The 71,195-nt window shown below is 46.0% G+C and overlaps 5 protein-coding genes across 5 annotated transcripts; 3 read left to right on the top strand and 2 right to left on the bottom strand.

Annotated features, from left to right (window-relative positions):
• The first annotated feature begins 2,383 nt into the window (after positions 1 to 2,383).
• On the top strand, positions 2,384 to 3,189 carry LOC112589601 (uncharacterized). Its single transcript, XM_025303567.1, has 3 exons — positions 2,384 to 2,611; positions 2,683 to 2,892; positions 2,980 to 3,189. Exons 1-3 carry the CDS (start codon positions 2,384 to 2,386, stop codon positions 3,187 to 3,189), a joined length of 648 nt encoding a protein of 215 aa, XP_025159352.1.
• A 39,771-nt stretch (positions 3,190 to 42,960) lies between these two features.
• On the top strand, positions 42,961 to 44,235 carry LOC112589597 (putative nuclease HARBI1). The gene is made up of 4 exons (XM_025303554.1): positions 42,961 to 43,014; positions 43,159 to 43,316; positions 43,577 to 43,982; positions 44,111 to 44,235. The coding sequence occupies exons 2-4, from the start codon at positions 43,236 to 43,238 to the stop codon at positions 44,215 to 44,217; spliced, it is 594 nt and encodes a 197-aa protein (XP_025159339.1). The 5' UTR covers positions 42,961 to 43,014; positions 43,159 to 43,235; the 3' UTR covers positions 44,218 to 44,235.
• A 6,543-nt stretch (positions 44,236 to 50,778) lies between these two features.
• On the bottom strand, positions 50,779 to 51,381 carry LOC112589600 (uncharacterized). The gene has a single exon (XM_025303565.1). The coding sequence runs from the start codon at positions 51,379 to 51,381 to the stop codon at positions 50,779 to 50,781; it is 603 nt and encodes a 200-aa protein (XP_025159350.1).
• Positions 51,382 to 52,557: 1,176 nt separating this feature from the next.
• LOC112589599 (WEB family protein At5g16730, chloroplastic-like) lies at positions 52,558 to 54,595 on the bottom strand. The gene is made up of 3 exons (XM_025303564.1): positions 53,442 to 54,595; positions 53,128 to 53,343; positions 52,558 to 53,050 (listed from the first exon to the last, which is right to left on the bottom strand). The coding sequence occupies exons 1-3, from the start codon at positions 54,593 to 54,595 to the stop codon at positions 52,558 to 52,560; spliced, it is 1,863 nt and encodes a 620-aa protein (XP_025159349.1).
• An 11,109-nt stretch (positions 54,596 to 65,704) lies between these two features.
• On the top strand, positions 65,705 to 67,771 carry LOC105180887 (uncharacterized). The gene is made up of 3 exons (XM_025303563.1): positions 65,705 to 66,066; positions 66,161 to 66,486; positions 67,665 to 67,771. The coding sequence occupies exons 1-3, from the start codon at positions 65,705 to 65,707 to the stop codon at positions 67,769 to 67,771; spliced, it is 795 nt and encodes a 264-aa protein (XP_025159348.1).
• The last annotated feature ends 3,424 nt before the right edge of the window (positions 67,772 to 71,195 follow it).

Here is a 71,195-nt window from a genome sequence, read left to right as displayed (position 1 = left end):
TCGGCAACAACGCTCATGACAACGAAATTTTATCGATTATCGAAGAACTCCGCGAAGCTGGTATTATAAATTAAACAGCGCTGCACTGACACGAGTCAGTCAGTCAGTCAATCGTCAGCCAGTCGAGAGCATCGACATAGCTTGCTCCGAAATGTCGACGCATAAGTTTGGAGTATTGCCAGACAGCAATAGTTCTCCGATCGAAGCGCATCAATGGAATGAACATGTTGAAGATTACATACATGAAAATGCTCTTTGTTTAAACGCTGCCAAAGTTTTCGACGCAAAGTCGCGCAAGATACAACATGTAGCGCAACCTGAAGCCGACAGTGACGTTGCAACCAAACAATACGTGGAAGAATGTGTTGCAGGTGTGAGATATCATTTAAACAACGTTGCAACCAAACGATATGTACATGAAAATGCCCTTTGTCTAACCGCCAATAGTAAAGGTGATGGCAAATGTTTCGATGCAAAAATGCATGCGATACATAATGTACCGCAGCCGGAAGCCTTCAATGACGCTGCGCACAAATATTATGTGGATGAGAGTATAAAGTCTGTAAAACTTATGTTGCATGAAAGTAACGTTGAGAAGAAACAGTATATCGATGAGAATATAAATGCTGTAAAGCTTCTACTGCATGAGAGTAACGTTGAGATGAAGCAGTATGTAGATGAGAATGTTAAAAAATTGAAGGATTGGCTGGAAGACTACCGGAAAAAAAACATACAGAGCATAAATAACATTCATGAGAACATAGACCAAATTTTAGACTGGACACGCTCAGAGATAAAGAAATCAGCGGAAATATAAAAGTAGAATATATTTTTACCTGTATATCCCCTTCGCTTTCGAACTCGAAAAGTTAAGTTGGGTTTTGTTACAACGAATTGGAGATCGCAGGGAAGAGAAAAGAGGTGGGGAGAAAGGAATATACAACATTTTTATAAAATAAATTCACATTTTATTTTTGAAGTTACATTCGTAGTTTTGCAAACACTCGTAGCATTCTGCGTTTGTTATAATCTCGTGTATAATTTCATTTAAATGAATCGTAGTCAATTCACGGAATACAATATTAAAATATGTGTCTAAAAATTGTAAATTTTTCATTTGCCGTCGTACATTTTTCTCGATTTCGCGATATTTATCAACGAGCGTCCGTTTTACGAAATCTTCGTTTACACCTTCCTTCGTGAGATTAAGTTCTATTTCGCCTACTAAAATATATTTGCAATTACTCACAAGAGCGGCAACCGCTTGTAAATGTTCGTATCTAGCATCGATACATTTTGTGACAGTTTGCAGACCATCGAAAGATGTCTTCTGCATTATAATATTCTCCGTATACAGCTTATGCTTCTTCAGCGGCGGTTGCTTCAGATGCGTAGACTCCTCCGATGTCTTCTTCGCAGGTCCGCTCTCGTCCAGCATTTTCCCTCGCTGACTCACCATTACAGCTCGTGCACCGTACGCTGAGGTAAAGTTGATGCTGATATTGTTGATGATGATAGGGGTTGGTGTATTCTTATTTTCCCCACACAAATAAGAATTTGCAGAGGGTATAATATCTTTAAACTTCTCCCACGTATTCAAATCAAGGAGAATTCCTGAAGACGTGTTCCCCATGATCCTGATCGTTGGCTCAAATGGACCCATGTCGTACGTGGTGCGCAATCCAACCTGCATCCTCTTAGTGTCCGAATTGTTGAGCGCGTACGTCGTACATAGAAGCATGTTACGGACGTTTCCCACTTCTGTAGAGAGACTGCTCGTCTTCTTCGACGTCTTCTTGAGAGCGGTGTCCACGTTAGCGCCGAACATTTTTCTTCCAAGAACTTGTTAATAACTTGTAAAGAACTTGTAATAACGAGAACTAGCTATGCTGCAAGTAGGAGCAACGAAGCTTGAATGCTTCGCCAGTCTCAACACCGTATGTCTTTCCCCGTAGAGAATAGAGAAAGTAATGGGGATGGTGATGCGCAGACGTAAAAGGTCTACAATTACTTATCTTTTTCAAAATGATAAGATATAGTTTTTATATTTACTTAGAATGAAGAGATAGACTACCGTATCAATACCATAATTTTAGACTGGACACGCTCAGAGATAAAGAAATCAGGGGAAATTTAAAAGTAGTATATTACAGTTAAATTGACATATAGTATCAACATAGCGAGAGACGGATCATCACAAGCTGCAATAGCGAAGCAATCATCAAAATTTAACAAAAAGAAGAAAAGTTCAGAGAAGCAGCTCATCGGTAACGAAAAGCATCGGTTGGTGGAGGAGTTGCACGCTCCAGCGAGAATATATTTTCCCCGTAGACGCGTCATAGTGCGCGGATACGATGATCTTTGGCAAGCTGACTTGGTAGAGATGCGTCCTTACTCGCGATTCAATAGAGGCTACCACTATATACTCACTATTATCGATGTGTTGAGCAAATATGCGTGGGCTGTACCGATGAAGAGCAAGAGCGGTAAAGAAGCAGTGGCAATGTTCGCCAGGATATTTCAAGAATCTGGAAGATGTCCGAAAAATTTGCAAACGGACCAGGGAAAAGAATTTTATAATGCGGATCTGCAGAAACTCCTTAAAAACACGGTATTAATCATTATTCTACGTACTCGGTAATGAAGGCATCTGTTGTGGAACGATTCAACCGCACGTTAAAGAACGACATGTGGAAAATGTTTACGTTGAATGGAACATACAAATGGATCGACTCGTTACCACACCTTATCATGGAGTACAACACACGGAAACATCGAACTATCGGCATGCGTCCTATCGATGTGACACCCGAAATCGCTGATAAGCTCCTACACACAGTCTACAATAACGTAAAGATCGCTGCGCCTGCGAGATTCAAAGTGGGTGATCTGGTACGCGTGAGCAAATTCAAAACCATCTTTGAAAAAGGCTATACACCGAATTGGACAACCGAAGTGTTTAAAATCGTCAAAGTGCAGACAACTAATCCAGCGACCTATCTGCTCGAGGATTCTCGCGGAAAGTCTATTGCCGGAGGATTTTACGAATACGAACTGCATCGCGCTGCTAATCCTGACGTTTATCTCGTGGAAAAGGTGTTGCGAAAAAGCGGCGACAAGGTTTTAGTGAAATGGTTGGGATTTGATAATTCGCACAACTCTTGGATACACAAAGAAAATGTATTGTAACCAATTCTTTTTTATAAACACTTTTTTATTACAATATCCTATTATAAACAGCTTGTAATAAACCATCTTTTATTATAGTTAACAATATTTCATACAAACAAACAAACAAATATACAAACAAATATATGTACAATGATCGCTTTTCATTTTACAATATATATATATGCACAATGATCGCTTTTTAGTTTACAATTGTATCCTGTAATGTCCCCACGGTAAAGTGTCTGTTGAGTTCGGTACGATATACCGCTTGTCATCATACGGACTCAGAGCAGTTTTCAGTTCGGACACGGTGTAGACTTTGTGCATTTTGGATCGTATGCATGACTGACGACGTTGCTTTTCGACCTCATCAGACACTGCATATAATCATCAAACGTTATAGTTCGCGCTACGACATTGATCTTCACACCTTTCGCCTTCTTCGTATCATTTTTGCTGTCTACCTTTAGCGCATACATCTTTGCTCTGAGCCCGACGAATTCCGTCATAATCGCTCCGTTATTTTCATCTTTCATCAGACCTGGTACCTTTTTGTTGACAAGCGGTATACCGTACGCATTATCAGCGGGATAATCACTCGTATCAAACTTAGAAATATCACGTTTCATGTGCTCGAAAATATCATCGCATTGGATATGGTAGATTAAACTGTCAGTATCGGTGTACATTACTTTACATCTGTTCTGATACAGAGGAGACATGTACTCGTGATGAAATTCGTACAAGCAGATCTTGGATATGTCAAGGATACACATACCCACATAGATCGGCTTGTTGAATTTCACCTCAAGTTTACGTAGCTCAACGGCGATTAAATTTTCCGAAAAGACACTTCTGCTATGAAAATTTGGTCTCGCAATCATTGCCTCAGCATCGTATCGTCCATCCCATTTTGTCAATAGTTTTACGTCTACGTGATTGCGAACGTTTTCAATAGTTTTACCGAACACCGCGTTGTTCATCAATTTGTACAAATTTTTCTCGAAATCGTTTGTCGCGCGTGTTCTAAACTGCGTATTAAGTTCGATATAATCGCGGAGCCATGAAGATTGAGCAAATTTGAGTATGCGGTGTATCTTTCCAATACGAAGACCGTGACGCGTGCACTGCTGCAGGTTGCGATAATGAATCACATAACGCTGCTTATCGCATAAGGTTGCGAGAAGCTTGTCCTGCTTTTTGTTTGGCGGTTTGCCCCGTGTCGGACAGAACGGTGTGCGCGTCGTGCAGATGTTGCGGATACTCTAAATCAACCTCCAGAATGTAACCTATAGGTGAATCTAGTGCGATAGATGATACGTCGAAATTCGATACATCATCGGCCCATCGAAATTCGGCGTATGGCAACTGTTGACACATTGCCCAACCATACAAGTTATTTACATCGAAGTACATCAAGTATGATGATGGTTGCAATGGATCGTAAGACTGCATGTACTTGTTATTGGCTTTTGCATATCTACCGGAACATTGACTGAGACCACCGCGAATACCGCGCTCGATGAACATGACCATATCGATATCAGTGAGCAGTTCGAAATTAACGCCCGTATGCTTCAACATAGCATCCCACGTAAAACCAGGCAAAGTGTAATAATACGCGGGATCTAACCCATAACTTTTGATACAACTATTGCGGAAATTTTCGAAAATATCGGCCAGCAACAAGACATCAATCTTCAGATACAAGTCGCTATATTCACCTAAGGTTTGAATGGCGAACCGTTGCCAGATGTTCGTGGCGTGCGCGTAATCGCTCTCAGATACCGTGTCACCCGTCAACGAACTGTAAAATGACTCGCACGGCGGTAAACACCGATCCTGCAGCTTGTCCGCGCAATCAAGGTATTCGTACGGAAAGACCCCCTTTCGCGTCAATAAATCAAAATCCTTGTCGGACAAATTTGAAAATTCGGACCGAACAATTTTTAATTTGTCGTTGTCGAGAAAAGACGCCAATTTATCGAGACTGGAACTAAAAAATTTGTACGAATCGATGAACCGCAATTGTATACATCGCAATTTTTCCATTTATTCTTACTATCCATCATGTTTCCTACAGTCTTTGTAAATGAAATATATTTCTCTTTGGTTATCGGTAGTACAGTGATTGAAGCTTCGAACGCGGTTGCTATATCTTTGATGATGAAGTGCGAATCATAACCGGATAAGTTGTGAAAGACCACGGGAATGCAATAACTGTCTTGATAATTTAGATTGCAATTGGAATGCGCGGGACCTCTGTACCGTCCAGTCAGGTGGCAATGATTGGGCACGCGTGTATCATCCTTTGCGAATGATTTCTCGCACACATGGCACAGCATAGCGTTTTGAAATGTCTCCCACTGTTCTTTCGACAAAGTTTCCATGGGGACATTTGCGGACAAAATATCCTTTACACGATGTGCCAGTTCTTCAAGTTCTTTGACAAACCATGAGATGCAATTCCGATCGCGACGACATCGATACGCGGATAATGACTCGTAGGAACATCGAACGTAATATGCTATACTAAATACGCTATGATGTTGATACGCATACGAACTCGTTTGTTCTTCCCTCGATGTCTTCTCCAGGATGCATTCCAAGTCGGCGTAAACTATAAACGGGATCCGCTCCTTCCTGCAGTAGTTGGTGAAGCTGAGCCATTTGTTGTCATCGTTTGGCAAGATGATGGCACAGTTATTCATTTTTGACAGTCGACGGTATGGTTCTCCAGCTTCTCGCTCGAGCTGAAGTAATGTAGACATCTGGAAAAACATTATTTGTTATTAGTATATGTCACATTATACATTGCGTTCTTTGTGTATACTTACCGGTCGCAAATATGTTTTTTGTGTTCCTTTTTGCTCAGTTGTGAGCTGACGAGTCGGGACAAATTCTTGATCCACGCGAAGTGCCCAGCGTTATCATCATCTCGCGGATCTGGGATATGCAGCAGGTTGACATGCTTCTCCATTTTCTGTTCCGTAAGACGTATAGGTGCGACCACGTTTCCTTCTTTCTTTGTCGCGTTGTCATATCTCTTCTCCATACTATAAATGTTGACCGAGATATCGTTCAACCGTTCAAACCTTTTAATTTGATTTATGCGCATTGGAAATTTAATGTCCTGCATATTCAAAACCGATGTATAGTGTGGGTACGAAGATTGACGATCTGCGTGTTTGTCGGCTGGACATAACGCTGCAACCACTGCCCATGCGAAACATGCATTGTCCATAGATTGCACGTTAATTATAATGTATATTATATTGCCCGCTTCATTTTTATTTCGCGCGGTAACTCGATATGACATCCCGAATGTAATGGATTGTACTTGTTAACATTAACGGTCAGATTGAGTATGCGCGAGAGTGCCCACCCGCTATCTCGTTCCTGAAATTCTTCCATGGACGCTAAGGTGGGTTCGATAACACGCATCGCGAACCAATTGTCTAGATCGGATGTGAAAAAAAGTTCAACGTTCCTCGTATTAATGCTCTTGTTCGCGCGTTTATCACCTGCCACAAATTCACCGTTGAACACAGTATTCACTTTTATGCTACCATGTCTCTTCATAACGCTTCGTACATGCTCGAGCACGATATTCTTCACATCTTGGAGAAATCGAAGAGGGTCGATATAATCTGTATTTACAATCGCCCCGGTTGATATGCGACTATTGAACGCTGTATCGATTTCTCGCCAAACAAGTGTCGAATGTCCGGCTCCTGCGTATACAAAACGTCTGCGCAAAGTATTTTTTAAACCCTCGAATTGCGCTATACGAGCAACCATCGAGTGCGCTAAACCAACCGATAGTCGTGATTGTTTGGCTCAGCTATGCTGTTCCAACGACTCGAGACACTCGTCGCACTTTTGTTCCCATGCGAGGTATTCGTCTAGCGAGCCTAATTGAGCGGCCTGGTTCTGTAGTTCACGTTCTACGGTTGATAATGATGATAATGATGATTCTGCCATTTTTCTAGCAAAACGTAGTAAACACACTGTAACTGCGCGCTCTGCTCGTCTTCGATTAAACTATAGAATATTCTGTGACGTGGCAGCCGGAAAGGCGCCCGTCACAGGCCGACCTTTCGGCCCTTAGGCGAGACTCGGGGGGGGGGGGTGTCGCCTTGCGCTCTCCCCCGTAATAATTAGTGTTAGTAGTCGGAGCGCGCAGGTGGAACGGTCCCGCGTCCCCGAGCTCTGTGCCCCTGGACCTCCTGCGCCGCCCATCAGGAGCGGAGGGATCGGTGGAGGAAGGAAGAGGATGACACCCCCTCGGCAAGACCGCCACCCCAGGTGAATGCACTCCTTTAATAATACTAGTATCGGTTTCGTATCGTCGTGAAAGGTTCTCGCTGTCGCTTCCGTTGTCCACAGGGCTGCAAGGATATCGCGCCGAACGGTCGGCGTTCCCGTGCTTGGCGCCGTGGTTGAACGCCGGCTAGACAAAGCCAGCCTGAACACTGAGATCGGGCGAGTGTGAGCAAGAGAGAGAGAGAGTGAGCAAGAGAGTGAGACCGAGCACCCGTCCCGCGGATCGAAAAACAAAGATCCGCGGAAGGATTCCCGTATAGGGAGATTTACCGAGGAACGGGGAGAGACGGGTAGCACGAGACAACACCAACGGACAAGAAAGTCTGTCAGGGGAGAAGGAGATAAAAAGAGGAGACTCCCATTGTCTCTCTCGAATATCGCCGACCTGCTTCCGAATAGTAGCTGAGAGATATCGACTACCGCGAAGGAGAATAAAAGCGAAAGCATTAGTGAAGTTTTTTGGCGTCAGCAAGCGGAGGGCTCCGAACGTACCGCTCGCCTAGGAGGGGACGTCAGTGGCAGCGCGTGCCAGAGCGAGCGTGAGAGGGAGAAGAGAGGAGGACCACGTCGCCGGGAGGTTCCCGATTGTGTAAGACCTTCCACCTGCATTATTGTTTCGGTGTCGCAAGCGAAAAGAGTCTCGTCAAAGTTATCGGCGTAGCGAACAATCTCGAATTCGCGAGAGCCCAAGCGGAGTGTATCGTATCGAGGGGGTCGGACCGTTCCGATTCCCGAAATAATAAAGCTAAAGATAGTCGAAACGCGCCTCGTTATTTTTGTGTTTTCCCGGTCGTTCCCGACTTCCGACGAACCCTTCCCGTCTACCGACTTAAATATCGAAGGGCTACCGGTCCCGTCGACTTCGCGTGTCTCGGCCCTTTGGTGAGGTGTCGCGTAGCATTGGTGAACGGTGCAGCCCGCTGCACCTGGCGCCCAACCGATTTTGTGAGAGCTAGGTTGGCCGAGACGCGCGGACCGACGGCAGTTTGCCGACGGCGAGCGATAATCGCGTCGCAATTCTGTTTTGAACATTTTATAGCCCTTAACTCTTTCACAAATACATGCCATTATCAAAATTCGGGAAATTTCCTCGACGAACTATTAAACACATTCCTGAGTCTTAAACTCATATCAACTCGTTGTGGACTTTACCTAAGTGCATGCCTTTCTTTATCTAATACAATAATAGACTTATAGACCTATGATTGGTATCAGCAGTCTAGCGTCCACTCTGTTTGTCTTCCACTAAATTATAGAATGTTCTGATTTGAACTTTTTTGTAGCTCTTCTGTCTTCCACATGCGCACACACACGCACACACACATACCGTTATTACATTCTTCCTGCTTCTTTTTATCTTGTATAGTGTATTGGATGACGTTTTTGTATCGTATATAAGAATTCTGTTTTAAATATGTCATATTAGTGCATACATATTGGACATAGATTACATGGTGTTATTTGGTAGACGGGGTTTCTACAGTTTGAACAAAATACACCATCAATCACATCGTGTCTTTCGGTGATGTGTTTGCGCACTGCAAATATTTCTGTAACTGTATCGCGAACGCCATCAACAAAACATGATATGCAGAACCGTAAATTGTCTCCAGAATTATATGAAAAATAAGTGCAACACACTTTTGTTTGGCCACTCAAAGTATTAATTTCTGAAACTTCCAATTTCTTCACTTTTTCATTCACCAATTGATTACTATTGTCACTATCATAATTACTATCATCCGTGAGTATATGATTTATATCTTCTTCGTCTTCTATTTCTTCGTTTTCTATTTCTTCGTCTTCTACTTCTTCGTCTTCTATTTCTTCGTTTTCTATTTCTTCGTCTTCTACTTCTTCATGCTCTATGTTTTCACGATCCACACTGAAAGAGCTCTGACTGGTAAATACACACAAAATTAAATCTATATGCTTCACTTTTACCACTCTTCTCGTTATTATAACTCCCGGAAAAACCTAGCCAAAATAGTCATATCTTTACATGATGCAGCACTAAATGCTTCACAGGCATCCTATGATAAGATATGCATACATTTCTTTATCTGATACCACAATAGTACTTGTAGACCTACGATTTGGTATCAGCAGTCTGGGAGGTCGACGGCTGACAAAAATATTTTGGTCAAAATATGATATTATAATACACAGCACCATTATATTGCAGCGTTTACAAATTGTAATAAAAGTATAAATAAATTACTTTGTTATATATTATGATACATCTTTTTTACTTTAGACCAGATCCTTTCTTCCAACTTCCCCTTATCCCCTTTCTTAGGATTTTTTATGTTAATTATGTTAATTATATTGATAAAAATACCTATAGATGTTTGATAGACGTTCGATAGACGTTCGTGAGACGTTCGTGAGACGTTCAATAGACGTTCGAGAGACGTTGGAGAAATGTTCGATATGTAACTATTTCGGTCAAAACATACTAGTTATTTTATATAAACACTGTATATAATTTCAGTTCTCTGTATATTATTTCAGTTTGATAATTACGAGGGGACATTTAAAACACATTATATGACATTTTTTCTCGTGACGTATGCATGACATCACGGTCACCATCTTGCGTGACGTCCCACCACATTTTTTTTCTCGTGATGTATGCGTGACGTCCCACCATGAGTTCCCTTCCCCGCGCAACGTCATACCCCGCGCCCTGAGTTCCCCGCTTCCCCCGCGCCCCCCTCAGCGCTTCTGGGTTAGAACCGGCCTAGCTATTCTACTACCCACGCTCCACCCTTTAGCCCTTCCATATTCATATCTCCAAAAACTAACTGTCTCCTCCCACGATGTCTTTTAACTTCGCTAATGGCTGAGACTTTTTCCCACTAAGACCAATTCACCCCTTCCTCAAAGGCCATCTCTCTACCCACCCTGATAGCTTCTGCCTCCGATTATCAGTATAAAAACCAAGGTAATCCGCCTCCGCTACACTACTCTGAGAGACAGAAGAACACGGAAACGAAAAAGCTCAGACTCCCAGATATTCAAAACTCAGATATTCAGAACTCGGATATTCAGATCTTGAGCATTAGGACTCAGATTCAAATCTTCATAATTCCAGTTCATTCAAATATTTAGTATTCAAATATTCAAGCATTCGGATTTTGGAAAAAGTGCGGGCTTCCTCTTTATATAAGTGAACGACTATTTGGTGCCTCAATCGGAATACGAATATTGGAAACGAGAACACCTACGCAGATCTGCGCCATTCTCACTTCTGCTTGTGTCAACTCATCCTGAATCAGTAGTAAATTTCATTTTCTTTACTTTATCTTCCTATTTCTATTTTATTTATTCCACCCTTGAACTTCCTATTCATATTCGTTCCCTTTCTCATCCCTTTCTTTTTCCATTTCATATACTCATACTCACACACATACACTCATTCATCTAAGTATAATTGTCATGTTCAAACCATTCAATTACATCATTTTGGGTCGCTATTCATCTTAATAAACCTGTAAAAATTCAATCCGCACCGTTATATCCTATTATTAATAAATTTGTTAATTCAAACCGTGCCGTTATATAATTTTGTCATCTTTATTTTAATAAATCTGTTAATAGTTATTATCACCAATTAATTTCAAAATCACCCCACCTTCCAACAGTCAACTCATGGTCCTATCCCCGGTAAAGGGACTCACGTCTTTGACCGAAAAACGGACCGTTCGTCGTACGTCGGGGTCTGAGTAAAGGGACCCGTCGGGTCCCTGACCCATTCACTGACACGCGTATACGAACGAGGTTCGCCTTACTCGCGAACGAAAAAGTTGCGTTCCTTTTCTAGGACGTAACATCTGGAAGATGTCCGAAAAATTCGCAAACGGACCAGGGAAAAGAATTTTATAATGCGGATCTGCAGAAACTCCTTAAAAAACACAGTATCAATCATTATTCTACGTACTCGGTAATGAAGTCTGTTGTGGAACGATTCAACCGCACGTTAAAGAACGACATGTGGAAAATGTTTACGTTGAATGGAACATACAAATGGATCGACTCGTTACCGCGCCTTATCGCGGAGTACAACACACGGAAACATCGAACTACGTCCTTTTTGTTGTCTACCTTTAGCGCGTATATTTTTGCTCTGAGTCCGACGAATTCCGTTATAATTATTCCGTTATTTTCATCTTTCATCAGACCCGGTGCCTTCTTGTTAGCAAGCGGTATACCGTACACGTTATCAGCAGGATAATCACTCGTATCAAATTTAGAACTATCACGTTTCATGTCCTCGAAAATATCATCGCATTGGATATGGTAGATTAAACTGTCAATATCGGTGTACATTACTTTACATCTGTTCTGATATAGGGGGGACATGTACTTGTGATGACATTCGTACAAGCAGGTCTTGGATATGTCAAGGATGCACATACTCACATAGATCGGCTTGTTGAATTTCACCTCGAGTTTATGCAGCTCAACGGCGATTAAATTTTCCGCAAAGACACTTCTGCTATGAAAATTTGGTCTCGCGATCATTGCCTCAGCACCGTATCGTCCGTCCCATTTTGTTAACAGTTTTACGTCTACGTGATTGCGAACGTTCTCCATGGTTTTGCCGAGTACAGCGTTGTTCATCAATTTGTACAAATTTTTCTCGAAATCGTTTGTCGCGCGTGTTCTTAACTGCGTGTTAAGTTTGATATAATCGCGGAGCCATGGGGATTGAGAAAATTTGAGTATGCGATGTATCTTTCCAATACGAAGACCGTGACGCATGCATTGCTGCAGGTTGCGATAATTAATCACATAACGCTGCTTATCGCATAAGGTTGCGAGAAGCTTATCTTGCCTTTTGTTCGGAGGTTTGCGTCGGACAGAACGGAAGGTCAGTGTGCGCGTCGTGCAGATGTTGCGGATACTCCAAGTCGATCTCCAGAATATATCCTATGGGTGAATCTAGCGCGATTGATGATACGTCGAAATTCGATACCCATTGAAATTCGGCGTATGGCAGCAGTTGACACATTGCCCAACCGTGCAAGTTATTTACATCGAAGTATTGAACATAGCACAGAACAGAACCAAATAATTATGGACATAGCACGGAATAGTACCAACAAATCGTGGACATTGGCTTAGTAGTTCATATCCATGAAAAATGGACCCAGTTGGCGCTGCGAATCAGCCAACTTTTCCATAACGTTTCAGGCTTCTCTGTGGTGGAAACGTGTCTATATGTACATATCGATAAATGTCGATAACGAAACTGTAAGTGTTGGTATTACCGACATTATTAGTTCCGCTCAGATGAGGGCGCAATCCCACTGGAGTACGGTCGCCGCTCCAGGATCCCCTTAATACAAAAATATATTTAACATATATATTGGGTGAGTGCAAAAGTTCGTGCGGAGTTTGTGAGTAAAAGTCACACAGTGATTAGGCAAACAAAAATCTTTATTCAATCAATGATATATTCTCCATCGTTTTCTATAATCTTTTCCCAACGTTCTGGCAGCATACGGATGCCTCGATCATAAAAACTGCGCGGTTTAGATTCGAAGAACGAAGAGACGCCGTTTTTTAAGGCCTCCAAAGAGTCAAAGTTTTTTCCATTTAAATAATTTTGCAATGACCGGAACAGGTGATAGTCAGATGGTGCGATATCAGGAGAATACGGTGGATGCGTTAAGACATCCCATTTCAGGCTCTTCAGTTTGCGCAACGTCTTTTTCGAAACGTGTGGTCTGGCGTTGTCGTGATGAAAGACGACTCCCTTGCGATTTGACAAAATCGGACGTTTCTCTTTTATTTCTCGATTCAGATTGGTTAATTGGCGACAGTACTTGTCCGAATCAATCGTTTCGCCAGCGGGGAGAAGCTCGAAATAGATTATGCCCTTGCAATCCCACCAAACAGGGAGCATCACCTTCATCGGGTGCAAACTGGCCTTTGGCATTGCGTCACCATACTCACCTGATTGTTTCCATGTCCGTTTGCGCTGAACATTGTTGTAGAGGACCCATTTCTCATCGCCCGTCACTAGTCGATCCAAAAACGACTCGTTATTGAGCCGCCCGAGTAAAGAAACGGCTGCAGAAATTTGCTTGATTTTGTTCTTCTCGGTCAGCAAATGGGGCACCCATATATCGAGCTTCAAATCGAATCCCATCTTTTTTAAACGCCGAAAAGCGGTTGATCGGTCAACGTTTAGTGCTGTAGCAACTTCTTCTGTTGAAATTCGCGGATTACTGAGCACTAAAGTACGCAAAACATCATCATCAATGTCAGAAGGTCGACCAGAGCGTGGCTCGTCTTCAAGGTTAAATTCTCCGAGCGGGAATTTAGCAAACCATTTTTCCACAGTTCGTTTAGCTGGTGCTTCATCCTGATAAACATCCTGAATGTTTTTTACGGCTGCGGCAACGTTTATTCCCTTCCGAAACTCGTAAAGCATAACATGCCGTAAATGCACCTTATCGATACTCATTTTTAAAGTGATATTTCTCGAAGCAGTTTGTATGAAAACAAATGATTTTTTTTTTAATAACAGCTGAAGACGTCACCTTTCCAACGTTATATAATATGTAGATGGAAGTATTAATGACAACACTTTACGACGCTTATAACTCCATCTATTGAAACTCCGCACGAACTTTTGCACTCACCCAATACATCAAGTATGATGATGGTTGCAATGGATCGTAAGACTGCATGTACTTGTTATTGGCCTTTGCGTATCTACCGGAACATTGACTGAGACCACCCTGAATACCGCGCTCGATGAACATAATCATGTCGATATCAGTGAGCAATTCGAAATTAATGCCCGTATTCTTCATGCCCGCTTCAACATAGCATCTCACGTAAAATCAGGCAAAGTGTAATAATGCGCGGGATTTAACCCATAACTTTTGATACAACTGTTGCGGAAATTTTCAAAAATATCGGCCAGTAACAAGACATCAGTCTTCAGATACAAGTCGCTATATTCACCCAAGGTTTGAATGGAGAACCTGCGCCACCGCCAGATGTTCGCGGCGTGCGCGTAATCGCTCTCGGATACCGTGTCAGCAGTCAACGAACTGTAAAGTGACTCGCACGGCGGTAAACATCGATCCTGCAGCTTGTCCGCGTAATCAAGGTATTCGTACGGAAAGACACCCTTTTGCGTCAATAAATCAAAATCCTTGTCGGACAAATTTGAAAATTCGGACTGAACAATTTTTAATTTGCCATTGTCGATAAAAGACACCAATTTATCGAGACTGGAACTAAAAAATTTGTACGAATCGATGAACCGCAATTGTATACAGTTTTTCCATATATTCCTACTATCCATCATGTTTCCTACAGTCTTTGTAAACGAAATATGTTTCTCTTTGGTTATCGGTAGTACAGTGATTGAACCTTCGAACGCGGTTGCTATATCTTCGATGATGAAGTGCGAATCATAACCGGATAAGTTGTGAAAGACCACGGGAATGCAATAATTGTCTCGGTAATTTAGATTGCAATTGGAATGCGCGGGACCTCTGTACCGTCCAGTCAGGTGGCATTAATCGGGCACGCGTGTATCATCCTTTGCGAATGATTTCTCGCATACATGGCACAGCGTAGCGTTCCGAAATGTCTCCCACTGTTCTTTCGACAAAGTTTCCACGGAGACATTTGCCGACAAAATATCCTTTACACGATGTGCCAGTTCTTCAAGTTCTTTGACAAACCACGAGATGCAATCCGAATCGCGACAAAATCGGTACGCGGATAACGACTCGTCGTACGAACATCGCACGTAATACGCTATACTAAATACGCTATGATGTTGATACGCATACGAACTCGTTTGTTTTTCCCTCGGTATCTTCTCCAGGATGCATTCCAAGTCGGCGTAAACTACAAACGGGACCCGCTCCTTCTTGCAGTAGTTGGTGAAGCTGAGCCATTTGTTATCATCGTTTGGCAAAGTGATGGCGCAGTTATTCATTTTTTTGACAGTCGACTGTATGGCTCTCAAGCTTCTCGCTCGAGCTAAAATAATGCAGACATCTGGAAAAACATTATTTGTTATTGTTATATGTCACATTATTCATTACACATTGCGTTCTTAGCGTATAATTACCTGTCGCAAATATGTCTTTTGTGTTCCTATTTGCTCAGTTGTGAACTGACGAGCCGGGACAAATTCTTGATCCACGCGAAGTGTCCGACGTTGTCATCTCGCAGATTTGGGATATGCAGCAGGTTGACATGCTTCTCCATTTTCTGTTCCGTGAAACGTATGGGCACGACCATGTTTCCTTCTTTCTTTGTCGCGTTGTCATATCTCTTCTCCACACTATGAATGTTGATCGAGATATTGTTCAACCGTTCAAACTTTTTAATTTGGTTTATGCGCATTGGAAGTTCAATGTTGTGCATATTTAACATCGATGTATAGTATGGGTACGAAGATTGACGATCTGCGTTTTTGTCAGCTGGACATAACGCTGCAACCACCGCCCACGCGAAACATGCGTTGTCCTTAGATTGCACGCTGATCACAGCTCGCTTCATTTTTATTTCGCGCGGTAACTCGATGTGATATCTCGTATGCAATGGATTGTACTTGTTAACATTAACGGTTAGATCGAGTATGCGCGAGAGTACCCACCCGCTATCTCATTCCTGGAATTCTCCCAGGGACACTAAGGTGGGTTCGATAACACACGTCACGAACCAATTGTCTAGATTGCATGTGGGAAGAAGTCCAATGTTCTTCGTATTGATGCTCTTGTTCGCGCGCTTATCACTCACCACAAATTCACCGTTGAACACAGTGTTCACTTTTACGCTACCTTGTTTCTTCAAAAGAAAGATGTTTTTCTCACCAATGGACCGTTTTGCTACGTTTTCGATTCTATCGTCCTTTTTCGCATTAGCTCTGCTCCCCCCACTCACTGCCATTACGGCGATAAGACTGTCGCAGAATGATCGTATGCATGGATTTTATACGCAACTTCTGGTGGATCCATGCCGAACGTAAACATAGTGTGTAGTATCGGTAGGGAAGATATATGTACGGAATCGATACTTATCCGGGGTAGATATATCAGATCGAGCAACAGATGCCCATGTGGAAACGATGTAGCGTCATAGTAAGCTTCTTCCAAAAACTTTAAATCTTCCGGACATATCTGCCGGGCCAGATGACGAATCTGAGCACGATCGTAAGGGTTTTTGAACACTACGATGTAATTCGTGTTGAGAGAAATATCTCGTTGCCCACCTCCTTGATGAAATGGATTTTACGAAATGAATATAACACTGAGGTTTTTATGATGACTTCCCTTCGTGAACAGATCGACGATTACTTCGCACGATGACGATTCCTTCATGAAATCGTCTATTATCACCAATTTCGCGACAAACGGGTCGTTTGAATAATCATCCAGACACGGTAAGCCTTCTCGAAATTCTATCACGCATCGTCCCGATTTCCCCACTTCATGCTGTAGATGCCGGTAAGTCTCTTGCCACTCGACATAATAAAATAGGATCCTGTCGAAACGTGTATCAGCCATCGCGGGTAAATAGTGAAGAAAAGTCTTTACGAAAACCGTTTTCTCACAACCCATAGGCCCACAAACGATCGACGTCCAAGGATGTTTCCAACGCACGTCCATTTTGCTAAATGACTGATTCAGTTACCTAGTGAAGCTACATAAATACTGACGAAAATAGAAACAGTAATGAGCTTATAACATGTACCGGAATATAGCTTATTTTAACCATCGCTTACGATATTAGCTTTACGGTGTTAAGTTGCGTGTTAATAACTACCCGAGCAGCTCATACGAGTGAACACTGGTGAGTGAAAGAGACAGCTTCTAACGATATAATTTTCTAAGATTTAATGTGAATCGAGGGAGCGTATTCAAGAATAGAAATATATATACATTTATAAATGAATTAATTTTTTTTATTTTTTGCAAAAGAATTATTTTAATATCATATATTAGGTGTACAACTTTGCTTCCGCCGTTTTCCTATAGATGGCTTTAGCGGTAAGTAGTGGTCGAAATAAATAGATCATAGACGTCATGCAATAAACTTGGGCATCTGTCAACATAACCCCATAGAAACATTAGTCAATTTGTATCTATATCATAAAGTTATTCTCGATTGAAAATGTCAGTTTAGCCAAATTTTCGTTATTTGCGGGAGGTTTTAATTTTCTGCTTCAATATGAAAAAATCTGCGGCTGAGGCTCATCGAATGCTCTCAAATACGTATGGTGAGGCCGCTATTAGTGAAAGAACGTGTCGTGAGTGGTTTCAACGCTTCAAGAACGATGATTTTCACGTCGAAGACCGGCATAGCGGTGGAAGAGAGAAGGTTTTTGCAGAATTGGAGACATTACTTAATGAAGATTCGTGTCAAAGTCAAGAAGAATTGACACGATCATTGGGAGTGACTCAACAAACAATTTCAAAACGCCTCAAAGACATGGGAATGATTCAGAAGCAAGGAAATTGGGTGCCGTATGAGTTGAAACCGAAAGATGTTGAACGGCGTTTATTTGCTTGTGAACAGTTGCTTGAAAAGCAAAGACGGAAGGGATTTCTGTATCGCATTGTGACTGGGGACGAAAAATGAATCCATTACGATAATCCCAAGTGCAGAAAATCATAGGCATATCCCGGCCATGTTTCCACGTCAACGGCCAAACTGAATATTCACGGCTCTAAGGTCATGCTCTGTACTTGGTGGGACCAGCTCGGCGTAATGTATTATGAGCTGTTAAAACCGACTGAAACAATCACAGGCGATCGTTATCGAATGCAATTAATGCGTTTGAGCTGAGCATTGAAAGACAAACGGCCGCAATACATGGAAAACGAGAGACACGATAAAGTGATTTTGCAGCATGACAATGCTCGACCCCATTTGCGAAAGTGGTCAAGACATACTTGGAAATGTTGAAATGGGAAGTTCTACTCCACCCGCCGTATTCTCCAGACGTTGCTCCCTCTGACTACCACTTGTTTCGATCAATGGCACACGGCCTGGTTGACCAGCACTTCCAGTCTTATGAAGAAGTAAGAAATTGGATCGATTCATGGATCGCTTCAAAAGATGACCAGTTTTTTCAACGTGGAATTCGTACGCTGCCCGAAAAATGGGAGAAAGTAGTGACCAACGATGAACAATACTTTGAATCATAAATGTATAACCAGTTTTTTACAATAAAGCCTTGAATTTCGGAAAAAAACGGCGGAAGTAAAGTTGTACACCTAATATATACGGTTTGTATAAAAGTTTTCTTGCTAAACTAGTGTATACGCAATATATAGATAAGTCATTATTGAGAAAAAACAATCGTATATTTTTACACAGAATACTTAACTCTATATTTACATTTATACATTTTTCTTATTCTCTAGAAATAAATGTTCAGATTCGAAGGAGGAGAGGGATCAACCGACTACTCTCTTACGACGCTACGTAGCCATATGGCAAAGAATGTCCTATGTTGTTGTTGAATCTACGTTTTAGTAGTACAGGCATGCACGACTTGCTCTCATCTCTCGTTACAACGTCATGAAATGCGGTACGCCGAATCGCTCCACTGTGGGACGTTTCGCCTATTTTCTGGCCAAAAGTGGCAAGAATCAAAGTTAAAGTTCGTAATGTTTAACGACTGGAAAAGTTTCTATAAAACATAGTTTCTATAAACATTAGTGAGACCTGGGGAAAGATTTAAGACCATTTATTCCACGCAAAGTATTTTTTCTGTCGCATTTTGTGTTCGAAAGTGTGTAAAAATGTACCTTGAAATCACGAAAGATTATTTTTTCTTTGATCTTTTTTTCTCCTCCAATGTTGAAGACATACAAACCACTGCTTGAAATACTTTTTTAGCATAAGTTAATGCTTGAAAATAATAACAATAAATTAAGCTTTGGCCATTCTGGAGGAGAGAACTTTAAACTTGAATTACAGAAAAGTAATGATTTTGTCAGTTTCTGATATTTAAAAGACTAGAGCTTCTGAATAACAAACAATAACAAGGCGATCTTTGGCTTGAATATTAGGTGGGACTCTACTCTTCCTAAAACCGTTTCTTAAATCACCCGATAGAACCCTATCCGAGAGATATAATTTTTTAAAGTAAAGACAATCGACTATTTTTTTCTTAACCCTTTGTTGCATGTTTCATTCTAGTGAATATAATTATGTGAAACTTATTACCCGGGGGTTTTTGGGTCGCTGAGTACGAATCCGATGTGAAAAATATAAAATTCAAAATGGCGGATCCAATATGGCGGACGGAATTTTTAAAGTCAACCGGATTCGCTTGAAACTTGTCACTCAGGGATTTTTGGAGTCGCTGATTACGAATCCGATGTCAAAAATACAAGACTCAAAATGGCGGATCCAATATGGCGGACAGTGAATGAAAACTTTTTCCAATTTCCATGAAATTTGTTATCTTGTGGTTCTTTTAAGTCACCGATTACGAAGCTGCTAACAGATTTTTAAAATTCAAAATGGCGGATCTAATATGGCGCTCAAAAATATAAAAAACTGCTTTTTTGCATAAAAATGAAACATAAGCGGTTTCCAAGAAGTTTTTGAGTTCGCTAAATTCTAATTTGAAATCAAAATAAATGTATATAGAAAGTATATAGAAGAAATGTTAAGTATATAGAAGAAATGCAATCGTTATGATGTAAATATGTGTATTTCGTGCCATGTGGGTATGTCATCCATTCCTAATCTTTAAGACCTCCGGTAAAGGGCTTTACAGCCTACTCGTGATGATTCCTAAATGGAAGGTGATGATTCTTAGATGGAGGGTAAGGGTACTCGGTGCTGTAAATAAACCCTTACTCGATGAAATTTAGGATGAACGGGCAGCACTCAGGATAATGGATGAATATACACACATGGATAGAAATACTGATGACAACTTGGACCCTGGAGCGGGTAGCTCCCACGACTTGGGTAGAACAGGCCATCAGGTCACCCTTCCAGAGATTGTTCTGGAAGCTGATGGATTCGTGTTCCTGGACTGGTGACACTATCCTTTCTGGAAACGAAGGTCGCTGCAATATTGACTTTACCATAGGAATGGACATGATGGAAAATTCCGTGTTGGATCCGCCGGGCAATATTGCAGTAGTACCAGAAATCTCCGTTGGGCGGAAACGACACATTCAGAATGTTTCAAAAAGATATTTAATTGAAACCTTTTTCTTTAATAGAGACGTACAAGGTTGTTACCGGTATGTCTTAGAACATTTTAGGCAAGAAATAGATGAGGAACAAGAAAAGATTCTTTTACAAACTGTTCGTTCTTTATTTACTAGATATAAAAATTATTTTAATAATGTAAGCCAAGATAGAAAATATTTTAAAACTAAGTATAAAAAATGGTTGAACAGTGATTTCATTTATCCAGAGAATGTTTTACAAAAGCCCAAAAAAATGTTGACGTCAGAAAAATCTGAAGTGCTTTTATCTTCAAAATCAGGGCGTCCTGAAAAAGAATTCAGCAAAAAATCACTGAGATCTCAGAGAAGAGATGCCAGCAAGTTGTCTACTGAAGTAAGTAACAATACTTTACAGCTTTTGATGGCTGCAAAAGTATCAGCAAAGAGAAATAAAGATAATGATTTACCATCCGTTATTAGTGAAGTGTTGAAAACCCCTACAATTGTTAAGAAAATTCGAACAAGCTTAATTAAAAATAATGTAGTTATAAAAGCTACTCCTGCTGAAGCTATGGCTTATTTAATTGATAACAATTTATCAAAAAGCCAATATCACCATATGTACATGGAATCTAAACGACGAAATGCTGATATATGGCCAAGATATGAATTGGTAACAATGGAAAAAGAATAGTGTTATCCGAAAGGTATAATCGTCACAGATATAACAGCTACAGTTCCACTTCAAAATTTCCTCGAACATAGAATGAAGCGCCTAATAGAAATGCAAATAGAGGTTATTGAAGCTGACATGCAACCAAAATTTTTGCAATGTGTTGAAGCTACATTTATATTATCATAGGGTTTTGATGGATCTAGTGATCACTCTACTTATAATCAACACTTTAATAGTTCAGGTGAATCAGTTGGAACAACGGATGCTAACTTGATAGCTACAACTATCATTCCATTACGTTTAATTGCTAGACATGGTGCAATATATTCATGCAATAGAACTCCACAATCGATAAGATTTTGTTCGCCAATAATGTTAGAGTATAAAAAAGAAACTCCAGAAAATATTGGGTCTGGGAAAAAGTTCGTGGCGCTTTCCCGATAGATGGCATCAATTGCAAATAACTCAGGAAACACAGATCGCAGCAACACCACTAAACGCTCGTTGGAAAGGTGACACTTCGAGCGTTACTTTGAGTCTATAAACATCGAAATTGGTGCAGTGGTTGGAAAGTTGTTTGAGTTTGAAAATGGAGAAAAGTGATGAAAAATTGCACCATATTTTGCAATATTATTACGACAAAGGGAAGAACGCTGCGCAGGCTTGCGAAAAAATTTTTGCTGTGTACGATGAAGGTACTTTATCAAAATCTGCTGCGCGGAAATGGTTCGCTCGCTTTCGTTCTGGTAATTTTGATGTGAAAGATGAGTCACGCTCTAGTCATCCAATCACTGAAAAAGCTGATGAAATTCTTGAAAAAGTCCAGCAAGATAAGCATATCAGCAGTGTCGATATTGGTATGGAGCTAGGCATTGACCATAAAACTGTTTTGAACCATTTACACAAAGCTGGCTACAAAAAGAAGCTCGATGTATGGGTTCCTCATGAGTTGAGCGCGAAAAACATGATAGACCGAATTAACATCTGCGATGCGCTGCTGAAACGCAATAAAATCGAGCCATTTCTGAAACGTATCATAACCGGTGATGAAAAATGGATCACGTACGACAATCGGAAGCGTCAAAGATCGTGGACAAGGGATGGTGAGCCATCACAAGCGTTCGCGAAGCCAGGATTGACGCCGAAAAAGGTGTGTGGTGGGACTGGAAGGGAATCGTCCACCATGAGCTACTTCCAGTTGGTCAGACGATTGATTCTCAACTCTACTGTGGACAACTAGAAAGATTACACCAGGCAATTGAAAGGAAACGACCCGAATTGAATAATAGGAAAGGTGTTTTCTTCCATCATAACAACGCCCGACCACACACTTCTTTGATGACCCGTCAAAAATTGCGAGAGCTTGGTTCGGAAGTTTTGATTCATCCACCGTATAGTCCAGACATAGTACCCTCTGACAATCACTTGTTCCGATCTCTGCAGTGTTAAGCGAAAGAGAATTTCATGTTCGGTGCACCAATGACGATGAACACAGGCTACGCGGTAACACATACAGATGACGCAGCATTCCTCTCTCTGGCAATCGGATGGCGATGTAAAACAGTTTGTGTGTGTATTCCATCCATCTGAGAATCCCGCTGAGAGAACCAGACGACTTACAGGTTATGAGCTCAGCACGCTTCTACTGCGCGTAACGAGTGGAACGACGAAACTGTGTGGTAATTCAAAAGGACTTCCAAAGGAGATTCAAGGACGACGAGACAGTCAAGGTCACGTAAAGGCGTCAAGTTAAGTGATAATTAAGTTAAATAAATAAAAAAAAATGTCGCATACGTTGTAGATGCCTCAGTTCGATAAACTCTCAAGTGCAGAAAATTTTCCGATGTGGAAATTGCAGATGCTGGCTTATTTGCAAGCCCATAAGTTAATCGCCGTTGATGATGGCACTAAGAAACGGCCAGATGAGGTCAAGGCTCAGGAGAAATGGGATGCATACGATGGAATAGCCAAGCTGGCGATATTGACAGCGATCGATGCCGAACAACATGAGTATGTGTGCTCTGCCAAGACAGCAGCAGTCATGTAGTCGAACTTGCTGGCTGTATATGAAAGGGTCGACACCACGAAGAAGATTAACGTGCTACGAGAATATCATAAATATTCTTACGACGGATCAACCATAGCGAGACACATCGCTCGAGTTGATAACCTGGCACAGCAGTGCGACACTATTGGTGAGAAACAGACAGAGACAAATGTACTAGCAAAAGTGCTGGATGGATTGCCAGAACGTTTTAGTGCTGTAATGACAGCATGGAGAATAATACCTGAAGAAAACCAGACAAAGACTACCTTGAAGAGAATGCTACTGGAAACTGAGTCACGTTCTGAAGATACTGCGGACACTGAGCAGGCGTTGACAACGTCATCAAAGAAGCAGGTAAAGAACACTGAAAAATTCAAGAAAGAGAAAGAAAGATCAGAAAAAAGGAAGAAAAGTAAGAAGGAGACAGTTTGTTTCAAGTGTCAGAAGAAAGGACATTACGCTCGAGAATGTCGTTCTAATCAGCCGAAGAAGAAAGCAGACGAATCTTCTACGAGTACAACAGAACCAAGCTGTTTCGTCGCCGGAACACTTAAAGACTTCGAACCGATGTGGATAGCAGACAGTGGTGCATCGTGTCATATAGTAAATGATCGTTCTTTATTTACTGAGTATGTACCGAAAGATACAAAGTTGCGTCATGCAAACGAAGGAGCTCTCAGGGCCGTTGGCTGTGGTAAAGTGCCAATAGAAAAATACGTAAATGGCCAATGGGAGCTAGCATACCTACTTGATGTATTATATGTACCTGGGTTACGCAAAAATCTCTTTAGCGTCGGTGCAGCAGTTCGACGAGGAGTAACCAGCTACGTGAAGGATGAACGCATGAAATTCGAGCGAAACGGAAAGCTCGAAATCGAAGCAGTGCAAGGAGATAACAATCTGTTTACCATATTCATTCGAAAACCTGTCAACGTTGAAGCAAATACAGTGGTCGATCTAAAAACCTGGCATAATCGTTTAGGTCATCCTAACCTGAAGAGAATGCGTGAAATGACGGCAGCTGGAATGGTTCCTGAATTGACGATTAAAAACGATGAAAAACTGTTCTGCGAGTCGTGTATGTATGAAAAAATGTCCAAACTGCTCTTTGACAGATGTAAAAAGCAATCACTCGAGGTTGGAGAAATGTGGCATTCGGATGTGAACACCATGTCCAAGGAATCGTGGGGAGGTAATCGCTATTATGTAATATTCATCGACGATAAGACCAGATTTCGATATGTACACTTCTTGAAGCATAAAAATGAGGTACTTGAAAATTTTAATAACCTAATAAAACGTGTTAAGACCGCTACCGGCAATAAGATAAAAGTACTACACTCGGATAATAGTGGCGAATATAAGAGTGCTAAATTTAAGGCATTGATAACTGCTTATAGTATAGATCACCAGTTTACGGCACCCCGGACGCCAGAATAAAATGGAGTTGCTGAGAGGGACAATCGTACTGTAACAGAGATGGCGTTGAGTATATTAGAGGCTAAACAGATGCCTGTGGAAGCCTGGGCAGAAGCCGTGCTGTGTGCGGTGTATCTATTGAATCGTATGCTGTGCTGGAAAACGCTAGGATCATCGCCATACGAAAAATACTTTGATAAAAGGCCTGACCTTCGACACGCACGTACTTTCGGACCTGTCGCTTACGAGTTGGTTGGAAACGGATAGCGAAATTAGCTACAACCCAAGGCTAGTAAACGAATATTAGTCGGATATGAAAGCGAGTCAAGTAATTACAGATTACTGAATCTAAACACGAAGCAAATTTCAGTGTCAAGACATGTTAAATTCGATGAGTCAAGCCGTCCGTTGGGAACGGATCTAGAGCGCAAATGGCCGGTGGACATACTAAATAAAATCGATAATGAAGAGATAGTGCCGGAATCACCTGTTGTGAATGAACCCGCCGAAAACAATAATCAGGAAGCGAGAGATGAACCCGACACTTAACCTAGAAGAATATCGTCGCAAATTACGAGATCGTATAGGTCTACGCGGACTTGATTATTATCAAGCATGCTGTACAGAATTCGACGAACCTAAGACATAGAAAAGGCTATGGATTCAGATGAGGCAGAGTGCTGACGAAGGGCCATAAAGGAAGAAGAATCAGCACTCTTAAAGAATAATACGTGGATAAAAGCAGTTTTACCAGCTGGCCGAAAGGCAATCACAACGAAGATAATCCTCAAAAGGAAACATGGAGTCGATGGAAATGTGAATCGCTACAAAGCAAGACTCGTTGTACGTGGATTTTCACAGCGACCGGGTATTTACTATAACGAGACTTTCGCTCCGGTCATTCGATACGAGTCAATTCGTTTCTTGTTGTCGTTGGCAGCCAAGGAAGATTTCGACATCATACAGTTCGATATAAAAACTGCCTTTCTTAATGGTGAGATCGACGAAGAAATATTTATCGAACTTCCAACAGGAGTGTCTAACGCAGGAGAGATTGTGAAATTAAAGAAGTCGCTTTATGGATTGAAACAGTCTCCGCGACAATGGAACAAACGATTTAGTCAATTTCTCGAGAAATTAAGTTTTACTGCAAGTGAAGCAGACCGCTGCGTTTATAAAGGCACTAGCGGAGGCGAACAAATATTGTTAGCGATATATGTCGACGACGGTTTAGTGATGGCAAAAACGAAGCAAGCCGTGGACACAGTCATCTCAAATCTACAGCAAGAATTCGAGGTTGTAATAGGTGAAGCAAAAGCGTTTGTCGGCATAGAAATCGAACGAAACCGCGATCATAAACAGATCAAACTAACCCAGAAGAATTATTTACTGCGAGTAGCGAAACGTTTTAACCTGGCAGACGCTAAAGGAATTAGTACATCAATGGAGCCTAGACATTACTTAGAAGGACCAACGAAGGGTAGTGAGAAAAATGCCATAGATGTACCATATAAGGAGGCAGTTGGCTTACTAATGTATGCTGCCTGTGTGACACGCCCTGACATTATGTATGCGGTAACAGTAATGAGCCGCTATATGGAAAAACCTATGCCAGAGCATTGGACCGCGATTAAAAGAATTATGCGATACGCGAAGGACACAGCCGATTACGGGATACTATACGATGGAAAGATAACCGAATCACTGGTGGCCTATTCAGACTCGGACTATGCAACAGACCCTAATACGCGGCGATCTACAAGCGGATACATCACGGTACACTGCGGAGGACCAATTTCATGGCAATCAGTCCGACAAAAAGCAGTTGCAATGTCGACAACAGAGGCTGAATACATCGCTGCTAGCGATGCAACGAAAGAAATCATCAGACGCCTTATGGAAGCGGTGGGAGTAACTGAAAGTGCCACCGAGTTGCGACTCGATAATCAAGGTTCGATCAAACTCATAAAAAATCCAGAGTTTCATAAACGTACAAAGCATATCGATGTACGTTTTCATTTTATACGCGATGTATATAATGATGGCCAGATCGAAATCAGCTATGTACCGACAAGCTGCCAACTGACTGATATCCTGACGAAGGCTTTACCACGCAACAAATTTGAGACGAATCGGAGTGAGCTGAATATCATGGTCGTCGAGGGATGCCGAACTCTCAATTGGTGGGTGTGTTAAGCGAAAGAGAATTTCGTGTTCGGTGCGCCAACGATGGTGAACACAGGCTACGCGGTAACACAGATGGCGCAGCATTCCAACCCTCTCTCTGGCAATCGGATGGCGATGTTTGTGTGTGTATTCCGTCCATCTGAGAATCCCGCTGAGAAAACGAGACGACTTACATGCAGAACTCTCTCAATGGAATTAAGCTGGTTTCAAAAGGAGCCTGTGAAAACCACTTGATTCAATTTTTCAACCAGAAACCACAGAAGTTCTTCACCGATGGCATCATGGCTCTACCCGAAAAATGGCGAAACATTGTCGATAATAATGGAGCATATTTGGTTTAAATAAATTCATTTTCACACTATAAGAAAACCAGTTGAATTTTACTAAAAAATGCCACGAACTTTTTCCCAGACCCAATATTAGAGCGACAAATGAGAAAATGAAAGAACAGATTAAAAATTTACGTCCAATTACATACGAATTTTCCAGTGGCAATAGAAAAATTAGTCTCCTATTCCTTCTTTTGTACTCTTATAGATAGTAAAGTTTTGAGTATTTTGACTGGATCTCTGTATTTGCTAATTGCCCAATATGCCACGCCAAGTCAAATCAGATGAATGAAATTACAAATTTTAGTACTCCTGCATTCGAACCGAAGCCAGATACATTACAATACGGGTTATCTACACTATATATGTGGATTCGTTTTTTCGAATGTTTATTACATATATCATATCGTATTGAATTAAAGGTTTAGAAAGTTGCAGGAGATGAAGCAAAAACTATTATGAAAAAAAGAAAAAGACAAATTCAGGAGCGATTTCGAGACAAATTTTCAATGTCAGTAGATCAACCAAGATCAGGAGGTGTTGGAACCAGTACTACTGGAAACGTTTCCAGAAGAGCGTTTGAAAAGCCGGAACTGTTAGCTGAGGTATTAGACCTTGACGTAACGTTAGTTAAAAATTTCAGAACAATTTTACTTGTTTTGAACAGTCAATTTCCAGTTGATCCTATTAAATTTCAAAAGTTTTGTCTTGACACAGCGAAGATTTTTAACGAGAAGTATGGATGGTACAAAATGCCATCAGCTGTTCATAAAACACTTGCTCATGGAGCACAGATTATATTAAACTCTCTGCTTCCTGTAGGCGTCTTCGGAGAAGACGCAGCAGAAAGTCGGAACAAATATTATAGAAATGATAGATTATATCACGCACGACAAACAAATAGAGTTGATAATTTAACAGATATGTTTAAACGTGCCTTAGCAAATTCCGATAGTATAATTTCAACTATTAGCTTATAAAAAAGAATTAATACAAGAAAGCGTAAACTTTTTCCACCAGAAGTTATAGATCTATTAGTTATTAATGATACAGACTTTGACATTAATTTAAAAGATGATGATATTTTAGATGTTACTAGCGAAACTGAAGACGAAGACGAGTGCAACTTCGAGCTTGAAAATATAGTATTTCATTTAGACGATCTTGATATAGAAATGGAAGACAAAAATATTGAATAAGTCGTTATTAATTAATAAGTTTTAACTGTCATTTTCAATTTCAAGTCTTGATCGACAATTTTTTAATTTTGTCGGGCGCCATATTGGATCCACCAATTTGTATTTCTAATTTTTTAAGTCATATTCAAAATCAGCGACTCCAAAAACCTCAATATACAGACGTTCATCTCATGAAAACGAATCTTTGATATTTTGACTAAAAAATAGGTGAAACGTCCCACAGTGCGCTCTAAAACGTAAATTTATTGACGTTTTCCGTGTATCCTCCACCTTCTCATCGTCTTTTTCGTTTTCGGCTATTTTTCCGCCTATTAATAAATTTCTTATACTGCTAAATTTAATATATTTTCAAAGTTCAGGGTTATCTCCTTTACTTTACAAACTTCGTGAGTTCTACCTTGTGGGGTGCGCACAACGTAGGAGTAAAATTTTGGGCCTCCGGATATAAAGGTCTCTAGGTAACTGCCTTGACCGTAGTTCTCGAGCTCATCCGTCATATCTCCCAAAAAGTTACCCGTACGCGGTTCGTACTCATCGGGGTCACCGGTGCTCACATATATACAGGAATCGGTGTCATAATATTATAATACACGGCAGTCTAATTTTTCTAAATATTCGTAAAATTTTAATCGCGCCTACCCCGTCGTGTAAGCAGCTATTACTACATTTGTTATCGAAGAAGGTATGAGCGCCTCTTGTCACAACATGACGTAGATCACGTCATCGTTTACAGGTAAAATATTTATTATTTCATGCTCAGGACTCGTGAGCAAAGATAATAAATGTTCTCGCGTTCTAACAATCTCTGTATTGGGTAGATTAGAGCATTGACCGAATTTTCCCCAGAAGGAATTCAGGCACAACTTTGTAACCGAACGTAGACCGAGATTCCGAGCGCTATTACGCCTGTCGAGAACAACTCCTTCAATTTCTTTGCACTCCCTTAAATAACATTCTTTTACGTTTTCATTGTTATCCCCGCATTCGTTCGGCCAGCCGCTGGCCTGCTGCTTAAGCTGTAGGAAACAATTAATATATTCGGTAAACAATCCTTCCTGCCAAGTGCCAGGGTCGTATCGTGAGATTTTATAATTCCATATCTCGCTCACAGATGTCACACCTTTCTCAATAACTTTCCGTAGCTCACAAGAGACTCATGAGCCTTCGAATTCACGATCGGTTGAATTCTCGTGTGTACACGCTATTTGAGTGAATGTTTCGCAGCAGCTGCGACAGAATACGAACAATAATTTACCTTGCGTACGAAACGGAAGTACGGGGTGAAAGAGTTAATGTGGTGCGAATACTTTGCATTGTACTAGTCCTTCCACCCTAGTAAAGTTAAAATCAGGAGCCACACCGATTAAGTTGGAGCACTCTTCGTCCACGATAACTTCCGAATGTCCGATCGGAAAAACACCCGTCTTCAGTACATAGGGGTATAGTAAACATACGTCAACGTAACATATCTTCTTCTCCCCCGCAACTTCGTACCGTGTGACGATATTCCCCGTGTGGCCACCGAAAAATATGTCGCGAGAATCGAGGGACATGGTTCTCAGCATTGAGTGATTTTGTACAAAATCGCACATCTCCTGATTCTCTCTCATCTCTCGATTGAAGACGCATTCCCATTTATTCTCCGTAAGGAAATATCCTTGTTTTTGAAGACGACTTGACGTTGCGAGTGTGCGTTCGTAGCGTATGTCGATCGTATCCGTGTGTACACAGGTCGAGAGTGGTCTATTGCGGTTCATTCGAAAACATGCAGGATATCCGTGCCAAAAACATTCGTGAAATTGTAGAACATGTCTTTATGTTGGATTTTCCGACTCGTAATAACCGTCAACTAATGTACCGTCTGATAAACGTTGTTCCCGTCCTTTATCGGCATGAATTATAACGCGCCCGCGTTCGCGTTCCTTCCACAATAACCATTGAACAGTTTTGTGCGATTGATTATTGGCATGCCTGTAACTTCCCGTCGGAATAATACCTTTTTTTTATCACAGTGGGGAAATCCTCATGGATACCCTCGACCCTTGAGGAGGTCGAGGGTTATGCCGGACTCTTACCGGTTAAGACCCCACCGGGGTGTCTACCAGTCGGGCCAGAGTGTGGGGAGTCGGGGAACTGCGCAGGCATTCCTTCCCCGACACCTCAGCCCTGGGGCTCTAATGGCGGCTCCTCGGCCGATGTCATCTCGAGCCCACTCCCTAACCCCGGAGAGAGCCGCCGCCGGCTCCGTCGCTCCCTGCGACGGGTGCCGGGACGACGCTCCCATTCGGCGGCCTCCTTCCGGGACATTACGTCCCTGGAGAAGGAGGCCGCCACCTCCCACGCCTTAGACATGGCCTAGACCATGCGCGGGAGCGAAAGGGCTTCCTCAGCGAAACCCACCGCCCGGGCGCTGCTGGTCGCATGCTTCGCATGCAGCTAGCGTATGATGCGCCGTGTCCTCGAGCTCCAAGCAGTGGTGGTATCGAATGGTGGGCTTCTTTTGGATCCGGTGCAGGTACCGACCGAAACACCAGTGTCCGGTCAGCACCTACACCAGATGCGACGTGAGTCCACGTCCCCGCCTGTCTGCCATCGCCGACAGACAGGGGCAGACGGCCTCGGCCATTTGGAGCCCGGGTCCGCAGGGGTCCGCCAACAAGGCGTCCCACCGCTCCATGACCGAGCTCTAGCCTGGGACCTCGAGGCCGCCAGGCCCCTGACCGTTATCTCCTCCCCTTCCTCGCTCCCGCACTCTCCAATAAAGGGTGCTTCGCTCTTCTGCGAGGAGCTCCACGGAGGGAGGGGGAGCCGGCCAGGGTCGTCGCCGCCATATACGATACGGTGCGATACCCCCGAACTGCCCTCACAACTACCGACCGCAGCGCCTGACGCATCAGGCGTTTACTGCGGCAGGTGGCCTTAAGCTGTGGCGCCCACATGAGCGCCCCATAGAGGGTGATCGAGAGCATCACACCCACGCATAGGCAGCGAGCGTGCCATCCGGGACCCTCTTGGATCCGCATGACGAGAGCCAGGCCGGCTTTGCGGACCCAGCCACCTGAAATGCGGCCCGAAGTCCCATCGGCCGTCCAGTATCAGGCCCAGATATTTAATCGTGGGCCAGATGCGGACGCGGACTCCGTCCACGAGGACCTGAGACTCCGGCGACACCCCACGGCTGCCGTCATGAAAGTAGATGGCTTCCGTTTTCTGAGGCACCACCACGGATGCCAGCGCTGCTTCCGCACGGAGGCGGGCATCCTTCCAGTTCTCACCTCCGGCCACCACTAATGTGTCATCTGCGTAGCAGATGACGTGGCAGCCGGGGGGGAGGGCCAAGCGAAGCACCCAGTCGAAGGTAATGTCCCACAGCAGGGGGCCGAGTACCGACCCCTGCGGAACACTACACTCCATAGTTCGCCGGCCGTGGACCCCGCCTTTCACCGAGTAGGCGAGATCCCTGCCATCGAAGTAGGCCGACAGAGTGCGCCGGAGGTAGACGGGCACTCCGTGGTATTCGAGGGCCCGTTCAACCTCCGACCAAGGCAAGGTGTTAGAAGGCGTTTGTTATGTCTAATGACACCGCCAGCAACACACGGCCCCCTCCTCCACGACCGTACGGGCCAGGTCCCGGACGTACTGGATCGCATCCAGGATGGATCATCTGGGACTTGAAACCGTACTGTCTGTCGTAGACGTTCGGCCCCTTCGATGACAGATGTTAGATGAGACGGTCGGCAATTATGCGTTCAAGCATCTTGCCCGCCTCGTCCAGCAGGCAGATCGCTAAGCAGGTCGTAAGACCCTGTGTATGCAAGATATAGCGAGTCTTATACTCGGATGAGGACTCAACTATATCGGCTAAAAATGAGCAAATGCTATCGAGCGCGTAGTAGGAACTAGCGGGATGAGCGAAAGCTGTTAACCGCTTGTAGTGCAGCCTTTTTATGCCTCCTGAGATCGATTTTTATCTGCGAGAGACTTGTGCTCGCGCGTCGCCACCTAGCGGCTCGCGGTGAACTAGCGCGACCCGCGCGGCGCGTGGAGAACATGGCCGCTTGGCTTGGTTTCTCGTGGCGTATTAAAGTGATTTCGCCACAATCGCATTTTGTAAATATCGGCGAATAAATAATTATAAATATATCGGTTGTAAATTTAATAACACAATAGGCTAATAGCTAATATTTCAAATTACAATAGGATGCTTTGAGCTTTTTTTATTTTACTCTGTAAAAATCTAAATTACCATTTTGAACATTATTAACACTTTGCCGTCCGCACGTCTCGTAAAAATTTATTCGCTTGGCGCCGGCAGCGCTAATTCGGATTACTTGGCTTGTCGCCGGCCGTTCTTGACATTATCGGAAGATTATAAATTGTTAAGTTTTACTAATCTCATCGTTAGTTCTCATAAGTTCTCAACCCTGTTCCCCTACTTTCATGAAATTTCGAAGATATACATACGTAAATAAATACAAAATTTGTTTATTTTATATATTAGTTTATTTGCATTTTCTTTGGTACTTAGTATTTCTCTTTCATATGATATGCAGCAAAACAGTCTCCAAGATGTAACGCAACTCCACAAGACTTGCACATTAAGTTTGTTGCTCTTCTTTTTTTGTTCTTGGAACATACATGGCAGTTTCTTCGTTTTCGTTTATTCGTTTCGGAAATAAGTATCAGTTGGTGTTGCTTTATGTGACCGGAAGGTCTGTCAACCGGATCATGATGAGACGTACGCGATGTAGTGGCAACCTCCAAGTTTTGCTCAGAAGCAAGTACATGGTCTTTTATCCACGAATCAGACACTTTCAATAAAAAATCGTGAAATCGGACGCGCACGACACCACTGTGGTGTCGCCGGCCGTTGACCGCTAGTTCGCGCACGACACCACTGTGGTGTCGCCGGACGGCATAGTGTTAAAATAGAATACAATCTTATAATTTGAATAGGTATTGGCAAGTTATTTTAAACTAAAAAGTTATATACATTTTATATTAAATTTTTATTTATTAAAATAACATTGCACATATATTTCTATTAACCTTAGCAGTTTAGCAGGCTACTTACACGTACAAAAATAAAAATATTAACATGTTGATCATGAAAAATATACAATATACGCACAAAAATATGAATTATAATAATATGTCAATGATGAAAAATTATAATGCTTGTTGATGATTATGACTTATTGAATAAGTTACTTTCTCAAATATTTTTGTTCCTATTTAACATAAGAAGCATTTCAAAATAATCATCGGATAAACGGTTTCTTCTCGGTACTAAAATTTGTCCTCCGGCGCTAAAAAGACGTTCTACTGGCGCTGAAGAGGGTAGGATTGTATTGTACGTTGTTTTAAATATCTCGAGAATAATATCGTAATTGTACAAAGATTTTAAATCCTTAGATTTATCATCTAAGTATTTTAATAACTGCATGACACACTGCGGATAAAGTATTTCCATCTATGGTTGAATTAGTTTTGGTAGTATACTGACTTTTTAATATTTCGGAAAAGTCATCTTCGTCAAAATCTATAATATTATTACTCGTATCTTTGTCTTTAAGTCTATGTATTTTTTCCATCTGTGACAAGAATAGTGATTTAACAGTATCAATTTCTTCATCTACTAACCATCTCAACTTAAAATTTGGCAATGAAATAGTTGCGAATATATATGGTTTAGAAGAATCTTTTTAAATTTAATATGTTACCAAATCTTTTTGAAATACCAGAGAGGATAACATTCTTTAATGGTTCACAATACACTAAGGATGTCAAAGAATTCAACGTTTGTTTTATCTGAAACAATGTGGGCAAGACATATCCTAGATAACAATTCTTTTCACCTTGAAGTAAGTCTATGCTCTTGGTCAAAGGTTCCATTACATGCCTGTATTCTTCCAAAAATTTTAATTCCGATGACTTCAACTTTGGTTTTTGCAGAGATTCACAAATTTGTGACAAATATTCTTTAACATGAAGAATTCTTGTTATGGAATCATATAAGGAATTCCACCTAGTTGGGCATGGAGCTATTAATTTGTACTTACAAATATTTTCCACTACATCTGAAGCATTTGTTGATCTATGACAAATATTCCACAATGCAGTTAACTTTGCAAACGTTGAATTATAAATTTTTTTATAATCTGTGACTTTCATAGCCCCTTCAATATCTACTGTAGCAATTAAGTTTAACGTATGTGAGTAACAACGAAAATATGGTGGTAAATTAATTATAAACTCATCATCATCACTGTCTACATCAGTAGACAAATGAAGAGTTTTAAAATCAGGAATATTGCATATTGAAATAACGCATTGATCATCATCATTAATAAAATCAATATCTTCTGTGTTACAATTCTCAGGGATAGAATACACTTTGAACGACTTCGCAAAATTGGTGGCATTATCAGTTACTGCCAATTAATTTCTTCTCAACCAAGTTAAATGCCTTATGTATCTCAGTGAGTAAACGTCTAATTTCTGCATAAGTATGAGAAAACTTAATTCTTTTACAAGCTAATACAGCAGAACATCGATTTAAATCAGTGTTTATACAGGGTGTTTGATAGCTGATCATGCAGACGAAAGTTGGAGATAGATTGGGTGTAGCCGAGAAGAAAAGTCATGTACCATAATGTCAAATTGACAATAGTTATCGAGTTATTAATTAAAACATGTGAGCCAACGAGCGCGTAGAGAGCGGAGGGCGACCGCAGTAAGCACATAGACATTTGATACAGGCGGAGTCAGCGAGTGACGGTAGGCGAGCGCGCGCTCGCGAGAGGCAACGTAAACAACAAGAGGCGAACGCGCGCGACGAGGAGCGAGCGAGCGCGAACGACGAGGAGCGAGCGAGCGCGACGAAAAGCGAGCGAGCGCGAACGACGAGGAGCGAGCGAGCTATAAGGAAAAAGCTGTAAAGAAAAAGCTCGCTCGCTCTTCGTCGCGTGTGATCGCCTCTTGTCGCTTACGTTGCCCCTCGCTGCGCGCGCTTGTCTACCGCCACTCACTGACTCCGCCTGTATCAAATGTCTACGTGCTTACTGCGGCCGCCCTCAACTCTCTACGCGCTCGTTATCTCACATGTTTTAATTAATAACTCGGTAACTATTGCCAATTTGACATTATGGTACATGACTTTTCTTCTCGGCTACACCCAATCTATCTCCAACTTTCGTCTGCATGATCAGCTATCAAACACCCTGTATAATGGCACGTTACTCCCATATAACTTTTTTGATTACTGCTCCATATATCTGCTGTAGTGCATATACATATACAGGGTGTCTCAGAACTTTGGGACACGGGCTCCGTAGAGACATAGAGCTAAGTAAGAGGAACAATAAATTCCTCTACCATAATGTGAAAATCGCGCGGCCTATAGACGCTCCGCGGCAAGCTGTATGCGTAGGGGCTGAGCGATAACGCGGCTCCCGCTGACTGTCGCGATGGCGTCTTGGCGCTTTGACGCCGCGCGACGGTCAGCGCGAGACGCGTTATTGCTCAGCTCCTACGCACACAGCTTGCCGCGGAGCGTCTATAGGCCGCGATGGGCGTGGAAAACGCCAAATTTTACGCGGTTATTACTAAAAAAAACTATTACGATTTTCACATAATGGTAGAGGACTTTTTTGTTCTTCTCACTTAGCTCTATGTCCCTACGGAGCCCGTGTCCCAAAGTTCTGAGACACCCTGTATAAAGTCACCAAAATTGTATCTGTATCTAAAATGACAAATTTAGATACAGATACGAGATAAAATGCAACTAGTTAAAGATACAGATACTGAAATGAAAAATGTAACTAGTTATAGATATAAATACACAATAAGTATCTAGATATTGCAATTAGATACATGTAACTAGATACATTACAACACTGCCTATAATAGCGTTTTTCATTGGGAAAATGAGTGCGCACTCAATGCGCACTAGTCGTGGACGATGTGTTTCATTGGGAATTTCAGTGCACACTAAAATCATGCGTCGTATTTCATTGGAAAATGTAGTGTCGAGTTTTTGCACTTTCGTGCACAAATTCGGCACGAGTTCGGAGAGATGGTGTCGGTTGAGTGCAAAACATGGCGGCGCAGAACAGAGATTATGCCCTTGGTCTCGTTCCAGATGGACAATGTAGTAGTGCTTCTGTGCACGCGTTGGCCAACATGTTCAGAATAACCGCCAAAAGCGGAAGAAAGGCGCGCGCTTGACGCCTGCCGCTCTGTGCGCTAGTGGCGCTCTGTGGCGGTTACTAACCTCATTGTGTTTTTGTTGCACGCACGGTCAACAGTTCGTGTTTCCGTTTGTTTTCTTTCTTGTGTTTCTTGTGATTCTTTTGAATTCCTTTTATACAGGTTTCTTCATCAGGCCGAAGAATAGGTACCGCAGCCCTTCCCGTTCTCGCTCGAGCAAGCGCAGGCATAGGTCTCGAGATAGATCCCGTGAGCGTGCGAAAGAGGTTAGGCGTAGCAAGTTGCCTCGCCGAGTTCCGTCGGAGGAATCCCCGTCCTCGCATCCTCCAGCTCAGGATAAAATCGCTGAAGCCTTTGTGGAAGATCTTCGATTTCAAGGAAAAACAGAGTGTGCCAGGCTCTTCGGCTAGCCTCCATCCTGCACAGGCCACTCGTTTTCCTCCAGGAGAGTAGGCACGACGATGCCTCTCCTGTGGAGGTTTTTTCGACGGATGAGCAAACGGTTCTTCAGAACCGGGGCTGCGAACCAGGTATGTTTTCTCCGGCTTACTTCAGGAGAAAACATAACCGACTGACTCATCCGCGCCCTCACTCCTCTGTTGTAGCAGAATCTTTGATTTCTGGTCAGGCGGAGTCTGTTCTTCTGCCCGAGCCTGATGTCAGTGAACATCATCACGTCACTTTTAATGACTCTGCTCCAGAGTTGATCTCAGAGGCTGGTGGTCCTCTTTCACTGACCCAGGAATTGTTTGGTGAGTCTCAGCCTTTGACAAGCAACGCATCTTGGGATTCTTTAATCCTTCAAGCGACCAAGTCTGAGATACGCTCAGGCTTGCAGGAAGACCTGCGCCAGGCCTTCCTAGCGAAGTACGAGCCTAGGGGAGATCTGTCGCATCTTGGCCCTCCTAAGATGAATAGGGAGCTTATATCAGCCTTTAGCAAGTATCCGAGTGTTCTAAAGAAGGACGGATATCAGGTTAGGACTCAAATCCAGGTCGGAGCTTGTCTCTACGCTTTGGGTTCTGGTCTCTCGGAACTGCTGCAGTTCCAACACTCTTGTCCGGTGGATGAGAGGGCGAGGTCCGCTTTTACCAAGCTGACTGAGGGCATTCACTTATTGGCGGATTTTCAATTTCGCTTTTCGCTGACAAGACAAGTATTCATCAAACCCTGCTTGACTTTTGTGAGAAAATCGGCGGCGAATTCTTCGGCAGTTGACGACTGGCTCTTTGGAGCGAGTTTCGCCGAGGATCTGAGATCGGCTCAAGCCTGTGCACGAGTCGGCTGCGATCTGACGAAACCCGCCTCACTGCCGGCTCCCAGGCCTCCGTCACTATCTGCGCGTCAACCAGCAGCCTCTCGTCCAGGAAGTTCGGGAAACTTCCGGGCCCCTGTCCAATGTCCAGTATCTTCGGCTCGCCAGTCAGGGGCTCAACAGAAGCCGAGCCGCACGCGCCAAATACGCCCACGCCCTCGATCCCGAACTCGTCATTAAGTCACGTAAGATCTGCAGGGCGTCTCGCCCATTACTTTCTACTTGGGAAAAGATAAGATCCCGAGGTGCTCGAGGCAATTGTTGGATATCATATCCTCTTTTCGTTGCCTCCACAGCCCCATCCTTTCTTAAGGGAAACCTTCCTTGTCTCAGGACAGTGCAGATGCCTGTAACAAGGAGATCGCGCGTTTGCTCGCTAAAGGAGCCATAGTAGCCACCATTCCTTCGGATGATCAATTTTTATCATCCTTTTTCCTTGTTAGGAAGGGTTCAGGAGATAGGCATTTTATAAGGATAGCAACCTTTGACTTTGAGAGACTGTCAGCTTGTACCACCAGGTACAAGTAACAATGCCTCTCTCTGTAGTCGCCGTGCGCTCGGGATAGCACTAGAGATGTCGCTTCCGAACGACATCTCTCAACGTTATCTGGGGAAGGGAGAGTGTCGTGAGCGTAGAGCGTCAGATAGCTCAGTGGTCTAGAGCAGTCGCCCGGCAAGCGAAAGACCCGGGTTCGATTCCCGGTCTAGCGACTACCGCGCTCTCGATATTTTTCTCTCCTCGGAACGAAAAATGAGATGCAGGTCCCGAACGCACGGCGTCCCGTCGCCACCTAGTACGCCCTCCTTCTTTCATGGTGGATTCCCCTTCGGCGCGTTGCAAAACGTGTCCAAGCGCCCGGGGGCAGCCAAAATATGGCGTCGACCCCGGGGCTTATTTCTATTATTTGCACCGGATAAGGAGGGGCAACGGTGGAGGCCGGCATACATGGACAGCAGGTCTTAAAAGGATAGCAACCTTTGACTTTGAGAGACTGTCAGCTTGTACCACTAGGTACAAGTAACAATGCCTCTCTCTGTAGTCGCCGTGCGCTCGGGATAACACTAGAGATGTCGCTTCCGAACGACATCTCTCAACGTTATCTGGGGAGGGGAGAGTGTCGTGAGCGTGGAGCGTCAGATAGCTCAGTGGTCAGGTCGCCCGGCAAGCGAAAGACCCGGGTTCGATTCCCGGTCTAGCGACTACCGCGCTCTCGATATTTTTGGCTTTCACCATGAAAGAAGGAGGGCGTACTAGGTGGCGACGGGACGCCGTGCGTTCGGGACCTGCATCTCATTTTTCGTTCCGAGGAGAGAAAAATATCGAGAGCGCGGTAGTCGCTACCGCCTCGACCGGGAATCGAACCCGGGTCTTTCGCTTGCCGGGCGACTGCTCTAGACCACTGAGCTATCTGACGCTCCACGACACTCCCCTCTCCCCAGATAACGTTGAGAGGCCATTTTATTCTTAATCTTAAGGACCTGAACCAATACTTATCTCCACCGCATTTCCAGCTAGAAGACGCGCACTGTGCTTCACTTGATGACTCCGGGCACGTGGATGACAACTCTTGACATTGAGGACGCGTATCTACTCGTTCCCATTTCTCCTGGCTATCGCAAATATCTTCGTTTCCAGTGGAGAGGCACAGTGTACGAATTCACTGCATTGCCTTTCGGTCTTTCCACAGCGCCGTACATCTTTACTAAGATTATTTGTCCGGCAGTGACGCATTTACAACGCCAGGGTTTCTCTTCAGTCGTATACTTAGATGATTTCCTATTTTTTGGTTTATCCCGAACCGATTGCCTACGAAATCTGACAGCCTCTCTCCGCCTCTTATCTGAACTTGGGTTTCTCTTCAATGTTTCAAAATCACGACTTCATCCCTCTCAAACATGCAAATATCTGGGCTTTGTTTTCAACTCTGTCCAGCAATCCATCGCATTTCCTCCGAATCGTCTCCAGAAGTTATTCAAATTTTTACATACCTTCTTAGACAAATCTTCCTGCCGGATTAGAATTTTCGCACGGCTTATTGGATCTCTTATCTCAGTTTGCCCTGCGGTCTCTTTTGGTCTGCTCTATACTAAGGCCTTTGAACGCGTAAAGTTTCTTGCCTTACGAAGATCCAATGGCAACTACGCAGCCTGTATGAACATTCCCTCCCATCTATCTTCTGATCTTCATTGCTGGTTAAACATCTTTTCCGATTTCCGGCAGTCTCATGTCATTCGCTCCGGTGAACTCGCTCGCGAGATTTTCTCGGATGCTTCATTATCGGGTTGGGGGGCTTTCTGCGGTACACATCATACCCACGGATGGTGGTCTGCCGAGGATAGGGGGCATCACATTAATTTTTTAGAGCCTAAAGCGGTTTTCTATGCCCTTAAATGTTTTGCTGCCGATCTCCGCGATTGCAACATTCTTCTTCGCGTAGACAATACAACCGCAATTTCTTATGTCTCGTCGTTTCGGATCTGTTCAGCATCCTACTTTATCTGCCATGGCAAGACAAATTTGGAGTTGGTGTGAACATCGTAATATTTTTATTTTCGCCTCCTATATCGTCTCTATCGAAAACACTATTGCAGACGCCGAATCTCGTACTGTTAGTATTGAAACTGAATGGTCCTTATTACAGGAGGCGTTCTCAAGAATATCATCTGCTCTCGGCCCTTTTCAAATAGATCTTTTCGCATCTACTATTAACGCGAAATGTGAGGCATACATATCCTGATTCCCCGATCCGGGCTCTATAACCGTAGACGCTTTTACCTTTTCGTGGGCCCATCTTAATTTTTTTGCTTTCCCCCCCTTTATATTACTGCCTCGCGTCCTCCGGAAAACCTTAAATGACAGAGCAGAGGGAATAGTGGTGCCGTGGTGGCCCTCCCAGGCCTGGTTCCCTCTTTTTTGTCAACTTCTAATTGGCGACCCCATCATTCTCTCACCATCTTACGATTTGCTTTCTTCCCCATTCAGGAATTGTCATCCAGCGTGGCGGACTCTGTCCCTAGCGGCGGGAATATTATCAGGCAGGCGTTCATCCACCGCGGAGTCCCTATAGGGGCACTAGAGGCCATTTTGGCATCCTTGGCTTCTTCCACGCTTCGTCAGTACTCCAAGCCCCTCCAATCCTGGTGGCCGAGCTTCGACGATATCTACGTTCTCGCCAACACCTACGCAGTTCCTGGACTTTCTCGCGCGAGAATTGGAGAAAAATTCATACTCTTCTCTCATTAATACCCACTCGGCTACATCGTTAATTACCAGCAATAATATTGGTAGTCATCCGCTTATCAAACGATTTTATAAACGTGGGAGCTCTTAAGCCCCTCGTTCTCATTACGAGTACATTTGGGACCCGGCGCCTGTTATAGATAAGCTTGCTACTTTCTATCCGTACGATTCCCTCTCGTTAGCGACGATAACCAAAAAACTCGTAGTGCTCCTCGCACTTGGCACCGGTCAATGCGTCCAGACTCTGGCAGCGATCAAAGTCTCTCAAATTTTGTTAGCAGATCAGCTGCTCATTCGTATTCCTGAGCGCCTCAAAACTTCAGCGCCGGGGCACCCTCAGCCCTTCTTTTCTTTTTCTCCCTTCGTGGACCACGACAATCTCTGTCTTTACCGTTTGATGTCGCATTATTTAAACGTTACGCAACATCTTCGCGCGCCATCTTGCGATACTCTGTTCGTTGCCTATCGTAAACCTCACAGAGCAGTAGGTCCGCAAACTATTAATCGCTGGATCCGTTCATGTCTTTCGGAATGCGGCATCCGGACGGATATTTTTTCGGCGCATAGTACTCGACACGCATCGACATCCTTTGCAGCTCATCACGGTGTCTCTCTCGATATATTAAAACGAGCAGCGGGCTGGTCCGGTCATTCTCGCGTTTTCGTGCAATTTTATAATCGCCCTATGGTTAATCCCGAACAATTTAGCGATTCTCTATTACGTCGAGCTTAATATTTATCACAAAGTTCGCTCCTTCGCCTTGTGTGGCCTTATTTACTGCGTAGGTTGCCTTCATATCAGATAGCGTATACCATATTTTATTTTATTTAACAGTCGGCGATAACGTCCTTCGACTCAGGTTCTCTTAAGTAAGAAAGGTCAAAAAAAAAACGTAACCACAAATATCTCGCAAAGCAGTTCCTTCTTTGCTACGACGAGCAAATCGCCTTCTGAACATCTACATTGTCCATCCGGAACGAGACCAAAGGCATAATTATAAAATCAAACGAACTCACCGAGTGAAGTTCGATTTGAATTATGCCTGGTGTCTCGTCCGGATGGACCATTCCCACCCGCAGCTACGACTGCTCCCCTCCCCTTCCTTAACTGTGGTGGGCGATTCGCTGTTCTCAAACAATGAGGTTAGTAACCGCCACAGAGCGCCACTAGCGCACAGAGCGGCAGGCGTCAGGCGCGCGCCTTTCTTCCGCTTTTGGCGGTTATTCTGAACATGTTGGTCAACGCGTGCATAGAAGCACTACTACATTGTCCATCCGGACGAGACACCAGGCATAATTCAAATCGAACTTCACTCGGTGAGTTCGTTTGATTTTATAATGTTTTGAATGAACAAACGTGTGTGATAATTTCGGATTTCCTTTCATCTTCATCCAGCAGTGATGAAGATGAGTATTTTCTTCGAAATCCGAGGCGAATTGTTCCTAAAATGAAAAACTTTTTGCAAATAGTACATCAATATTCCGATCACGACGTAAGTTTATTGTTATAATTTAGCTTGTGAAAATAAAAGTAGAAAGTAATTTTTATTTTTGTTGTAGTTCAAATCCCATTTTCGAGTTTCGAGGGCAATAGCATATGATATTATAAATAATTTCGAAAATTCGACGTTCTATTCTGGTGATATTACAAGCCACGGAGGTATTAAACCGTCCTCTGCTGAATCACACGTTTTATCTTTTTTGTGGTAAGTTTTACATGTACATGTATAGTTTTTAATTCATCCACCACTCATATTATATATATATATATATCATCACATATATATATGATATATATATATATAATATTAAAAAGATTTCAAAAAATATTACTTTGTATAGATTTGCAGGAAATAAAGTGTGCTTAAGAGATGTTGCACAAAGATTTGGAGTATGCGCTGCAACGATTTTTCAACAAAATAATAGAATGATGGATTTTCTATGCGATATAGCTGGAAACGTCATCAAATTTTCTAACAAAGAAAATACTGCAAACGAATTCCTTCAAGTATGTACATCTAATTAATGTATTTTAATGAAGCTAAAGCTAGCAGCCGATTCATAGCTTAATTATGAAAGCAGTAGTTTTTAATTATTATTTAATAAATGTCAATTTCTTGTTAATTAATTATTTAATGCTAAAAATTTTTCTATTATTCTTTAGTTCTAAACAGTGCTTGTGCGAATTTGCTACTAGCTTCAGCTTTATTGTATTTTATGTATGTTTTTCTAATGAGTTATTTAATGTATATGTATATAAAATTGAAGATTGCAGGATTTCCGAAAGTTCTTGGCTGCATTGATGGGACTTTCATTAAAGTCCGAACGTCAGCCCACAAAATAAAATCGACATATGTAAATAGACATGACATCCCTTCGATAACATTGCAGGGCATATGTGATGCTCGAAAGAGATTTATAGATATATTTACAGGTATCCCGTCGAAAATTCACGATGCGCACGTATTCAAATTATCAGATATATGCGACGAGTTGCCAGGAATATGTGAAGGCGGAAAATATCACTTCCTAGGCGATGGAGCGTATTCAATAAGAGAATGGCTTATTATATCATTTAAAGACTACGGAAATCTGTCTGCAAAGGAGAAACAATTTAATAAAATGCTGTCTGCGACTCGAGTATTGATCGAGAATGCGTTTGGACTGTTGAAAGGTCGTTTTCGACAATTAATCGAAGTAAATCTATTGTTGATAAAATATCAAAATTTATTATATCATGTTGCGTTTTGCATAACTTATGCATAGACAACAACGATAACTTTGATGTCGATGTTGTTATAGAAAACAATGAAGATTATAATAATGAAGGCAGAGGTCAACAAGAAGCTCTATTACGAAGATTAGGGGAAATAAAAAGAAACCAATTGATGAATGTACTTTTTCCATGAAATAAAAATCAATATAATATGAAATTATCAAACGTTTATTTGTCCTGTGGCAAATAAGTACATATTTTCCGATAAAAAACAAAACGTATAAAAACAAAACGTATTTTTTTTATAACACGTACATATTGATTATTTTTTCAAAATTCATATATTATATCTCTTATTTATTTCATAAACATGTAATTTTTTAACATACACGCTTCTTCAAAAAGTTTGATTGTTTGTAAAATTAAATAACATTGTTTTAAAATTAAATAACACAATAAGTTTACTTTATACTGGTTCATACTTAATAGTCTGAGCAGTACTATATCTTTCGTAAAGAAAAATATGCATACGCTAATATTAAAAACCACTAATATTAAAAACAAAGACATACAATTAGTAAACGTACAAAATTATAAGAGAAAAAAAATAATTAAAATCATACATCACATCCAACGTTTTAGTTAGAAACTTTCATATTAACATATGGTTCAGGCTGATTTTACATTAGTCTTTCTTTGGTTTTTCTAATACTTGCTTGTTTCTGTATCATCTTACTTTAGTTCCCGCTACTTTTGTTTGGCAAACAACTCCCGTATTAAATTCAACTTTTCTTGGTGACGTTTTTCTTTTGCCACTTCTTTATTTTTCCAGTATTCCATCCTTTTATCAGTATCACTTGGTTTCGATTTTTTTGTCTTCGGTGGTATGCTATCAGTAGAATGTGTAGAGGCACTATCATTACAGATTTCTTCCGACATTCTTGTATTCAATTTAGGATATTTAACGCTCCTTGCATTTCGCAACACCTCGGGCTCAATACTATCGTCCGAATGAGCAATTTTACGCAATTCTTCTTCGAATGGTACATCCTCTCTAGAGCTGCCTGATTTAGAATTGTTCTCAACTGCTTTTTTTTCCTTTTGAGAACGGTTTTATACCGATTTTCAACTTGAAGAGGAGTTTTTGATACGTCCAACATCGTCAGCATGTCTTTTGAAATTTGCGCCAACATCAATTTTTTAGTTTTTAATTTTTTCATGGGACCAATATCCGACATATATGTTTCATATTTATCGAGAAGAAACGATATTCCTGAATTGCTCCAGTAATCTGAAAATCACGTTGTTTAATGATTAATACAGTAGTCTACATTATAGCACCAGTAAACCTATTAGTAGGTATTACAATAATGTAAAAATTTTGTGAAGTCAAAGATTTTAAAAAATCTTTTATATTTTATATTATTCTGCCGCGAAACACGCGAATTTTTGGACCAGCGTTTCCCGGACAGGTGGATGGGTCGAGGTGGTCCCGTTATTTGGCCGGCACGATCGCCAGATTTGAATGTGCTCGTTTACTTTGTTTGGGGCCATATTAAATCTAAAATCGAGCATAGGCGTGATGGTACCAGAGATGAGGTACGCGATGCAATTATAGCGGCCTTTCGTACCATCACGCCGGACATGGCGCATCGTGCGACGCGACAAATAACTCGAAGAGCCGAACTCTGTTTGCAAGCAGAAGGAGGGCACTTCGAACAATTATTGAATTAAATAATAAGAGTGGATTAGGCCTACTGGGGAAACCACTTAAAAATAAAACGCGCCAAGCTATCTACCTCACAAGGTGGTGTGGAAATGATAGTTTTTGTACTACCCTGAAATAAAATAAATAAAATAATTGCCCTTTCGGAAGCTTATTATTTATCGCATCGGATTTTCTTGTCATTTCTTACTTTAGGAATTGTGAATTAACGATTGATTCTTTATGTTCTCCTTCGGTAAGTATCTTATTAAAAAATTAGGGAGATGCGTGAAATATTTAACTATAAAATGTTTTTTTTGCACGATTCAACGACAAGAAACCTGTAAAGAAAGCGTCAATCAATCATACATTTATGCGTGTCAAAATAATACACTCGGATTTGCGTTGTACCGTGATTATACCTGAGGTAGGAATCAATTTTATGCCGAGTATCGTTGGTGCACCATTGACAACGATGGTCCTCTTTTCGCAATTGTACGATACAGAACTTTCAGTTTCTTCTGTCGTTAATATACCAGTGACAAGAATTACGATATAAGACAACAATTTATGCATGATATATGATAAAAATGTTTGGTCCATGATACAGCTTGCAAATGAAATATGAACGATACAGAAAAATATTAACTGAAAATATTAACACTGAGTCTAATTCATCAAGGTTTATGGTTAACTTAAACAAAATTGTGCTATTCTCAATCAAAATTTCTTAATCGTTCTCTCTCTCTCTCTCTCTCTCTCTCTCTCTCTCTCTCATTTCGTCAGAAAATTGGTTCATTCAACCAAACATATTTTCCGTGTAGACTTGAATAAAACGATAGGACACGATGAGTCTCTACGCGAATTCATACTCTAACAATATCTAACGATATCATACTCTAACAATTAAATATTCTCCTAACGATAGAGTACAATAGAGTACGATGAAAAGTGTTCATCGTACTCTGTCTTTACGTGATATCATTTCTTTCGGATCCGATGCAGCAAAACGATAGATTGCGATAGAAAACAATGAGAATTTCTGTAGATCTCATCGCTCTCTATCGCTTTCTCCTTTTCGATGTTTTCCTTGATCAAAGAACTTTTGAACCTTGAACTTTACAATTCAATATGAGCTGTCTGTAGTACCTCATAAAATAATTTCGTAATTGTAATCGCGAATATTCAGCGGCCATTTCGGCGCTAGCATAGACGCGGTGCGACGGGATGTAGGAGCGGCGAGGTAAGGACATAAACATTGGCGCGTTGTCCTTCCCCTCGCCGCGCGCCGGCAACAGTTCCTTTGTAGACTGGGCAGTGCTCTCTAGCCTGAGCGGCTAGATGCTCCTCCCATAACGTTTCGGTGCGCGCTCATTCCTCTAATTTCTGTCATTAATAACTCGATAATTATTGCGAATCTCACAAAACGGTATGGGACTTTTATATTTGTCTTAACCCGCTCTATGTCTCCACGAGCTCTGCCAGATTAGTTATGAGACACCCTGTATATATATATATATATATATATGATCAAGCCATTTACTATAATATATAAACACCAGCAGCTTCTCTTTGCTAGGCCCATTATCACATCTTGATTAAGGATCACTTTTATTTTGATATCCTTATAACCACCGCGATCTTGCCTCCATTTCCTGGATCAACCATCAATCTTGCTTTCGTTTGTCAGATTATCCGCCGATCTTACCTTAGTTGGCTAGACCTCTTATCATAAAAACCTCGATAACCTTGAAACGACTGACCCAAAGTGAATATAATTATAGTATTTTGAAAGGGTCTGAATAAAAGGACTATAAGGATATGCAATAAAAGATGTAGGATTACATATAAAAAATTCGAGGTAATTTTCACCTTTTTTTTTTGTGACGAGGAGGAAATCCATCATGGATACCCTGACCCTCGGGGAAGGGTCAGGGTTATGCCGGATTCTTACCGGCTAAAACCTCCCCGGGTGGCGCTGCGAAGGGACTTGGATCGATGCCCCGGAGCCTACGTAACTGCTATCGAGGCCCCGAGTCCGGATAGACGTATCGTCTGTCCCCGAGGGGTGGAGCGAGGAGGGGGAGAGGCGAGCCTAGACTCTCCTCAATCGTCTCTCCCCAGGAAGGAAAGGGGAGGCGAGCCGAAGCTCATCTCAACCAACCGTTCCTCCCTTTCCACCCCTCACGCCCCACCTTTGTGACTGGGAAAGAAAGGGGGAAAGCCGGCAACGCCTGCGCTTCACCCCCAGTTCCCAATCAGGCGGGGCGCCGCCAAAGTACCGTTGTGTGGCTGACTGACCCACCGTATCTGCCAGCCACATTACGTTGGGAGGGTTGGTTGGGACACCGGGAGTCCCCGCCCGGTGCCCCATCCTCCCGCCCGGCGGTTACGGGGGAAAAATCTTATCCCCTAGCCGCCGGGCATCTTTCTGCCTATGTATAGACAAAGGAGGGGGCTAGCCCCCTCCCTTCCTACTCACACTTGTTAGTATGGGTCCCGAGAGGCAAAGGAGAGAAGAGGTAGTGTTTCGACCAACTGGTCGATTCCCCCCTCGTCCTCATCCAATCCCTGTTCTCGGGATCGGTGGGCGGTTGGGTTGCAGCTCGTCACCGCGTCCCAATCCTTTCTTTCCTGCCGCCGCCCTTAGTGTGGCGGATGCCATGGCACTCACAGCCACCACCTGGCCTACATTTGTTCCCCCTCTCCCCTGTTTTGCCCTTCGAGGTGGCATTACACGGGTGGGGGGAGGGTCCTTCCGTGGGGTGGTGGGGTTTGATTAGGTTTGGGAGAGGGAGGGGAAGGAATAGGGCGTGGGGGAAGGAGTGAGAAGGGAGGGGGAGGGAGAAGGGGTTTTGTGGGTATTGGTGGTGGGAGTACCCCCACCATTCTCCTGACTGCCTCCTCCTCCGAGGAGTCTACGTCACCTTCCCTACTTGGGGAGCGGTGCCTGACTCGGCGACACTGTCGCCTCCTCTGCGCCCTCCCCCTTCCTTCAGCCTGTCGGCGGAATTCCTCCGCCTCCTCCTTTTGCCCCATCACGTTTTCGCAGAAGCGTGTGACAGTGTCCCACTTTTTCTCACTCCCTAGCATCGCGTTTACGACACTGGAGAGAGAGAGGTCGGGACCCACCTCTCTGACCACGACTCCGCACTCCACTGCCCATGCCGGGCAGTCTTTGAGGGTGTGTTGCGCGGAGTCGTGGTCAGCATTGCAGTGGTAACACTGCGTCGTGCGCTCTTTTCCTATACGACACAGGTACTCACCAAAGCAGCCATGACCGGTGAGCACCTGTGTCATTCTAAATGTCAGGGTCCCCGTCTTTCTGCCCGCCCATTCGGCCAGGCAGGGTCGGACGGCCTCGACGCTCCTTTTCCCGTATCTCGTGTTGCGCAGGCGCCTCTCCCAGCGCTGGAAAAGGAGCTGTCGATCCTGGTGCTTTGAACGCTTCAGCGTCCCAGCGAGCGATTCCCCAGCCCCCAAGTTCCTCCGGAGCTCCTTTTTCCTCCTGTATGCATTTCCGTACATGAGTGCAAGGAGCTCCAGAGGGGGCATGCCCGCTAGGGCCGTCGCCGCCACGTGGGATACGGTCCGGTATGCCCGTATGACCCTGACCGCCACCGTCCTCTGCACTCTGCGTAGAATCGCGCAGAGCGGACGGCTGGCGGCCAGAGTTTCCGCCCAGATGGGCGCACCATAAAGTGCGACCGAATTTATGATCCCAGCGTGGAGACGACGCGCCTTCATGTCGGACCCCCCGATATTGGGCATAATCTTGCCCAAATTTGCCGAAATGATCTTTAATCGGGGGGCCAGGCGGCTGAAGTGCTCCTTAAAGCACTCTTAAAGGTGCCGTCCAATATGAGGCCCAAATATTTCATTTGGGCCTCGACGGGAACTCTGACCCTTCCTATTCGCAGATGGACCTGGGGTGGCTTCATGCCTTTCCGATGGACAAAAATCGCCTCGGTTTTCTTCTCCGCCACCGTCAGGCCCACCTCGCGGATTGAGCGCACGACGCAGTGTACTGCAAAGTTCGCGGCTTTCACCGCTTCCCCCCAGTCTTTTCCCCCGGTCAGCACCAGTGTGTCGTCTGCATAGCAGATGATATCGCTGCCGGGGGGGAGGGCAGTTCGGAGGACTTGGTCATATCCGAGGTTCCACAGGAGCAGGCCCAAAACGGACCCCTATGGAACCCCGCAACTCATCCCCCTCTCTTGCGTCCCGCCATCGGCGTCCATCCAAGTTAGACGCCGATCCCGGAAATAATCCTCGATAACGGCTATGAGGTAGCGTGGGAATTGGAAGTGATCTCCCATTTCTCTCACCACGCTACCCCGGGCAGGGTGTTGAAGGCGTTTGCTATGTCCAGTGATACAGCCACCGCCACCCTGCCCTCCATCACGATGGCCTCCGAGAGGGTTCTCAGATGTTCGATCGCATCTATGGTCGATCTACCCTCTCGGAAGCCATATTGGCCGTCATCGAGGCTCGGACCTACCCGGGCCATATGCTCCGTGAGGCGGGCAGCTATGATCCTTTCGAAGACCTTGCCCGCTTCATCCAGGAGACATATGGGGCGGTACGCGGAGGGGGAGTCTCCGGTTTGCCCTCTTTTTGGAAGAGGACCACGTTGGCCCTCCCCCAGACTGGAGGGAATTTTCCCTCCTTAAAGGCGGCCGTGAAAATCTCGGCCAGCCTGCCCGCAATAAACCCCGAGGATAGGGTGAGTACACGGCCAGGTATGCCATCAGGACCTGAAGCCTTTCTGCTCTTAACCTTCCTGATGGCCCCGGCCACCTCCTCTACAGTAACCCCCGGAACCCCCTGTTCCGGGGGTTACTGTACGAAACTCCCTGTTGGTCTGGGGAGGGAGCAATGTATGGGCCTATGGGGGATATTCCATTCCCCAACGGGAATAGGGACCCGCTCCAGGAACCGGGGGTCCAGCGTTTCCGTAAGCGGGGGCGTCCATGGCCTCAACTTCTGCATGGCAATTTTGTATGGACGCTCCCACGGATCCGCGTCTAATGTCCGGAGGAGGATGTCTCACCCTTGACCCTTGGCCGCCCTAATGGCTTTGCGCAATGCGCGTGCAGCCAGACAGAACTCTATACGGGCGGCCTTGGTCTCCTCGGGTGTTTTTCCATTATTGCGGGCTCTCCTATAGACCCGCCTGAGGTGGACCGACTTTCGCCTCAACTCCGCGATCTCGTCGGTCCACCACCAGGTGGGTCTTTTGGGGCAGGACTTCACTTTAAGCATCGCCTGATCGCATGCCTGTGCGATCAGACCCATTATTTCGGCTATCGCCGAGTTGAGGTCCTGCCCCTCCTTCCACCGTGGCCAGGTGGTCGCCTCAAGGATTGTTTCCAGTGTTTCCTTGTTCAACTGGCTTAGGGCCCATCTGGCTGATCGGGGATCCCTGTTGAGTCTCGGCCGTGGTAGACCGTTGGGGGTGACGGAGAGTTCCATTTCAATAATTAGATGGTCCGATAAGGACTCCAAATCCTCCGCCACCCTCCAGGCCTGCACCCTTCCATAGGCCGCAGGGGTCGCCCATGTGAGATCGATCACTGACCCCCCTGCGGTCCAACGAAGGTTGGTTTCCTTCCTTTGTTTATTAGATGCAGGCCTAAATCCACGGCCCATTCTTCTATTACCTCCCCCCTCCTATCACCATCCCGGGTTAGACAACGCCGACTTGGCGTTGAAGTCCCCGGCAATGATGACAGAGTTCGGGAGGTACCGTCTCACGGCCCTCCCGATTTCCCGTAGCCTGGACTTGTAGGTTATTAAGTCCAGGCTCTTGCTGGGGGGGAGGTATACCCCGACCACGATAAGAGCCCCCTACCTGACCACGACATATCCCCTCCCCTTACCCAGTTGGGTAGCAGGGGGAGTGGTTGTCTGCCCTCCATGTTATAGCGACGGAGCCCAAGTCGTCCCCGAACCACCTAGGGTTGTTCTTGGGGACGCAGTAGGGCTCCGCCGCTATTCCCAGACCTGCACCACGCTGCGCCATTGTGTGCGTAAAAAGCGGCATTGCTTGACGGGCGTGGTGCAGGTTGGTCTGGAGTAGTCGGGTGGCCATTATTGTCCCACTACGATGACTTTTTCACCCGGCTCCTCCAGACCGTCATCCTCTTCCTCGTCCCTTTTACAGGTCCTCTTTTCCCCTCTCCTCTCCACCTCCATCCTCTCCTCAACCCGTGCGTTAGAGGGGGGAGGATGGTCAGTGGGGGAGTAGGGGGAGGGATGATTTCCTCCTTCTTCTTCTCCTCTTTCTCCTTGCGACTGGAGAGTGTTTCCGCCTCTATTGCTATTGCAGTTTTTGCTGCCGTCCCCGTAGGTGCTGTTTTCGCAGCTTGCTGCTTTCCCTCTCCTGCTTTCTTTCCCTTCCTTTTTCCTCTTTTAGGAGGGTTGCATGCCGGGCGGTCCATGCGGTGGTCCGCTGGTTTCCCTCCAGCCGCACATATTTGGCACCTGGCTTTAGATTTACAATCTCTTGCCAGGTGACCAGTTTCTCCGCATCTATAGCAATTCTTGCTCCTGTCCACGTCGCTCTTGCAGGTCGCTTGCACGTGGCCTTTCTCCAAGCACCTGTAGCATTACAGGGGCTTCGCCTCCAGCATTTCAATTTTAACCTGGGTCCATCCTATGGCTATTGTCCCCCTTTCCGTCGCTCTCTTGGCTGCGACTAGGGGGCACCGGATCCATAGGGATCTGGACCCATTCGGTGCTATAGTGATTTTCCCGGTCTTTACGTTCGCGACTTCACACCCTCCGCCACCTTCTCCGCCACATCTTGCTCTGTGGTGGATAGTTCTAGGCCACATCTTGCTCTGTGGTGGATAGTTCTAGGCCTCTTAGTCTTATTTTCCCCATTTTTTGGGGGCGACTGATCTTTGCCCTATCCTCCACTACCTCCCGTAATTTTTCGGCGAATAAGTCCGCATGTTCTCCTCTTTTTTCTCCAGGGATCTCCAGGATCAACGCTCCAGTGGCTCCCACTCTTGTCTTCATCCTGGAGATCCCCATCTCTTCAATGTCGATTTTGGCCTTTGCCTCCACCAACAGTTCTTTATACTTCCCGTTGTCCGTCGATATTGCTATCGCGGCCGTGTTCGGGACTTTCCTCTTCCTAATTCTCTTCTCCTTTTTCTCCTCCTCCGCCCTTTTACCCGTCCTGATCACAGGTTTCGAAGGCTGGGTTTGGGCTTTTTTCGCCGTTTCTCTCCTCTCTTTCTTCTTCTCCTTCCTTCCCACCACCTTAGCCCAACTTTCCTCAGGCTTGGTGGTATTTGCCCTCTCAGTTTCCCTGTAAGGGAGGAGTGGAAGTTCCTCCTTTCTTATTTTGGAGAGGGGGGAGGTATGGATTTCCGTCCACTCTCCTGCTTTTCCAATACCATTGTATTGACCCCTTTTGCCCCTTGTTTCTTTCTTTTCCTCGGCTGCCTCTGCGGTTTTAGTTGTTCCGCAGTTATAGTGGAGACCTCGTTCTGGCTGTCCCTGCTTTGTGGCGCCATTTGGCTCAACACCTTTGCCACTATTGACACCACTTTCCTTTCCAGGGCCTCAGCCTCTTCCTCTGAATCTTGCTGCTTTTCGATCCTTATTTTTTATCGAATCGAATGTCCTCTTTTATCGTTGGTCCAGATTTCCCGGCTTTAACAACCTCTTTGTATTTTCTTTTGGGGCCTGCTCTCTACAGTTTTGTACTTATAAGTCCCTTCTGGACTTCGATTACCCCTATTGTTGGTTGATCTTCGTCTTCCATGTCCTCGATAGGGGGGGAAATATATCCTTGTGGATCAGGTTCCCTCATTTCCTTCTCCTTTACACGGATCGGAGTTGGGGGTAGTGCCCTTTGAAGAGGTGGGGGAACTGCCGGCGCTGGTGATGGCGCCTCTTTTAATTGGCCGATAACGTTCCTCAGTTCCTCCATCTCTCTTCTCATTTCTCCTTGGGAGGTGCGGAGTCTTTGGTTTTCACTCCGCACCTCCTCTAAAAGCTCTATGCTTCCTCCTCCTTCCGCTACTCTTCTGTTGAGCATAGTAGCTCCCACCGTGATTGTAGCGGCTGCATCTCTTAGGACCTTTATATACGTCCATTTCATATTCCCGGATTTTACGACGATTCCTAATACCTTTTTGGCTGCGTCTATTACTGACGCAGCCAGGTCATTAGTTGGGGCCTCCTCCATGTTCTCCGTTTGCCTGTTTATCTCGGCTCTATATTTACGATTCTTCGTAAGACCGTCAAACGAGATCGACGGATTGTCCGAGGCCTTCAATAGGTTCTCCTCCTTCATTTTGGCTTGGAGCTTCTCCTTCCTCGCCATGTACGCCTTTTTGAGGTCATATTCCCCGGTTGTTTTGGGTCTGCCTCTCCCCCTCAAGGCCTTTTTCGCAAAGGCCTCTTCGTCAGTCTCCCCGTCAGAGTTGTAGGGGATGAACCATTTACTCTGCTTTTTTTCAGGGGACTTCGGTCTTTCAGGGGACTTCGGTCTTTCTGGCGAAGTTGAGACCGGTGTGGACTCTACCCTTTTGTTGGGGGTCCTTGATCTGGACCGTGACGGAAACATATTGTCTATCCTGCCGCTCCTACGCGTTGCAGCACGAGTATTTCTCTTCCTCGTTGCTACGTTGCGAGATGAACTACGGAGTTCGCTCTTATCAGTCATTTGGCTTGTGCCAGGTTGGCTGTTGACAGAGGTTGTTCTCTCCGTTTCCTCCGTATGTGAGCTGGTAGGAGTAACCAACTCTCTTCCCTCCTTATAACTTGCCGGGTCCGTCATAATATCTATGGTGTCCAGATCCTTTTCCATTTCTTTTGTTTGTTTTTTATCTTGCGAGGTCGTCATTTTTGTTTTGAAACCCACCATTCTGCACGGCTCCGGTGCCCGAGCATGCCCGCATCCCACCGGAAGGGGGGAGCCTCCGAGTTCCCCCAGAGGAGCACCATATGGCACGGGCCGACGGAATATTACATCGTCGGCACTGGCCTCCCGCCCCCTACACGCGCACTGACCACCACTTCTTCAGCCAGACCATTTTTTCGGCCAGACCGCTTTCGGGGGTCCCGCACCTCCGACAATGCGGGCACCGTGCAGAGCGGCGCCACGCGGGGGGCCCCATGGAAGGAGGTAGTTCACCGGTGTCGCACCCCACTGGGAACGCCTCCCCCATGGCAGCCAGCGTGCTCACGCCGCCCGAGGGTCCGCTTTAGGGTGATGCGATCGCTTTCCCTCGGGCACAGCACATAGGGGCTCCGGCCCTGCCTCGGAATACGTCCGAACGGCCCAGCGCACCCCTCCACCCCCCGGGTACCGTGAGGGATTCCAAACCCTCATGGTGTGCAGACGCGGGTGTGGGTACCTCCTTCCGCCCGGCCGTGGCCTGGACGGATGAGGGAGAGGATCACCCCTTTTGGCTGCCGGAGCACCGGCGTGCAATGCCTCCGGGAATGAGTCCTCTAGATGGCGCTTGAGGGTGTCCCGACCCAGACCTCGGAATACGTCCGAGCGGCCCGGGACACCCCTCCACCTCCCAGGTACCATGGGGTATCCCTATGGTGTGCAGACCCGGGTGTGGGTTCCTCTGTCCGTCCGGCCGAAGCCGAACGGGTGAGGGAAGTCAGGGAGATCCACCTTCAACGAAGGTGAAGTCCTCTCCCCTCATCACCCAAGGGTGCCCCGACCTCGACCTCGGAATAAGTCCGTGCGGCCCGGGACACCCCTCCACCCCCAGGTACCATGGGAATAATCCCATGGTGTGCAGACCCGGGTGTGGGATCCTCCCTCCGCACAGTCGTGACCGTGACGGATGAGGAAAAGAGGTCCTCTCTCCCTTCGGCTGCCGGAGCACCGGCGTGCAATGTCTCAGAGAGAGGGGTCCTCCTAGGACGCATCGAGGGTATCCCGACCCCGATCTCGGAAACGTCCGAGCGGCTCGGAGTACCCCTCCGTCACCCAGGCCCATGGGGGGAGGATCCCCATGGGGTGGAGTCCTGAGTGCAGGTACGTCCTTCCACCCCGGTCTAACCATAACGGTCCAACCGAGTCAGGAGGAAAGGGTTCTCTCTCTTTGGCTGCCGGAGCACCGGCGTGCAATGCCTCGGAGAGAGAGGTCCCCTTCCTGGAGCGAGTGTAGTGGAGGTCATCCCTGTCGGCTGCCGGAACACCGGCGTGCAATGCCTTCAGGGGTGGTGATCCCCTCTCACCCGCTCTGTGACCATTCTGGTCCAGGACCAATCTGGCACCCAGCCCAGTCGGGTACTTTTGGTCCAGTCCCTCAGTACAGACGACTCCGGCATGGTAGAACCTACCAGGGGCCAAAACCCCCGCCGGCACACCTCTGTACATCATTGGGACCTTCAAGCCTTCCCACTACGTCAAGGTGACCCACGGGGAGGAAAAAAGTGGACTCTTTCTGGTCCCCTTCCCCACCCAATGCCCAGTAACCTGGCACAGTCGTCGGCCATCCACTCCGAAAGGGGCCCCAATGCCCGGCGGCTTTTGCCTGACGGATTAGGTCGCCCGCCACCTGCGGGCTCCCCGTTGCCGACTATCTCCAGCCGTCGAACACCAGGGCACTCCATTTCGGACGGATAACCCCCGACTGTGTGCTCCAGATTTCCCGGACACCGGGTGTTGTGCCCTTGGTTGCATGCTAAATGGTGAGTGGTGAACCTCATCCATCTCGCTCGCAATCCAGGCATCGTAATTGTCATGCCATTTTTAACATGCGCTGGTCGAACTGCTTCCGGTCGCGGTATCGTGTGTCCGCATGCACCCTTTTCAGGGCCGGTCGAGGCGCAGGGGACGCCAGCTGCGGGAGTCTCCCAGCCCTGCAGTAGTGCATACAGGAGGCTTCGTCACCGTCATCGGCGCCACATTGCCGCCCCACACACGCCGGGCCAGCAGGGGCCAGACAGCCTAACCTGGGGGGTCGGAGGTCCTACCCCCGCCCGCCCAGCTCACGCGGTGCGACGCAGCGGCTCCGTCTCTAACGGCGGCATACCTCCACGACCCATACGCCCGTAACAGCCGGCCAGCTCCTTTCCATGGGAGTAAGACTGGGACACCGATGAGTGCATCCCTCAAGTTTCCTCAAGTAATACCCACCCAGTACCCAGAAAAACCCCCCTTCAGAGGCGACCTAAGCTGGTTCATTCGTCACGCTTATCCTCTCCGGCACTGTGACGAAGGTGGCCCTATTCACCGCCGTCACAGCCCCAACCCATCGAGGATAGGCGTCGTCTCCAGCCCCCTCCGGTCCCCACCCCCCCACACACACATTCATTCTGGATGGCTAGCCATCCTACACCAAGGAGGAGCCCGCTCCGTCTCCCGAGAGCACCCTCGCCCCCGCCGCCGAGCGAGCCCCCCAGGCGCCGCGAGACTTCGGCCTAACGGATCAGTGAGTGCAAGCCCACCGTTGCCGACTATCCTCCGCCCCCCGACACCCAAAAGACCCCCACCGACGACAGAACCGGGACCCGCGGGGTCCGCCACGCGCTCCACCGGGTGTTGCCATTCGGCAGTGCTCATGTAGAGGAATTAGACCACATGAACTCTGCCTTGTGGACTTCATACGCTCGGCTGTCTCACTAGACTAACGAGGCCGCCTCCCCGGGTTTGTTCTTTGAGGTTCTTCCTTCCTCCTCGGTGGACTGGGAAACCAGTCTCACGAGTCCGAGCACCCGACCGGTTTGTTCACGAAGTTGCCTCTCCGGTTTGGTCGCCCTGAGGCTTGGCGAGTCCTAAACACCGCCCCGGAACTAACGGGTCCAAACGCCCGACCGGTTTTAATCGGAGTTTTCCTCTCCGGTTTGGTTGCCATGCTGCTACCGAGCCCAAACTCCCGGGTATTTACTTTGGGTTTTCCTTCCCCTCGTTTGGTGTCTGTTAAACAGACTAACAGGCCCAATCGCCCTGGTTTATTATTCGGGGTTCTTCCTCCCCTAGTATCGGCTACCTGGACTGCCAGACACACACGAGCCCGAACGCCCGGTTATTGTCAGATTTGCTCTCTGTTGTGGTTGCCCGAAAGCTGTCGAGCCCACACGCTCGGATTTTTACGTTGGGTTTCCTTCCCCTGGTTCTGTTAGCTGTCTTCTCCAGCGTAACGAGCCCGATCGCCCGGATTTAGCATTGGGGTTCTTTCTCCCCTAATAATAGATTGCTTGCCCACGAAGTCAAACTCTCGAGCTCTCGCCCGGGTTTGATATCGGAGTTTCCAGTCTCCGGAATAGGTTGCATAAGGCTAACGAGCCCACTATCCCGGGTTTTTACAGTGGGTGTCCTTCCCCTCGTCGGGTTGTTTGGCAACCTTCCAAACTAACGAGTCCGATACCCGGGTTTTCGTGGATTTTCCATCCCTCGGTTTTTACATTGGGTTTTTCTTCCCCTTGTTCCGATGTCTTGGAAAAATAGACTCACGGGCCCGATCGCCCGGGTTTATTAGTCAGGGTTCTTCCTTCCCTCTAGTTCAGGTATCTGGACCGCCAGACTCGCGAGCCTGAACGCCCGATTTGGTTCGAAGTTTTCTCTCCGTTTCGGATGTCTGGACCGCCAGACTCACGAGCCCGAACGCCCGGTTTGTGCGGAGTTTTCTCTCCGGTGCTGATGCCCTAAGCTAACGAGCCGCACGCACGGGTTTATTAGTCAGGGTTCTTCCTTCCCTCTAGTTCAGATATCTGGACAGCCAGACTCACGAGCCCGAACGCCCGGTTTGATCGGAGTTTTCTCTCCGTTTCGGATGTCCGGACCGCCAGACTCGCGAGCCCGAACGCCCGGTTTGTGCGGAGTTTTCTCTCCGGTGCAGATGCCTTCAGGCTAACGAGCTGCACACCCGAGTTTGGTATTGGGGTTCTTCCTCCCCTAGCAATAGGTTGCTTGCCCACGAAGTCAAGCTCTCGAGCCCTCGTCCGGGTTTGATAACGGAGTTTCCAATCTCCGGAATAGGTTGTTCAAAGCTGACGAGCCCACTAGCCCGGGTTTTTGCAGTGGGTTTTCCTTCCCCTCGTCGGGTTGTCTGGAAACCTCCCAGACTAACGAGTCCGATACCCGGGTTTTTACAATGGGTTTTCCGTCCCCTCGTTGGGTGCCTGGAAAATAGACTAACAGCCCTCATCGCCACGGGTTTCTATGGGTGTCCTTCCCTTGTTTGATAGCCTCCCAAAGGCGAGGCTAACGAGCCCAAACGCCCGCGCTGCAGGGTTCTTCGTGCCACTCGAGAGCAGCCCCCTAGACCCTTAATGCTTCAAGAGGCAGCTACCCATCTTGAAGCATGTGTTGGTCGCTCTTAGTAGCCACTCTCCTCGGTTAACGCTCGAACTTGGAATCCTGAGATTCCAAGTCGAGTCCATCCCCTTGGATCATTGTAGCCATCAAGCTTCTGCACCACGACAAGGTGGCGACCATCCGCAGAAGAGGTAATTTTCACCTGAGCTTGGCGACGCAACCCAAGGTCAAACTGATAAAGCTAATAAATAGTTTTAAATCTTACAACTTTTATCTACAACATTTTTCTTCTAAAACTTATATTTATTATTTATTATTATTTTTATTTCTTTTTATTTTTTATATTTTTAGCCGGCGGGGGTTTCGGCCCCTGGCAGGTTCTACCATGCCGGAGTGGTCCGTACTGAGGGACTGGACCAGAAGCACCCGACTGGGCTGGGTGACCAGCCTGGTCCTGGACCAGAATGGTCACAGAGCGGGTGAGAGGGGATCACCACCCCTGAAGGCATTGCACGCCGGTGTTCCGGCAGCCGACAGGGATGACCTCCGCTACACTCGCTCCAGGAAGGGGACCTCTCTCTCCGAGGCATTGCACGCCGGTGCTCCGGCAGCCAAAGAGAGAGAACCCTTTCCTCCTGACTCGGTTGGACCGTTATGGTTAGACCGGGGTGGAGGGACGTACCTGCACCCAGGACTCCACCCTATGGGGATCCTCCCCCCATGGGCCTGGGTGACGGAGGGGTACTCCGAGCCGCTCGGACGTTTCCGAGATCGGGGTCGGGATACCCTCGATGCGTCCTAGGAGGACCCCTCTCTCTGAGACATTGCACGCCGGTGCTCCGGCAGCCGAAGGGAGAGAGGATCTCTTTCCCTCATCCGTCACGGTCACGACTGTGCGGAGGGAGAATCCCACACCCGGGTCTGCACACCATGGGATTATTCCCATGGTACCTGGGGGTGGAGAGGTGTCCCGGGCCGCACGGACTTATTCCGAGGTCGGGGTCGGGGCACCCTTGGGTGATGAGAGGAGAGGACCCCACCTTCGCTGAAGGTGGATCTCCCCGACTTCCCTCACCTGTTCGACTTCGGTCGGGCGGACAGAGGAACCCACACCCGGGTCTGCACACCATAGGGATACCCCGGATACCCCATGGTACCCGGGGAGTGAAGGGGTGTCTCGGGCCGCTCGGACGTATTCCGAGGTCAGGGTCGAGACACCCTCAAGCGCAATTTAGAGGAATCACTCCCGGAGGCATTGCACGCCGGTGTTCCGGCAGCCAAAGGGGATGATCCTCTCCCTCATCCGTCCCGGCGGGTGGAGGGAGGTACCCACACCCGCGTCTGCACACCATGAGGGGTTTGGAACCCCTCACGGTACCCGGCGGGTGGAGGGATGCTCCGGGCCGCTGGGAAATATTCCGAGGCAGGGCTGGGGCCCCTGTGTGCTGTGCCCGAGAGAATCGCATCAGCCTAAAGCGGACCGTCGGGCGGCGCGAGCACGCTGGCTGCCATGGGGGAGACGTTCCCGGTGAGGTACGACACCGATAAACTACCTCCTTCCATGGGGTCCCCCGCGTGGCGGCGCTCTGCACGGTGCCCACATCGTCGGAGGTGTGGGACCCCCGAAAGCGGTCTGGCCACCAGAAATGGTGGTCAAGGCGCGTGTAGGGGGCGGGAAGCCTGTGCCGACGATGACACATTCCGTCGGCCCGTGCCATATGGTACTTCTCTGGGGGAACCCCGAGGCTCCCCCTTTCCGAGGGAATGCGGGCATGCCCGGGCACCGGAGCCGTGCAGAGTGGTGGGTTTGAAACCAGAATGAGCGAACATTTTACTTCTAAAAACTACCTCACGGATACGGATCATGGCATACAGACCCTGGCAAGGCAAACGGACACTCGAGAAGCGGAGACCCATGGTGGTCCTGCTGGGAAGGAGGCAGGAGACATTGATACCGATGTGGAAATGGTCATGGATGACCAGCCAGGTCCGAGTCACCGAGGAAGGCCGGAAGGGCTTCGCAGTGCCAGCAGGTGTGGCGCTGCGGAAACCTCCAAAAATGGACTGATTTCGAAGATGCCCAGTAACAGGAGGAGAATCGTGTCTTCCTCTGAAGGAGATTATGGCTCCTCGGAGGAAAATGATAAATAGGACATCCCCAGGAAACCCGACGGGGAAGTAGATGAGGAGGCATTTGCGAAGAAGCTAAGACCTCGAGGAAGACCTGAAACGACGGGGCAGTACAAAAATAAGAAGGCCTTCTTAGCTCAAAGGAAAATCTTTGAGCAGAAGATGAGGGAAGAGGCTCTTCTAAAAGGTCTGCTAGACCATCCAAAAGAAGAGTTCTGGGATTGCTCCAACAACCGCAAATACCGTGCGGAGTTACACAGGGTTACGGAGCAAATGGAGGATGCCCCGTTCAGAGATATCACTGCCTCGGTGATGGAGGCAGCGACAAAAATACTGGGATTCTCGGTTCGCTCTAAGAACTTAAAGGGCACTCACGTTAAGGTGCTACGAGACGCCTCAGCGGCCATTGCAACGGGTGTCACTTTGATGGCACAACGTATGGCGTCCTGTCAATGCGGGGAGAGCGAGGACGTCTTGGAGGAACTAAGAGCTGAAAACAAGCAGCTCCGCATCGAACAGGGTGAGATGAGGAAAAGGATGGAGGAGTTGGAGAGAGCACTTAGGAATATAAAGGAAGCATCTCCTTCAAAGGAGATATCCTCCTCGCCTCCGGTGCAGGGAAGGGGCGTGCGGAGTATAAGGGAGGTACCACCATCAATGGCGATATCCTCCCTGCCTCTGACACGGGAAAACAGACAACAGAGTATAAAGGGGGCATCGTCGTCAACGGCGATAGCCCCCTCGCCCATGGTGCCTGCTAGGGAAAAGGAAAAGAATGCGGGGTCCAGAAGTAGGTGCATCATGCCCCATAGGTAGACTTGGAAGAAGAAGGGGAAATGAGTCCGGTGGGGTGCACCGATGAGGTGCAAAAGGGACAGATAAAACACCCTGTCCAGCCTGGGAAAGAAGTGTCCAAAAAGGGTAGTAGACCTGGCACAACGATAAGGGAAATCATTCCCTTAGACGTAAAGGTCAGGCTCGAGAAAATGGCCGTGCCAGGGCAAGCAAAGGAACCATGGAGGAGAAAATCACCTCTATGGTTCACAAGGCGATGGAAACGTGGGCATCGCGAAAAGAGACAACGCACCTGACATCCAGCAATGATGCCCAAGGGGGAGGTAACCAGAAGAAGGGAAAGAAGAAGAAGGGCATGGTAGGTCAGGATCAGGGTAAACAGGGACCAATGAGGAAGAGGGAGCAGTGGCCTCAACTTCGGGTCCCTTCTTCCCTGATTGAAGAACCTCGCCGCTGCCCCAGAAGGAGGGAAAAGGAATGGGTGACAAGGAAACTTGGGTCCAGGTTGTAAAGCGCAACAAGAAACCTAAAGTGGAGAAGAGGGAGGAGAATAAGAAGAATGAAACGGAATCTGGGAAGAGAATGGGGACAGATGGGACGGGTGATAAAAAACCTAAGAAACCTAGACGCAAGGTCCCAAGCACTGCGGCGGTATCAATCACCACCAGAGACGGAAAATATAAGGAGATCTTGGCGGAGGCAAAGAAGAGGATAAACATCGATGAGATGGGGATCACTAGAATTAGGACAAGGCAGGGTGCTACAGGAGCCCTAATTTTAGAGATCCCAGGAGAAGAAAAGGACACCAAGGCTAACCTATTTGCCGCAAAGTTAAGGGGAGTTTTGGAAGATAAGGCGAGAGTGAATCGGCCTCAGAAGCTTGGGGGGGTCAGACTCCGAGGGTTGGAAATATCCACCACCGAGGAAGAGGTGGCGGAATGCATTGCTAGGGAAAGGGGATGCTTGGCCTCGGAGATTCAGACGGGAAAAATTAGGACCACTACAGCCACGGTTTCCGTTCACTTTGGGCCTCTTATGGCGGCGAAAAAGATCGCCGAGAAGGGGCAAATATCTATGGGATAAACCCGTGTCAGGACAGAGCTGCTGGACGCAAGGCCCCTCCAATGCTATAAATGCCTAGAGAGGGGCCATGTCCAGTAGAACTGTAAAAGCAACCTGGACAGGCGTGGCAATTGCTATAGGTGCGGGGAACAGGGTCATCTGGCCGGGGACTGCACCGCCCCCGCTAATTGTCAGATATGTGCGGAGGTGGGGCAGTCCTCTGGGCATAGAATGGGTGGCCCTGCGTGTCACCCACCAAAAGGGAAGAGAAGGCAGGGGGGACAACAGGCAGGTGGGTGCATCCGCACCGAAGCCACCCGAACCTGCAGTCCCACCTTTGATGGAAAAAGAAGAAAGGGAGAAGAAGTCCCCTTCTCCTCCTCCACCATCTGTGCAACCCCCTACTCCTGTCGATGTTCAGCTGGAAGGGGGGAGATGGAGGTGGAGAGAAGGGCGAAGAAGAAGGTACGCCCTCTCACGGACAGCGGGAGTGAAGGAGCGGAGGAGCCAGCTGAAAAATTGGTAATCCAATCAGAATAATGGCTACACGGCTCCTTCAATCCAACCTGCACCGCGCTCGGCAGGCGATTGCTCTTTTTGAGCATACCATGGCTGAGCGCGGTGCAGGTCTAGAAGTGGCGGCGGAGCCCTATAAAGTCCCCAACAACCATCCAAGATGGTTCGAGGACCAATTGGGCTCCGTCGCCATAGTATGGAGGGCGAATGATAATTCGCCTCCCGCTGAACTAGTGGAAAGCGGGAGTCACTTTGTCGTGGCCAGGTGGGGGGCCCTGATCGTGGTCGGGGTCTACCTCCCCCCAACAAAGAGCCTGGGCCTACCTAGTTTTGGGTCCAGTCTCGACGATATAGAGAGGGCCGTAGCACGGTACCTCCCTGGACCTGTCATCATCGCTGGGGACTTTAATGCGAAGTCATTATTGTGGGGTTCCCGGCGGGGTGACAGGCGGGGGGAGGTAGTGGAGGAATGGGCCGCGGGCCTGGACTTGCACCTATTAAACGTAGGGAACGAGCCAACGTTCGTAGGGCCGCAGGGGGATATCTATAATAGACCTCACCTGGGATACCCCTGCGGCCTTGAGACGGGTGCAGTCCTGGAGGGTGGCGGACGATTTAGAATCTCTATCAGATCATTTATTGATCGAAGTAAAGCTGCCCGTCACCCTCAATGGCCTGCGGCCACAGCGCAATGATGAACCCCGACCAGGGAGATGGGCCTTGAGCAAACTGAACAGAGAATCTCTGGAGTTAGCTTTGGAGGTTGCCACCTGGCCACGGCAAAAGGAGGGGCAGGATTTCGACTCTGAGGTATCAGACTTTATGGAAATCGTTGCACATGCGTGCAACGAGTCCATGCCCAGAGTTGAGTCCTGCCCCAAAAGGTCCGCCTGGTAGTGGACCAACCATATTGCGGAGTTACGGCAAAGGACGGTCCACCTCAGGCGGATCTTCAGAAGGCACCGGAACAATCCGCATCAAAACCCCGAGGCCACCCAGGCCGCCCGTATCGAATATTGCAGAGCCGCAATCACACTGCGGGAAGCGATAGGGGCAGCCAAGGGAAGGGGGTGGGACACGCTCCTCCTCTCGTTGGATGCGAATCCGTGGGGGCGTCCGTATAAAATGGTTATGAAGAAGCTCAAACCATGGGCGCCCCCGTTAACGGTGACGCTGGATCCCCGGTTCTTAGAGCGGGTCATGGGGGCCCTTTTCCCGTTTCGGGAGGGGCTCTCTGTGACCCCATATAGAATCCCTACCCCCAAAGAACAAGGGGAGGTACCGAGGGTCACCGAGGAGGAGGTGGCCGGGGCCATCGAGGGGGTCAAGAGCAATAAAGCTCCTGGACCCGATGGTATCCCCAGCCGAATCCTTACCCTGGCCTCGGGGTATATATGCGAAAGGCTCTCGTGTATATTCATGAGAGCCTTGAGGGAAAGGCGGTTCCCTCCAGTCTGGGGGAGGGCCAACGTGATCCTCCTCCGTAAAGAGGGCAAGCCGGAGGATTCCCCCTCCGCGTACTGGCCCATATGCCTCCTCGACGAGGCGGGCAAAGTCTTTGTGAGGATAATTGCGGCCCGCCTCAAGAGGCATATGTCCCGGGAAGGGCCGAACCTCAGTGACGGCCAATTCGGCTTCCGAGAGGGGAGATCGACGATAGACGCGATCGAGCGTCTCAGACTCCTCTCGGGGGCCATTGTGGAGAAGGGCGGGATGGCGGTGGCGGTGTCGTTAGACATCGCCAACGCGTTCAACACCCTGCCCTGGGGTAAGGTGTTAGAGGCCATGCGTACGCATGTCGGCTTTCCGCCTTACCTCACGGCCGTCATTGGGGAGTACTTCCGGGGTCAGCGTCTCTGCTGGACTGACGCCGACAGCAAGGTGCGCGAAAGGGGGATGTATTGCGGGGTTCCACAGGGGTCCGTGTTAGGCCCGCTCCTGTGGAACCTCGGATACGACACAATCCTCCGTGCTGTCCTCCCCCCCGGCTGTGACATGATTTGTTACGCGGATGATACACTCATCCTAGCCGGGGGGAGAGACTGGAGGGATGCCATCAATAAGGCGAACCTGGCGGTGGCGATCGCCGTGGGCTCAATCAGGAATCTGGGTCTGGTGATGGCGGAGAGGAAAACGGAGGCCATTTTCCTCCATGGCAAGAGAGCCAAGCCACCCCAGGTCCAGATCAAAGTAGGAACGCTCAGGGTTTCGATAGAGGCCTAGATGAAATATCTGGGCCTCACCCTGGACAGCACTTGGTGCTTCAAGAAACATATAGGCCGCCTGGTCCCCCGACTCAAGTCAATCTCGGCGAGATTGGGCAGACTTATGTCCAACATCGGGGGACCGGGGCAAAAGGCCCGTCGCCTCCACGTGGGAGTGTTAAACTCGGTCGCGCTCTATGGAGCGCCAGTATGGGCCGAGGCCCTGGCCGTCAACCGACAAATGGGCGCGCAGTTGCGCAAAGCGCATAGAGTGTTGGCGGTCAGGGTCATCAGATGGTATAAAACTATATCCCACGTGGCGGCGACGGCTCTGGCGAGCATGCCCCCCCTGGAGCTCCAGACATTAATATACAAGAGAATGTACTTTGGAAAGAGGGAGCTCCAGGGGAGGGTAAGGGAAGACGAGGCGCTCGCCAGAGCTATAAAGGATATGAAGCACCAAACTCCTCCATAGATGGCAAAGGATGCTGGTGCACGCCAGGTACGGGAGGAGGGTCGTCGAGGCTGTCCAGCCCTGCCTACACGAGTGGATGGGCAGGAATTTCGGAACCCTGACGTTCAGGCTGACACAGGTGCTCACCGGGCACGGATGCTTCGGTGAGTACCTTTGTCGAATAGGGAAAGAGCCCACGACGAGATGTCACCACTGTGACTACGACCACGACTCCGCGCAACACACAGTCCAAGACTGCCCGGCATGGGCAGTGGAGCGCGGAGCCGTGGTCGGGGAACTGGGCCAGGATCTCTCATTCCCAACGGTGGTGAGGGCCATGTTGAAAGGTGAGAGGAAATGGCAATTATTCGCCTCCTTTTGTGAGACAGTAATGCTCCAAAAGGAGGCAGCGGAGGAAATCCGCCGGCAGGCGAAAGGAAGAGGGAAGAGCCAGAGGAGAAGGCAGCGCCACAGGGAGTGGCGAAGAAGTAGGAGCAGGAGCAGGGATGGGGTGAACTCGTCAGAGGAGGCACTGAGGGCCATGCTGAGGCAGCAACCTCAACCGCTTCCCCCTCCCCAAACTGCTCATCTCTCTGCAAGAGACAGAGGAAGGGCCCCCAAGAGGCGACGACTCGTGGGAGGGGGGCGGTGGTGCCGGAGTGTCCCCCCGTCCACTGGCGTGTCATCGGTGGCTGGGTGGGTGACGGGGAGGGGATCGGGACATCCGTCCTTAACCCCCAGCCGTGGTCCTCCAACCCCGGCTCCCAGTTTGGGGGCCGGATAACAGTAAGGGGGGGAGAGAGTGTCGGTGGCGTCGTCACCGGTTAAACACCTCTCCCCCCCTCAGCAGGGCCCTCCATAATGGTGGGCCTGCAGGAAGAGGTCTACAAGACCTTTCCCATCCCTCCTTTGGAGGTGGGAGTGCCCGGCGGCTAGGGGATCATTTTCCCCCGTAACCACCGGGCGGGAGGGTGGGGCATCGGGCGGGGATTCCCGATGTCCCAGCTATCCCTCCACACGTAGGGCCGGCTGAGGAGATGGATCAGCCGGTCGCACAACATGCATTGGCGGCGCCCCGACTGGCTGGGGACGGTGGTTGAAGCGCAGGCGTTGCCAGCTTCCCCCTTCCCAGCCGAAGAGGCGGGGCGTGAGGGGTGTAAAAAGGGGAGCGGCGGTCGAAGCAGGGGAGGGGAAACGAGCTCCGGCTCGCTTCCCCCTCCCCTGGAAGCGGCGGTTGAAGATGAGCCTTGGTTCGCTTCCCCCCTCCCTTTCCACCCCTCGGGGATCGACGATGGTCTCGGAGCCTCGATCAGCAGTTACATGGCTCCGGGGCCCCGATCCAAGTCCCTTCGCAGCGCCACCCGGGGAGGTTTTAGCCGGTAGGAGTCCGGCATAACCCTGACCCTTCCCCGAGGTTCAGGGTATCCATCATGGATTTCCTCCTCGTAAAAAAAAAAAAAAGAGGTGAAAATTACCTCGAATTTTTTATATATAATCCTACATCTTTTATTGCATATTCTTATAGTCCTCTTATTCAGACCCTTTCAAAATACTATAATTATATTCACTTTGGGTCAGCCGTTTCAAGGTTATCGAGGTTTTTATGATAAGATGTCTAGCCAACTAAGGTAAGATCGGCGGGTAATCCGACAAACGAAAGCAAGATTGGTGGTTGATCCAGGAAATGGGGGCAAGATCGCGGTGATTATAAGGATATCAAAATAAAAGTGATCCTTAATCAAGATGTGATAATGGGCCTAGCAAAGAGAAGCTGCTGGTGTTTGTATATTATAGTAAATGGCTTGATCATATATATATATATATATATGATATATGACACTGATCGAATCATCCGTGGCACTTGCAACAGCGGCCGAGCTGCACCGTGCGTGACGCGCTCGGTCCTAAAACAAGCTGTATCTTGAAAACTAAAAGTCTGCCCATTTTGATCTTGGAATCATTTTAAAGAGCAAGAATTCTACTTTTTTAAAGATATTTTCCAAGAAAATCAAAGATGTCTGAATTTGAGAAAAAACAATTTCTTTCTTATCCTTCAAAAATTTTAAATAAATTTAAATAAATTTTAATAAACTTAAATAAATTTTGACTTAAAAACAAAACTGATTTCATAGGATTAAAGGGCGCGAAAAGACCTTTAGAAATCACTCCTTGTTTTTGAAATTCGGAATGGTCTACTGGAACTTACCGGCGTTTGAAGTTGGACACAACGGCCCAAATGCTAAAACTTCAAGCCTCTGTTACTAGACAACCCGTTGGTCGTGAGTCAAACAATTTGGCAAAAAATCTTAGTTGTGATAGGACTACAATTTGTACAAATTTCAGCATAATCGTACAACTTTGAAAATTTGGGTGTATCACTTCATATGGAATGCCCCATATATGCATTCTATTTATTCAAGTTTTTCGAGTAGACAATATCCAAAAACTATTATGTACATAAGTACATATGTCTTTGCCGACAATTTATTTATAATACGGGAATAACCTCAAAATCCAAAATCATGCAAGTTCTATATAATTCTATACTTACTCATTAATTTATTGTATAACTCTGTTTCACTTGATAGAAGTTTTAACGAGAGCATGTCATTATTGACTTTGAAAGAAATGCTTAATTCTTTTGGTTGTCCCATAGTGATATTTACGTAAATGCATATATTTTCTTTCAATCCGAGGCGAATCGTTCTTATGCGCAATCATCAAGTCATGAGTGTTTCATTGGACGTGCAAAAAAACTTGCACTGTCGGTGAACTCGGGCAGTGTCGCCTCAACTCCACGAGTTCCTAGTGCGCACTCAATGTATCCCAATGAAAAACGCTATAAGTCAAAGTTGCCATACTTTTTGTGTACAAGCCGATAATTATCGCATTCAGAGAACGGAAGATTCGATGACTGAAGCTGTTCGAGAGGCTAGAAGAAGTGGTATTTCTGCTCGCAAGCTTACCAATGAAGAGGATATAGATGCAGAAGGAGTATTGTATGACACAGGCATTGTAGATTGACGGTTAGTTGAAAATATTTACTAGCTATATCTATATAAAACTTTAAACGCGTTTTTCTCGAAACGATGTTTTTCAAATCGGCGTGTCAGATTACTCTTACAATTTTCAGCGGACTGACTTGAAACTTTGCACAATTCTTCCCCGTGGTATAATCTAATGATGTACGTAGGACTTTTGCTGTAGCGTTGTTATTTTTTTTTAATGCACAATTTTATATACTTTTTTACCCTAACAAATTGACCTTTTTGTTAAAATGACCGCCATTTTCTTAAAAATCGAAATTTCGTAAAATCCCTACATACAGCATTAAAAAATATTGTTGTTAATAGGAACATTCTTTGGTTTTTTTTCTAGGAGCCTCGTACAGAGTGGAATTTGACACGCCGTCTAACGGTGTTCCTCCAAAGTAATGTATTTTGGCGCCACCTACAAGAAATTATTTTTGACTTTTTCAGTTTCAAAAAATGTGTAATTACAGATTAAAGTTAATTAATGAATGACTAAAACCGATTTTGTTTCTGCGCATTCTTTGTATGCAAAAAAAATTCATGAAAAACGCCTCCAAAATCGCAATCAAAGGTGGTATCCTGCCTTAAAATAGTTCTTTTCAAAACTTCATATTTAGCCTTGCGGCAGAAAATACGTCAGTCATTTCTTTCAGAAGTATTTGTAATAAGTGTTTCTCCGTGATCTACGATAGTATTTTGGAAAGCTCTCGAGATAAGCTACAAGATATGTAAAAATAAGGGGTTCTATATAAAATATTGAAATCGACATTCACGTGACTTTCAAATGACTATTCAAGGTCAAACCAATAACACCATCTTATGTCTCCCTTGATACCATACAACTTTAATCTGAAACATTCTTTTCAGAAACGCTTAGTTATCCAAAAATGCTTGATACGGGTGCGCTGATGCACCATGTATACTTGAAGTATACACTCTAAATACTTCCATTTAGGTTGGAATTGACTAAATATTACTTTCAAGGGTATAAGGAAGTGATTCCAGCCATTTTGGTCCAATTTTGAAAGGTGCCGAAAACAGGCCTTAAGGACCCTTCTCCTTTCATTAGAATCGGTGAATGACAATTGAGTAGTGTTACTTGTGAGTGTGGTGGTATGCGCACAATTTTCGGGGAGAATGAAAGTGTTCCGGGCCACGATTGCTATTAAACCATTTTTTTTCTATTTTCCCTCATATCAGAGAGTGAAAATGCACTGTCAATTTTTGGCACAAAGCGCTGAGACTGCCGGAAGCAATTATAATCTGTCTGAGTGTGGTAGTATGCGCACAATTTTCAGGGAGAACGAAAGTGTTCCGGGCTACGATTACTAATAAACTATTTTTTTTCTATTTTACCACATATCAGGGAGTGAAAAGGCACTGTCAGGTTTTGGCACAAAGTGTTTGGACGTTCTGTGGAAATTATCATCTGTATGAATGATTATATGTGCGTAATTTTCAGGGAGGACAAGACTTTCTTATAATGTCATGTCATATTTAACACAAATTTATCTTTCATATGTAGTCTGTAAAGTAAGAGCATGTACGGATTAATGTGTAGAAAATGTTATTTTTAATGATTTTTAAGTACATGGATTTGTTGTACTTCATGAGATGAAAAACGCTATACCATTAATAATGAGTCCAGTCACCATCAGCATTGATAATTGCTTGTCATCTCCGAGGCATACTTTCCACTAAGTTGACTGCGTGTTCGTTCGATAAAGACATCCAAATGAGACGAATTTGTCGTGTCAGCTGCTTCAAAGTGTACATCCTTTTTCCTCGAAGCTTGTGCTTGAGATATGCCTCACAATACGGCTAAAAAAAAACTAGGACGATATTTGAAGCCAACTGCCATTTATGCCGTACCCGCTCTTACTTTACAGACTGTATTTACATTTATATTAAGTGGGTTTTCGTAAAATAAAGACTATTTTCAATTTTCGCTCGAAGAATGCTCCAAACTTCAACGTCGTCTCATTTGAACATTATTGAAACTTTGATATACCCAAAGTAAACAC

Source organism: Harpegnathos saltator, unplaced genomic scaffold, assembly GCF_003227715.2.
Source record: "Harpegnathos saltator strain DR-91 unplaced genomic scaffold, Hsal_v8.6 scaffold556, whole genome shotgun sequence".
Lineage (NCBI taxonomy): Eukaryota > Metazoa > Arthropoda > Insecta > Hymenoptera > Formicidae > Harpegnathos > Harpegnathos saltator.
This window is presented reverse-complemented; position numbering and strand designations above follow the sequence as displayed.

What these genes read in the sequence shown, in the direction of transcription:
- LOC112589601 (XM_025303567.1), top strand. Translation starts at nt 2,384, where the DNA reads ATGCGTCCTTACTCGCGATTCAATAGAGGCTACCACTATATACTCACT. An exon ending in AGAAACTCCTTAAAAACACG is followed by an intron (nt 2,612 to 2,682) that starts GTATTAATCATT and finishes CGCACGTTAAAG; the next exon opens with AACGACATGTGGAAAATGTT. An exon ending in GATTCAAAGTGGGTGATCTG is followed by an intron (nt 2,893 to 2,979) that starts GTACGCGTGAGC and finishes GTCAAAGTGCAG; the next exon opens with ACAACTAATCCAGCGACCTA.
- LOC112589597 (XM_025303554.1), top strand. Translation starts at nt 43,236, where the DNA reads ATGATGGATTTTCTATGCGATATAGCTGGAAACGTCATCAAATTTTCT. An exon ending in CTGCAAACGAATTCCTTCAA is followed by an intron (nt 43,317 to 43,576) that starts GTATGTACATCT and finishes ATAAAATTGAAG; the next exon opens with ATTGCAGGATTTCCGAAAGT. An exon ending in TGCGTTTGGACTGTTGAAAG is followed by an intron (nt 43,983 to 44,110) that starts GTCGTTTTCGAC and finishes ATGTTGTTATAG; the next exon opens with AAAACAATGAAGATTATAAT.
- LOC105180887 (XM_025303563.1), top strand. Translation starts at nt 65,705, where the DNA reads ATGAAATATCTGGGCCTCACCCTGGACAGCACTTGGTGCTTCAAGAAA. An exon ending in ACATTAATATACAAGAGAAT is followed by an intron (nt 66,067 to 66,160) that starts GTACTTTGGAAA and finishes ACTCCTCCATAG; the next exon opens with ATGGCAAAGGATGCTGGTGC. An exon ending in GGTGAGGGCCATGTTGAAAG is followed by an intron (nt 66,487 to 67,664) that starts GTGAGAGGAAAT and finishes ATATTCTTATAG; the next exon opens with TCCTCTTATTCAGACCCTTT.
- LOC112589599 (XM_025303564.1), bottom strand. Translation starts at nt 54,595, where the DNA reads ATGACGACCTCGCAAGATAAAAAACAAACAAAAGAAATGGAAAAGGAT. An exon ending in GGACTTATAAGTACAAAACT is followed by an intron (nt 53,344 to 53,441) that starts GTAGAGAGCAGG and finishes ATAAAAAATAAG; the next exon opens with GATCGAAAAGCAGCAAGATT. An exon ending in AATACAATGGTATTGGAAAA is followed by an intron (nt 53,051 to 53,127) that starts GCAGGAGAGTGG and finishes CCTCCCTTACAG; the next exon opens with GGAAACTGAGAGGGCAAATA.
- LOC112589600 (XM_025303565.1), bottom strand. Translation starts at nt 51,381, where the DNA reads ATGGGCCGTGGATTTAGGCCTGCATCTAATAAACAAAGGAAGGAAACC.